Genomic DNA, 60948 nt, shown 5'->3' with positions numbered 1-60948 from the left:
CAACCAGCGTTCCGTCCTGTCTACAAGGCATCCCCGCTTCACCTGAGACGCTCAATACAGGGTGAACGCTTTCCTTTATTCTGTAGTGTTGTACGCGTGTTGAGTGTTTGTTTTCCTTGTTTTCATGTCCGCTTCTTATTGGCCCTTTTCCTTTAAATTATAAATACGGCTTCGTTTTCTCTTGTTTATCTCATTCTTCTTTTGTTCTCTTGTTCGAACCTGCACGAGATAGCATTCCCCTTCGGAAAGTCGAGGACGCGTTAACGATTCGTGAGCCTGTTGCAGACGGAATGGCGGCGGTTTATGCATACCTCGTGAGATCAACTGTAACGATATCCCAATGGTTACCGGCTGCAGTGTATGGAAGCGGGCTGTAGAAATCAATGACCATCCGGTCGATAGGGCATAGTGGGTAAGGGAGCGGCTGCAACTCTCCAGCAGAACGACGAGGAGAGGCATTGCGACGTTGACAGGTGAGGCAGGAGCGTACGTATTTAACTACGAAGGGGCACACACCGCGCCAGAAGTAGCGCAGCCGGATTTGGGGGTATGGCTTGAAACTCCCGCATGACCGCATTGTGGGTCAGTGCGGAAATGGTGCATATTTGCATGCGCAAGTGGCGAGGAATAACGAGTAACCACTTGCGGCCGTCAGAGCTGTAGTTCCAGCGATAGAGGATTATCGCGTATCATGAAGTGGGAAGTATGGCGGCGAAGGACACAGTATGGAGAAGCAGCCGTGGGGTTGGAGAGAAAGTAGAGAAGGAAAGTGTTTAAGGGGTCGAAACGTTGCGCTGAGGGCATGTCGCTATGTGAAGCGACGACGTACAGGCGCCAGAAGTGGAAAGGCTGGTTTTCTCGGCTGGAATTGTGCATCGGGACAGGGCATCATCGTCTTGATGCTTGCTGTCGTAACGATTAAGCACGCGAATGTCATATTCTTGCAGCCGAAGAGCCCCCTTGGCAAGGCGGCCGGATGGGTCTTTCAAGGAGGAAAGCCAACAAAACGCATGATGGTCCGTCACAACGTCAAAAGAGCTGCCATAGAGGTAAGGGCGGAATTTGGCAAGGGCCTATATGGTGGCCAAACATGTTTTTCACTGACGGAGTAATTTTATTCAGCCTTCGTAAGTGTGCGGCTTTCATGGGCAACAACGTATTCATTGAAACCACAAATAGGCTGGGACCGCGCTGGAGTGCCACGCTGGGACCAACACCACTGGCGTCCGTGTGGACCTCGGTAGGAGCTCTCGAGTCGAAATGGTGAAGTATGGGCGGAGTTGTGAGGAGGCGACGCAAGGTATTGTGGGCATCGTCGCAAGACGGAAGCCAATGCGATAAATCGAAACTTCCGGGAACAGCAATCGAAACAAAGTTGCGAATAAATCGGCGAAAATAAGACCGCAGGCCTAGGAAGCGGCGCAGCTCTTTGATGGAAGTAGGATTGACGAAGGCAGCGACAGCGCGAAGTTTGCCTGAGTCAGGACAAACGCCTTCCTTGGAGACAACGTGACCTAAAATGGTTAGTTGACGCGCAGCAAAACAGCATTCCTTCAACTTGAAGTGTAGGCCGACGTCAGAGAGGCAAGTCAAAACGTGCCTCAGGCGGGACAGTTGAGCTTGAAAGGCGGAGGAAAAGACAATGTCGTCGAGGTAGCATAGGCACATCTCCCACTTGAGCCCATTCAAAATGACGTCCATCATCCTTTAGAAGGTTTTAGGGGCATTACAAAGCTCGAACGGCATCACAGTGAATTCATACAATCTGAAGGGGGTCAAAAAAGTTGTTTTGTGGCGATCAGCCACTTCCATGGGGACCTGCCAGCACACAGAACGTAAAAGAGTTCACTCCCCTGAAAACTGTCCAGAGCGTCGTCTAGGTGTAATCTTATTAAGGAGGCGGTAATCGACACAGATGCGTATGGTGCCCTCTTTATTTTTCACACGGACAACAGCCGATGCCCAAGGGCTGCTTGAGGGCTGAATGACGAAGTGATGAAGCATTTGGTCGACTTGATCTGCGATCGTCTGGCGCTCACTTGGAGACACACGATAGGGGCTCTGCCGCAGCGGCGCGTGGGAGCCAGTGTCAATGCGATGAGTGACGGTAGAAGTAGGGCCCAAGGAATCTTGGTGAGCGTCGAAGAGCGGAATTGGTAAAGGAGAGTGAGAAGCTGTGTTTTTTGCGGCGGAGGCAATCGGCGTCGATGGAGCGCAAGAACAAGTCGTTAAAAAAAAGGAATTTGTCATAGAGGCAGGTGGGCTGAGCGTGTTGATGGCGAGGTGTCGTGTAACGTCGGTCTTCACGCGGATGAGCACAGACACGATGGGCCAGAGCATTCACCAAGGCGCAGAGCGGTAGGGTAGGAAAACGGGTTAGAGACCAAAAGTACTGTGAGGCCAGCGGACACAGTCAGTACAGTGTCAGGCAGACTGCGGTGCACTTGCGGTGCAGAAAAGTGCGGCCTGAAGTAAAGAGGACTGTGTTGTCACCAAAAGAGTCGCAAAACAGGTTAACAAGAACAAAGAAGCATGGGAGAATGTCTGTTCGGCGGCGAGGGCTATAACACAGGCAACAGAAATAGTAGTGTCCAGCAAAATACTGGGCAGAGAACAGAACCCAACTTCCACTCGAGCACAATCGATGATAGCTTCATGGCGGTAAAGGAAATCCCAGCCCAGAATTACGGGATGGGAACAAGAACGCACCACGGCGAATTCCATCGTGTAGAGGGAGTCCTGAATCGCAACTCGAGCAGTACATGCTGCGGACAGCTTGATGTGCTCAGTGCTGGCCGCACGCAGTGGTAGTCCAGCAATAGACGTCTTTACCTTCTTCAACGAACGACAAAGCTTTTCGTCTATAACCGAAATCGCAGCACCGGTGTCCAAAAAGGCCAAGACAGAGAGGCACTCGACAAAAATTTCGATGAGATTAGCAGGGGATATGCGAGGCATTGGTAAGTTCAACGCGGACGTAGTTCTCGCCTCAGGAACTGCGGCATCCAGTTTTCCTCCTGAGTGCTAATGGGGCGACGTAGAATAGGAGAAACGGAGCGACACCTTGTTGAAGGTGAACGGTGTCTACAAAGGGCCGAATAGATTAGAAAAAGGACGACCAGACGGCAGCTCAGGAGGCCCGGAGTACTGACTCGTAGGATGGCCAGTACGCGGGAGCTTGAGGAGGCGGTACGTAGACTGGAAGACGACGACGGCAAATCCAGGCCACATGGCCAGGCAAGCCTCAATTGTAGCAGAGAGGCCGGTTATCGACGGTGCGGCAGGGATTGCTAACAGGCGGAGCCGGCCGAATAGAAGGAGTCACGTATTACGCAGGTGTTGGAGACAAAGGATAGGTAGGCGGCCAAGGTCTGGCGGTGACGTCCGCGTATGTCAGCGGAACGGAGGTAGGGGGCGCCGGTTGGGCGACGTCGTCTGCGTATGTCAGTGGAGCGGCGACAGGTGGTGGCGGATGGGGGGGAAGACTCTCTGCAACCTGCTCTTGGATGGCATGTCGAAGAGACGGAGCCAAATATGGAGCTCGCTCTATAGGGCTCAGCAGAAGAGAAAACTCACGCGCTACTTCTTCCCAAACAAAACCTTTGATTTGTTGCAGCAGAGAGGAGGTGTCATGTGCTGGCGTCCGCCCAGCAAGCGACTCAGCCTGTGGGGGGCGCTGACGAGTCAGTAGCCTCTGTTTCCGCAGCTCAGCAAAGCTTTGGCAGAGGGTGACGACTTCATCAACGTGCTCAGGTCGCGCGCTAACATCTGAAAGGCGTCGCCGTCAACACCCTTCAAAATGTGTTTGCTTTTGTCAGTTTCCGACATGTTTAGGTTGACATGCTTGGATATGTCAAGGGCATCTTCGATGTAACTCGTGAAGCTTTCGCCGGCCTGCTGAGACCGTTCGCACAAGCGTTGTTCGGCGCGAAGTTCCGAAACAGTAGGAAGACCGAACACTTTAGAGAAGGTTGTCTTGAAAGCAGACGAAGTTCGGATTTCCACCCCGCGGTTCCAATACCACAGGTTAGCCACGCCGGGGAGAAAAAAATTACGTTATTTAGTTTTGTTGCATTGTCTCATTTGTTGCAAACGATCACCCGCTCGTAAGTCGTGAGCCAGTCTTCCACATCCTGCTCATCGGTACCGCTGAAAATGGCCGGGTCCCGTTGGCAACGGGAGGCGGCGCAGTTAACAGCTTAGCCCACTTGCACGGCTTGATGTTCAACGTCGTTAGGCACCGCAGGTGACAGGAGAGTGCGGTGGCGCAATTCCAGGGCCGTCACCCGGCACTTCCAATGTAAGGATGGGGTTTATTCAAATGAGCGAGGAGGACGGGAGCATTGGTGAAAACAGTCCGAGGGCATTCAGGTCAGCCGCAGACATTCGTGGCGATAGGCATACAGCTGACGCGCAGGGTCATCTTCTTTGTCATGAGTCATCTGCTTTGTCTGCGTCATCTTCTTTCTATATATATATATATATATATATATATATATATATATATATATATATATATATATATATATATATATATATATATATATATATATATTGCCACGGACCTGGCTCGAGCTACCTGCGCGCTAAGCCGTGACGAGGACGAAGTGGTCGCGTTCGCGTGAGGCGCGCTCGAGCTGGCTCTGTTCTGGGCGATTAAAAACCTCGGCCGTTCTGCGGTCCCCCTCTACGTCTACGACTGTTCTCCGTCTGGCCTGTGACAATATATATATATATAACGGCGCGAGCATGGGCTGCCAGCAATTTGATTATGGGGTTAAATATCCCGAAGCAACTCAGGCGTAGTGAAGGACCCCGAAAATTTCGACCACCTGGAGTTCTTTAACGTGCTCTGACATCGCGCAGCACATGGGTCTTTTGTATTTCGCCTCCATCAAAATTCGGGAGGACGATAGCACTGACGAAAACAGTCCGACGGCTATCAGGTCACAGACATTCGTGGCGATAGCCATACAACTGATGCGCAAGGCCATCTTCTCCTTTGCGATGAATCATCTGCTTTGTCTGTTTCATCTTCTTTAACGTGCACTGACATCGCACAGTACCGGGGTCTTTAGTATGAAGCCTCCATCGAAATTCGACCACCGCGGCCGGGATGGAATTCACATCTTTCGGGTCAGCAGCCGAGCATCAGAACCACTGAGCCACTGCGGCGACTGGCTGACAGAAATTTGGCAACATCGACGACTACAGCTTCTGAACATGAGGATCGGTTTTCACTCGGCATACCTGTCTCCGGCGACGGTCACAATAGCTTTATTCGATTCAGAACTGGTTCAAGGCACCAGTCCTGAAAAAGTGCCGCTGGTGCCAGCGCAGTGCAGAACCAGTTCTGTGGTGCAGGTACAGCGCGTCAGCAGCGCCGCACCTTCTGTGCGACAGTTTTCAATCGAGCGCGTGCAGGCAGCTCTTGTCATCTGCTCGCCGTGGAGGTGTTCAGTGGTGCAGTTCGCGTGTGTCTTTTTTGTGTGCGGTCGCTTTCGTGCATATCACGACTTGCGTCGTCCATCGATTTGGCCATGGTCGACGACGGGGACATCACATAGTTCCTTGTTATGGAGCAGTTCTGCTCTTACGAAAGTGAATAACAGGAAACCGATTCCGTGCTGTCCTTGCCGCAACTCACTTGTTTGGACCGAATGCAGCCGAATTCTGAAGTACTGTAAAAGCGTGGCTGAAATTGCTACTTGAATTTCGAATTCATTAGGCTCTTCAGACAATCCAGAGAGTCGTTCGAAGAACTTTCGACGCGCTTCAATGGCATGCATATTTTCCGACACCTATAGGGGGGCGCCTACAAATTACTGTCGAGAGCCCGCCTCGCTCATTTAGCTCTTTATAAGCAGTTTAAAAGCAACCTGGCTGCTGTGCGTGAGCCCCGGCACCCCCGTAGCCGCGCTGAAAAATAATGTCCAGTCAGCGGCGAACCAGGCGCATCTGCCTGCACGCTAGAGCAGCAAGCAGAGGGACCGGCGCCGGCAAAACATACCCACGACTTGCCCTGCCCGTATTTTTCCCAACAGCCCACACACCATTGTAGTGCTGTTTAAAAAGAATGTTTTGTGTGAGCTCACACGCACACGGACGGCTTATAAGCTATCTGTTACAAGTAGCAGGTACAACAAAAAAACACAGAAAGTTACCTGCTGTCGCATATATTTCAGCGTCATTTTGTCGCCAAATGGCACAGGGCTCGTCGACGACAGCGAATACCTCCCTCAATTCACCTTCAATACTTACAAGCATGTTAGCGTCATCTGCGCGTCGTCTGCTCAAAGCTGTCTGCATGTGCACAACTTTCCTGCACCTCCTTCGCGGACGGTGCCAAGGTTCCTTGCACCCCGGCGATACCACGGCTGCACCCAAATCAATCGCGGACAATGGTGAAGGGGGCGCTGTGAATCGAGGGCTTTGGTGCAGCGCACCGTGAACCGGTGCCGGCGGTGCAGAGAACTGCTCCTGAATCGAACAAACCTAATATTAGCGCGTTGGTGCACACCGGAGCCGATTGTTCAATTTGAAGCGGGAAAAAAAGTTCCGACACCGTGGTTTAGCAGACAAAATCTGCAGGGCTGGTGGCCACATCGTCATTCTGCTTGGCCAATGTAAAGCTCGGGTTCAGATCCGCAACCCTACTTTCAATATCAGCGGCCTGGTTCTCCATGATTGTTCTCGTGACCTGATTCTCGGTTTTGGCTTCCTCCGCGAGAATGGGGCGATTATCGATCTCCGGCAGCGCTCAGTTATTTTTTTCTACAGAGAACGCCAATGGCACTCATGTCATTCGCCCACGCAGCTCCATTCTTTGAGTTTCCTCCTAGAGTGTTTTGGTTCCGCTACGCGCCAGTGTTTTTTTTTTTTCAGTGTCGACTACGATGGGCTCCATGACGGGCACCAGTCGCAGAGGGCAATCTTTCACTGTTGTGGACGCATGGCATTTGTTCGGCCTGAAGTCTCGTCCACGTATATAATGATAGGTCACAACTACTGGTTACACATATTACAAACTAAACTCGGCACCACTTCCGCGCTACAGCGATCGCGTTCGCCGACCAATTAGCCGATGTTCTTGCATGCTTTACGTTAGAAGCTATGAGACCTCTGAACATGTCTCTCGAACGCATTGACATCAGATCAGGGCTATCGCCGGTTAAACACCGCGCTCTGCGTGCCTTACTACTCAAATACACAGTGTGCTTTGCGTCTTCTTAGAAAGTTCAACAGACGGCCAATACGAAACACCGCATCATCACATACGACGATGCCTGCCCTATGCGCCAACATCCGTACCGTATTTCACCTAAAGAACATGAGGCAATCCAAACAACAGTGAAGGAGATGCTTAATGACGGCGTTATTCCACAACCTTAGAGTCCGTGGTCGTCGCCTGCCGTTCTCGTTCAGAAGCAGGATGGCACATTGTGATTTTGCGTAAATTACCGAAAGTTTCACACCATGATCAAAATTACGTATACGCATTGACCTATAACAGACTTTGCCGCGCCAAATATTTTTCCTCGCTTGGTTTAAAGAGCGGTTACTGGCAGACTGAGGTGGATGAGCGGGATAAAGAAAAAAACTGCCTTCATTACCCCCGATGACATATTAATTTAAGGTGCTGCCATTTGGTCTGTGTTCGGCGCCAGCAACGTTTCCGCCAATGATGGGTACTGTCCTTGGTGGCCTCAAATCGCAAATCTGTGTCGTTTATCCGGATGACGTGGTTATGTTCTCTGAATCATTTGAAGAACATGTTGAGTGCCTGCGGACTGCTTTAGGTGATCTGGGTTCAGGCAGTTTAGAGCTCATGCCTGAAAAATGCCACTTCACGAAGAACTCAAGTTTTGCGGGCACGTTGTGTGCTCTGAGGATGTGCAACCCGACCCCAACAGAACTGGCACCATAGCCGAATTTCTAGTTGCTACTACAAAGAAAACGCTCAAATGCTTCCTTGGTCTGTGCCCCTGCTACAGTCGCTTCATCGCCGAATTCTCCCGTAATGCCGAATCCCTGACCCGTTTAACGGGGGTCGATACGCCGCTCGTCTCGGCTACCGAGGAAAAGGAGGCTTTCACAGAACTACGCAGCCACCTGCACAAAAGACCCGCGATCTACATCGCAACAACGGCTAGGGTGTTGTACTAGCGGAACACCAGGATATCGCAGAACGAGTGATTGCTTATGCGAGATGCGTTCTGTCTCGTGCCGAAATCAGCTCCTCTGCCTCGGAAAATGCATGCCTTGCCGCTGTGAGGGGACGATGCAATTTTGAACTTAACTGTACGGCCACCATCTCAAAGTCTTCTCAGAGTACCACTCATTGTGCTGGCTGGCCAATGTACGGGACCAATCAGGCCGCCTAGCAAGGTTGAACCTCAGCCTCCAGGAACTTGATTACGCAATTAAGTTTAAATCTTAACGCAAGCACGAAGATGCCGACACGCTCTCACGCGCACTGGTCTAGCAAAGTGAGAATGGCACAGGGGACGACAGTTGTTTGCTTGGAGTGGTTAAGGATTCAGACGTATTGGCGAGGCAGCCAGCTTAAACAAACTTTCCATCTGTCGTTGATCATTTGGAGGGCCGCACTACTACTGTACGTCGAAGGTTTTCCCGGAACCTTTCCTCCTTCTGCATGCGCAATGGCATCATGTTGAAGAAAAAAAAGGGCGGTGGTTTAGCTCTGGTTAAACCTGGAGTGACGCGATAGCTACGGCTAGCCGAGTGGAACTTGGTCACGTGATCAACCACGTGACGAACCGCGTGAAGAGCCACATCGCCGTGCCGCCGGCAGCTGCTCCGCATTACGTGAGAGAGTGGCGGCGCCGCCACCGCCACGGCGCCTTCACTCCGGAGGCTCGGAATATAATACCGTAATATACCTATCGCTACAAAACGCGAGCCACAGTGGCCACGCCTATCTCCTCGTCGTGCCGTCAGACCTTCGTGCCGACATCCTTTCTGCCTCACACGACGAGCCTGCCTCTGGTCACTTGGGATTTACACGCACCCTCGCTGGAGTGCGCATGCCTATTATCCAACAAAACTTGCCGCCACCATCCGCCACCGTTACCCGCCACCATCCACCGTCCGCCGTTGACGTGAATGCCAGCGCCAAAAGTTACCTCCACCGGAGCGCGCTGGTTTGCTCTAACATATCGCACCGCCTCGCACGTCCTCTGACTAAGTCTGCATGAATCTTCTGGGCCCACTCCTGGTATCGCTGTCGGGTAATAAGTTGATCATTGTAGCGAAATCCTATCTGACACGATATGCGGAAATCAAGGTGGTGCCGCGTGGCACATCGTCCGAAATCGCGCAGTTCATGCACCGCATTGTATTACGACACGGCGCCCGTCCTACGTAATCACAGAAAGAGGTGCGGCTTTCACAGTGCAGCTCATGCATAGGATATTCAAATTCAGTCACACCAACCACACAATGCTACTGCCTACCGTCCGCAGTCACTTGGTCTCACCAACCGACTCAACAAAACCATAGCTGATATGGTCGCAATCTACTAGACCTCCAGGATAAGACTTGGGACGAGATCCTCCAATACGTGACTTTCGGGCAAAATATGGCCGTACAAGAAACAACGCACTTTACGCCATTTCGTATCGTTTATGGCTGCTATGTGCACACAAGGCTGGATGCCACATTTCCGCGCAGTACCGACGACCTGGCGCTCACGCCACACACCGTGGAATTTCTCAAACACGCGGAGCAAGCTCGCCAGCTGACCCTCATACATATCAGGCGAAAGCAGGGGGCAGATCCACACGACTACTAGCAGCGACACCGACACGTCGAGTACCAACCCAACGACCAAGTGTTGTATGGACCATAGTCCGACGCTCAGGATTGTCGGAGAAACACCCATGCCGCTACTTTAGCCCCTACAGAGTGTTGCGCAGCATCAGGAATGTGACTAATGAAATTCTGCCCGACAGTTATGTGCAGAGTGCTCGCCATCGACCCCAGCCTGAAGTAGTACACGTACTCCGCATGATGCCCTATTTCACGCACTAGCTGACAGCACCTCAGCAGTTTGTTGTTTTTTGTCGCACTAAGCCTGTTTGTCTCCAGCCATTTTGCCCCTTCCTTTGTGGTTTCCTTGTTAACTCCTCCAGTTATCTCGCAGCGCCCTAAAGGTTTTCAATATTTTGTTCATGACGGGGGAATAATGCCGCCAGGTGGCCCTAGGTAGGATAAAAAGAAAAGGAGGTGAAGGTTTTGCACGCGCGCCCTGAGGACTTTTCTGGGAAAGCTGCCGGCGAATGGTGTCTCAGACCTTGGTTCTGTTACTATATATATATATATATATATATATATATATATACATGGAGGAAGTCAACAGTCACCGAAACCAAGGTGCATTGGGGAATGTTTTTTTTTAATTTCTAGTGCAGATTAGTGGGAGAAAAATACTTCCATTTAGCTTTGATTTAAAGAAAAATACTTATAAAGCAGCAGAAAAAACAACCATGCCGCCGGTGGGATCCGAACCCACGAGCTCCGAATATCGCGTCCGGTGCTCTTACCAACTGAGCTAGGGCGACGGCTGTCCAGTCTGCTGCTCTCGTGGGTATTTATGTTTATTGCGTGTAAGCGAACCTTGAGAGTGTTCACCAGCGCCACCCTCGTCCATAGCGGCGGACGTAGCACGTCCTGTATTACCGCGAGTGTGACGTGGAACGTCATCTAACAGCGAGGGCGGACACTGTGCTAGAGCCCTCTTATGCTACATGGCATCAAGACTGCCAGAATCGAGACCCTCGCTAAGCTATTAGCAGACAAGTTAAGGGAAATGAGGGGCTTGTTTGACAAATACATGAAGGAAGACAGGAACATGAACGTCACACTCGCGGTAATACAGGACGTGCTACGTCCGCCGCTATGGACGAGGGTGGCGCTGGTGAACACTCTCAAGGTTCGCTTACACGCAATAAACAATACCCACGAGAGCAGCAGACTGGACACCCGTCGCCGTAGCTCAGTTGGTAAGAGCACCGGACGCGATATTCGGAGGTCGTGGGTTCGGATCCCACCGGCGGCATGTGTATCAGATAGCAGCTTATCAGCCCGAGAACGGCGGGCCGCATCTTTCCCTCCCTCGTTCCCCTTCCCCTCTTTCGTTTCGTGGCCTTTAAAAAGGAAAGGAATAAACTGCCGAGGGGCTTTTTTCTTCGTCGGCACAGCACCTTGCTGCAATGTGTGCCTATTCCCTTTAGACGTACGATACATGGTGTCAGAAGTGCCGAAGCCCCGCCGATATGGATATTGTCAAGCCTCCAGAGCCGCTACAGTTCTCCGGAAACCTACGAAGAAACTGGCACACGTTCAAGCAAAATCTGGAGCTTTTCTTCACGGCTACGCCCACTACACCGCCCAGATCGGAAGCCGCCAAGACGGCAATCCTTCTCAGCGCCGCGGGTGAAGAGGCTCTCGACGTCTATAACAACTTCTCCTTCGAAGCAGGTGAGAGCAAGGAAGACTACCAGACAGTGCTGCGCAAGTTTGAGGCGTACTGTGTGGATGAAGGAAACGAAGTTTACGAAAGACACGTTTTTCGCCTCCGCGTGCAGGATGAAGGAGAGCCTTTTGAGCAATATCTGCGGCAATTAAAGAAACAGGCGAAGCTATGCAATTTCGGCACGCTCGAAGAATCTATGATAAGAGATCAGGTTGTTTTCGGCACTAACAATCCGAAGATAAGGGAGAAAATGCTACGAGAAAAGGACCTAACCTTACAGAAGGCGGAGCAGATGTGCAAAGCGGCCGAGGTCTCGGCGCGGCAAAATGCTGCTTGGTCGAATGACACCCTACAAGTAGACTACGCCCACAAACGGGAGCATGACCGGAAACCTTTTCGATGTCGACAATGCAACAGGGCTCATGCGCAAGGAGACTGCCCGGCGTATGGAAAGATATGTTAAGCGATATGGCAGTGACTGGCGACCAGTGTCGTACGCATCAAGGACCCTAACAGATAGCGAAACCCGCTATTCGCAAATTGAAAAGGAAACGCTTGCGGTAGTGTTCGCATGCGAAAAGTTCCATCATTTTGTTTATGGCCGCAGGGTACTGATCGAAACTGACCATAGGCCCTTGCTTGCAATTTCCCAAAAGAACATTGCAGACATGCCTCCGCGATTGCAGCGTTTTTTTATTAGGCTGCTACAGTATGATTATACGTTGCAGTTCGTTCCTGGCAAAGACTTGCTGCTGGCGGACATGTTGTCACGTGCACCAGTGCCAACGCAGGCGTCGAGTGCCTCATCGGAAGCAGACTGCGACATCCATGCCGTACAGGTCGTCTCCAGCATCGTAAGCACGCCAATGAAAGAGCGTCTGGAAAAGGAAATCAGGGATGACCCGTACTTAAGCGAGGTGAGACAACGAATTTCACAAGGGGCTGCCATCGACGGTGAACTGAAGCCGTTTGCCAGAGAGCTGTCTGTGGTAGAAGGAATACTGCTCAAGGGCTCTAAAGTTGTGATACCTAAATCTATGAGAGCAGAAATTCTTCAGAGGATTCACGAGGGGCACCTTGGACTAAATAAATGCAAAGCCAGAGCGCGGAGATTGGTATTCTGGCCTGCGCTCAACAGTGCCATTGACGAGTTCGTGCGAGTGTGCAGTACTTGCCAAAAGTATGCGTACAACCAGCAGAGGGAATCCTTGCTCATGCAGCCCACCCCGGATAGGCCATGGTACCGCGTAGGAATTGACCTCTGCCAGTTTGGTGGAGCCGCTTATGTCGTAGTGTACGATGCCCACTCAAATTTCCCTGAAGTAGAGAAGCTAAGAGGCACAGCGGCAAAAGAGGTCATAGCCAAGATATCGGCCATTTTCTCACGGTACGGCATCCCGGTGCAAGTGTGGACTGACAACGGGCCCCAGTTTTCATCGCGAGAATTTCGTTTGTTTGCGCAGAAGTACGACTTCCAGCACATCACATCGAGTCCAGAATTCCCAAGGTCAAATGGGCTTGCGGAAAAGGGGGTTCAGATAATTAAGCGCATCCTTAAGAAGACGAATGAGTCACGCGGTGACTTTTGGTTGGGTCTCTTAGCCTATCGTTCTTCTCCCCTAGAAGATGGCCGCTCTCCGGGCGAACTGCTGCAAGGCCGACGCCTCCGCACTTCCCTGCCTGAATACAACGAGGATTCCAGTGTCCCAGTGCGAAAGCATTGCCAATCTTCGAGGGGAAAGGTACTGCCACCTCTCAAAGAGGGCAGTTCAGTTCGTGTGCACGGCGACAACTGGTCACGCACAGCAACAGTAATCGAGAAAGCAGCACCGAGGTCGTACGTGGTGAAGACTGAGAACCAGCGGCTCTTGAGGCGAAACAGGCAACACTTGCTGCACATTCCCGGAGGCGATGAAAGTATGCAGAGAGATCAGGACGTCGACAGCCTGGGAAAACAGTGTCTCAGCGACAAAGACCAGGATATCGACCGCCCGAGAGGACACGCACATACAGACCGACAAAACATGGTGCATCCGACGCACGCGGCTCAGGAGACAGGCCGGGACGTCGACATCTCGCAAGAACAATCTCCACGGCACAGACAGAACATCGAAGATCCAAAAGCAGCTACGCATGAAAACGATCTCACCTCGTCAGGTCCGCGGAAATCAACCAGGCAACGTGCGGAACCTCGACGACTTCACTATGACTGCAGTTTCCGCCAAATATCGTAGTTTGTCTTTTTGTTTTTCTGTTTTTTATACAGAAGAGAAGATGTATCAGATAGCAGCTTATCAGCCCGAGAACGGCGGGCCGCATCTTTCCCACCCTCGTTCCCCTTCCCCTCTTTCGTTTCGTGGCCTTTAAAAAGGAAAGGAATAAACTGCCGAGGGGCTTTTTTCTTCGTCGGCACAGCACCTTGCTGCAATGTGTGTCTATTCCCTTTAGACGTACGATACAGCATGGTTGTTTTTTCTGCTGCTTTATAAGTAGTTTTCTTTAAATCAAAGCTTAATTGAAGTATTTTTCTCCCACTAATCCGCACTATAATTATTAAAAAAAACATTCCCCAATGCACCTTGGTTTCGGTGACTGTTGGCTTCCTTCATGTATTTGTCAAACGAGCCCCTCATTTCCCTTAACTTGTCTGCTTATATATATATATATATATATATATACTATATATATATATTTATATATAAGGAATGTGAAACTCTTCACGGCCACTGATTAAAAGTATAGTAAGTAGGGGAAGTCACATTGAAAATCGTAACGAATTTATTCAACATTTCGACCAGGGACTGGTGTTTGTCAAGAATGATCATGCAGTGCATGGACGCGTCTTCTTATAGCATGGGACACAGAGGGCTTAAAAAACAAGAAATCAAGAAAAAAACGGTGGGGGGGGGGGGGGGAGGGAGCGGAACACCGCACAGACACCGACCCCTTGTTTGGGAAAAAAGGGGCCATTGCGCGTACGCGCGAACTCGGTGCACTCGCACGAGGTGTAAGAGAGAGGCCGGGCTGGGTTGGCACGCGGTTACTTCGAAAAAACATACAGAAAAAAGCAATGACAATTAAAGAAAAACGTGGTGGGGGCTTAACAAAAGAGAAGAAGTGTCCGCCAATTGTGGGCGTCTGTGCCGCCCCGTACCACTCCTAAAGATGGACCAAGGAGGCGGCACAGCCTGCGACTGCCCACATCGTGACATGTGAGGCGCTAATACCAGATGAGCTTTCCACACGAGGACCACATGGAAATGCTTGCTTACAGGAAAGCAAAAAAGAAATAATGCACAGAGAAAACTCCAGAGCATGGCCGACAGAAAGAGAAAAAGAGAACGAAAAACAGGAGACACGAATACACAAGACACACACACACAAATATATCACTGTTGTAGTATCCTTGAGCAGAAGAAATGCGGGAAACCATAGAAGCTTACGAAAAGACAGCGCAGAGTGTTAGGAAATGCCCGAAGAACTTAATTGCATCCTAGGGAACAGTGCTCACAACAACACAACAATAATAGGATACATACAGATGACAAGCGAAATCATAAAAGGGCACAAATGAATGCAAATACAACACTAGTGTGAATAAAACCTGTGTTAAAAAGCAAGTGTTACCTAGAATTCAGCTGCCAGCAAAAACACAATAATAGTAGGATGAATACACATGGGACACGAGCGTCACAGAATTAGCGTTTAACCACAAGAAGAATTTCAATAACTCGACAGGAAGTTACACTGTGAAATATAGAAGAATGTATTATAAAAAAGTCACTATAGTTGATTTAAGGAACACCCGTTTGGTTGCAAAATAATGCCTACGAAAAAAATAAAAAACACAGAACAAAAGCATCGCAGGACGTTTTAGCCTGACAGGCAGGACAGTTTGCCAGCGCTCTCATTAATGCCCCTAGACAAAGTGTTAAACTTAAAAATTTGGTATGATTCACAGGCTTCCTTGCCGTAATATGTCTGGAAGCCAGATTGAAATATGGTGGCCGTGAAGCTTCCAAATGGGTGGCCTTTGGTGGTTACGTGTCTTGAAAGAGGCAGATCTGGCAGTGATCGTATGTGTGCTCTGTGGCTATTTACTCTCACTCGCAAAGGAGTTTCAATTTGCCCAATGCACTGCTCGCGGCACACACCGCATTCTAGAAGGTAGACAACGTTGCTGGTGTCACAGTATCGAATTTTTGAATGAGAAAGATGACTCTGTGCTACGAACTCCTGCGACCGCACTGATCATCGGACAGAGCTTACAGTGCGGTTTACTGCAAGGGTTGCACACTTATTATGGTTTTTAGTCGTGCCCATAAAATTCCCAGACATCAAGACAGGTGATGAAACCATTCAGAAAAGCTACTTTTGGGTCATCTGTACTGCAAGACATGGGTTCTTTGTAAACAGTACGATGATGGAAGCCTTTATTTGGCGTTTTTACGTTGACAATACTCCACCTGCGAAGAAGGATTTTGATGAAATCTGCTGTTGCTGCCGCATGTTGAAAATCAGCTTCACCACTGCGAGCTGCCAGGGCTGTGGCTACGTGCGATTAAAAAACCTGCAGTACCAGTTTCACATTTTGCCGTTCCAAGTTGCTCGGATTAAGTGCCTTGGATGTCAAGCCATACCTATATTTATCAGTAGAGATGACTCCTCTTCATGTAAATCTCTCAAATTCTTAAACGAGGCAGTCATTTTGTATTCAGGCCGAACATCATTGTCTGAAAGCTGAAAGCGTGGGTAGAAAAAGCAAGTCCCCGCATTTTACTGATTCAGCCAATTGTTTTTGATACACTTCTAAAGAGGTACAGCATCTACCACATCAATAATGGCCGATCTGGATCTGCCGGATGTGGATAAACATGACGAAGCATTGACTTTGGCAGAAATATCTTCATTACCTTTCTGTTTAGAGAGTTATTGGCACAAACAATGGCCATGACCCTGTACCCAATTTCTTTTAAGCGTATAATCACCGTGTTCAGTATGACATGAAGTTGGTCGCCCTGTATGATTTTTACCGGACGAATGTGTGCTACCACCTTGAATGAGCTCAGCAGACTTTGTATCATAAACACGTGTACAGATGTGGCTGCCTCACTGGAATTCACTGCAGCACCACATATGCTGCCTCCTTATAATCCAAACAAGGCTTGATAAGAATTTAGTCAAGCATCAACGTAACTGTCTTTTCATGTGGTGGCAGATGTGTAAATCTCTGGGAAACATACTGAATAAAAGTTGCATCACAGGAATCAATTTCTGGGCACATTTGTACAGATGAGCACACTTTCCTAATAGTGCTTGGATGGGGCAAGGCTAGTGTACTTTTTTCCTGAAAGACTTGTAGGCATGCGGCGATATTGTGTGGAGAATGCGTGCAAACACAATTATCTGTGTGCTGTACTGTATACGCTCTGCAGAGAGCAGTGTTAGCTGTTCCTTTAAAAATTTCACAGCCCCTTTCTTGTTTTCATTAATGCTTGCTTCCAATTTGTCTAGAAGAGAATTTACTGCAAGCAACAGGTGGCGAGAACTGCAACGCTTGACAGACTCGTCAGACAGCATGCACAGGTTGTTCAAAATTTCCAACAAGGAGCTTACTTTGCAGACCGAGTCTTTTACAACAGCGCTACCAAGATTCTTGATCGCGGATCCTTGGTAGCAGGCTGAGACTTTGAGGTTTTCGAACACTGTCAATGACGCCTTCACAAGGTTCACAATCGTTGGTGATGTTCAAAAACATCGTACACTTTTCTTTATGAATCACAGTCCACTGCACTGACATTGAGGCCACTTGCAGGCGCGCCTTTAGTTCTTGGAGTGACGAAAATTGGTCTCTCTCCTGCTCCGCTTCATATGATGCCAGTGATCCTTTGACCACACGGGCGAGTTGGGAAGCTTCTAGTCGGCTCCTCTTAGCATCAGGTACAATTCTCTCTTGCTGTTGTCTGGTGCTGAAAGCTACGAAGGGCAGTTGAGAAATACTGTAGGCACCGATCCACGGCGCAACCGCGGTACTGGCAACCGAACTGTAAGAACATCTCCTGTTCTTGGATCCATGTACGATGTCGTCGTCTCGATGCATGAAGCGTCAAAATGATCGGCGCAAACCTGCACAAACGTACAAACGTTTCGTAAACATCTCAGAATTCACTTGTTAAAATAGCCTAATGCTAGCCCCTTCGTCTATAAGCGTGTTTGCAGCAAAGAAATGTGGCCACAATCAATCTGTCTGGGCTCCGGAATTATCACAATAAACGTGCTGATTAAGTAAAAGCCACCAGGAGCACATAACAGTACCATAAACATTACTTACCTTAGTGTACGAAGTGGGCACGAAGTCCTTCCTTGGAATGGCGCGTAACCACTTCTTGAAAGTGTCGCCGTCTTTTGGGAAAGAAAACACATATCTTCATGCCCGTATCGTAATTGCCGCTGCACCCCGGCACAGAACACTTGATCGGCATTTTAGTATCCACTGCACATTGCACACGAAAATAAAATTGCCGCAAAACAACGACGAGAGACGACAAACGCGACCACGCCACTGCAACCAACGGGCCCGCGCGGCGCAGGGAGCGTGAAAGAAAGAACAGCAGGTGCCAAAGAGCTACTACTACCAACACTAGAGCGAAAGCGGCGGCAGCACTCCCATGTAAACCCTCTCCACTTTTTTTATAACCGTGGACGACAGCCATCTTGTTACTCCTCTCATGGTTCCCTGCATGGTGCAGGCGACCTAGACCAGGTTTAACGGCAGTTTGCAGCGTACTAATCTGGCAACCTCACAACTTCCCCCAGTATGGCCGCACGCTTCGTACTGCGCGTCAAAAAGTTGTAAGAGGAATGGTGCTGCGGCTTGCTTACGTACTGTGTTGATTTCCTTTCTAGTTCATGCGCAAAATGTTCGCGATGGTGCGCGCACGAAGATACTTCCAGGTGGTGGCGAATCTTGTGCCGCTCATTACATATGATTTGTGTTTGTGCGAGCCGAGATCAACGAGGATGGTTGGCGAGGTTCAGCAAGGTTTGTTTTGATGTACGGGGTATTATAAAACAAGCATGCCCCATGCCTTTTGGCGTAACCTGGAGTCTAGTAAAGTGTGCACCATCGCCACCTCCTGTCTTCTCCGGCGGTCAGATCTCGTTGGTGTTCCATACAGGAGACGAGGCAGAAGGGAGACGACACTCGCGTGGAGTGCAGCGTATGCCTTCTGTACTGCTGTCTGTTAAGATGCGAATTCTGTTTGAATACAACGGAAGATCTGTAACAGACTCCGTTCCGAAAGGTTTAATCTGCTTGCAACGAAGCACCAAAGCGTACATACATGGAAGAGCTTTATGCAAGAGACATGTGGGATAAGTCGCACTCGGAGAGCACTAACAGAGTATTGTGCAAGGTGATGATAGTAAAGAGAAACGTTGGAATGCGGTTTGCTTGCGTACAGCTTTGGAAATATTAAACATTCAGGCCATATTCTGTAAAACAAAAAATTGACAATCAGTGTATCTGCACAATTGCAAGCATGTGAGATTATTAAGCAACCTGCCACTGCAAAGTTACAGCTGGTTTCATAGTTGACAGTCATTTAACTTCAGCAGTTATGTTTGTGAATGCCTGCTTTTTATTTCTGCCATAAATTCACTGATGTTACTGTTGTACACACTAGACAAAAGTATCATAGCTTGTAAATAATGTCTCAGTCATACACAATATAGCATTCAATACTTTGCACATGTTTTCACACACTCAAAGAATGCACATGAAAAAAAAAATAGAAACAGTACCAAGACCTCTGCTCTGATTTGTTGAACACCTAATAGGGCAGCCTTGATGCAGTACTGAGGGAAACTTGGAAAAAAAACACATGTTCAACATAGTATCAATACAGTGATTTTGCATTAACAATGTTCGAATAAATGTTTGATGTCACTCTTCATCATACTTGTTATCTATAGCAGGACTGTGCATTTGGTGCAGATCCCTTCAGAAATAGCATCCCTCATAGACTGTGCCACTCTGGGATGTTAAACCCCACAAAACCAAAAAAATAGAACCTTCAGAAATGCACATGAGCATCTTTGTAAAAGCTGAAATGTGCAACTGCTTTGCATTTAGTTTTCTTTAACGCGAATAAATGTTTGAGTACCTGCTGAGCACTTCAGTGATCTTAGCTTCAGAAACATTTTCTGCACTGAACATCGCACTGGTGAAGAGTTGTTGCATTACACATATAAGGTGTGTTTTAAGGAACTTCAACAAAAGGATGCTTATTTCTTCTACTACAATCAACAGACATATTTACCTTGCGTGTCATGCATCATTGCCATTTATCTGACATAAGGCGCGACAAGAGATCTTTGCAAGGTAATGGAACGCAGTCCTGAATTTTACACTGCGATACTACTGTATATACATGTACATTGGCCAGGTTCATTCCTACAATGCACTGGTGAAGCTACCCCACTACTGTCGCTGTATCAACAGTTGTTGAACGCCAACTTGTGATAATGTAAAATCAGGAGTATTTAAGAGAATATGCAATGCGGCTAGTTGGAACAGCTGGTACTCTGTATTTTGTAATAAATTTTCGGCGTGTGTAAGACCCCCAGGTATCAAAATTACTGAAGAATCCTCTTCTGCAGCGTGCTGTATAATCCAAGTGCGACTTTGGCTTGTAAAAATTTATTATTATTAGTTTATTCGTGTTTCCTTCATTCCTTGCTTTGCACTAAATAGTTGTTAAGTTGCGGTGCAGACAAAGGGAGATAATCGAGGGGCTCATTATGACATATACACTGACAGTTCATTAACTTTGGATTCCTTCATGTATATGTCGCTAAGTTGATTAGTGCAATTGGAAATGGTTGTTATTGATGCTGAAACAAGATTTGCTTTGTAAGCAGTGCTCTAACATATGCCCCTCTTGCCTTCGCTGTTATCCTTCTAGCCTCCTCTTTCAGTCTGAGTGTCACATATTTCTTCAAAACGAACTTGATCACTCCAATTACATGTGCTGGGCTCTGTTTGTAATGTTCTACTTCATTCAAGCCCTGCTCATGTCGTTGGCAGAACTGCTGGAAGGACTGCGGCCAAGCGGTCAACGTTTTTGTGCCCTTGCTCATCACTGCAGCGGAAAATCTTTTTTAAAAAACGCGACAGTGCCGTTATGAATTTTTCAGAGAAGAACAGTACTCACCCATAAAGCACGATGGCGGTATTCTGCGGAAACTCTGTGCACGAGCGAGACAAAGCGGTAGATCGCGAGGCGCGGAGCCACAGCGCGCTGCGTGCTTACGGCATCTGCTGAGCAACTGACAGGTGAGCGTGTATAAGCGGACGGTTCTGTTCTCTTTATTATCTTATTTGTTATCTGTGTTCTTATGCTTTTGATCGAAGGCGGACTTACTCGCCCGGCCGACTTCTATGGTAGTTTCGGGTGTCGCTCTGAACGCTGCCGACGGGTCCAGGGTCCAGATTCTTGTGTGCGATCGATCGACCGCCGTGCGCACAAGAGATACGATCGGCCAACGTGCGCACGGGAAACGACTTGCGTGTGCAGCGCTTTCCTGGCACAGAATCAGACATCCAAAACCAACACCAGCAGTGAAAGCAACGTTCGTGCGAAAGACTGCGAACCGAGCGGCGGGAGTGAATGAGTCCAAAGTGCGAAGAGTGGCTAGAACGCACGGTCGAAAAAGAGGGAGACCGCTCTCAGTGGATTATGCAAGGGAGTGCCTTGAGCAGACACATGGGGTGGAGAGGTGTGTAGTGCAGCGCGTATTGGGCGTATGAAACTGCCGTATCTTAATTCTGTCCTGCAGTCTACGCCGTAAGTAGTAAGAAACTAGCATACGTAGGTAACCTACAGCTGCTACAGCAGACGAAACGAAAACGAAACTTTCCCAAGTTTTCTTGTACAGGTTTTCATATTTCAAATTTTTAAGCAACAAAAAGAGTTTGGTGTAATGCTCAAACATCTTCTTGGATGTTTAAAGTTTTAGAAGTTTATATTTAATGTAGCTATATTGAAAATATTCGCTTAATTTTCAGTAGCGCAAATAACTAATAAGTACAGGCAACTATGGGAGTAGCAAGATGGCGCTGCCCGAGTGTATGACAACCTGCTCTCCGCGCTTTACCCCCCTGGCAGGTACTAAAATCATGTCGCTAGCGATGCGGCTTCTGCAAGTGTCAGCCTGCCGGATGTGACGTCAAAATTTTGGGCGCAGGCGTGAAAGCTGTTCAGGGGGTAATGGCTCAGCTCGACAGCCGGTGTAATCATCGCAGAGGTGTGTTCAAAGCTCACAAAGCTACATTATGAAACTATATCGACGCGTATACGCGCAGCACAGAATGCAACGCTAAACAGGCCAAGCTGCGTGCGCTATCAGCAAACCGCTACGAGCGGATAATGAAGAAAAACGTGCGTGCAGGCCGCAGTGCACAACCGCGTCGTACAATGACTTTAAGATATTTTCACGGCGTTCGCGTCGAAACGGACACATTATGAACCGACAGGCCAGACAGTTAGTGACTCTGTGTAGAGCGAATTTTGCCACTGCAGAAATAACCGTGCACAATGTCGACGGGTAACAAACGCTACAGTGCCTCAGCCCTTTAGTTCTCTCCTTAGTGCTAGCTCGTTAATTAGCGCAAGCAAATTGCGCGCATTCCTTGGCAAAATTACGGGACTTACCTGAAAACGAAGACTCGACGCCTTCCAGTTTTCGTTTTCTTCTTATGTAATGCGGTTCCGGTAAGATAAAAGACGCAGCGGCTTCCATTGCTGAAGAACAATGTACTGTCAAGACAAAAAGCCAGCAGGCTTCCCGGCGCGGTCACTTTTTCACGAAGTACACGTAAGGCTGAAGGTTGTTCTACAAGCGGCGCCGAAAACTATGATCACCACTCAGCCCAAACACGACTTTGAAGCCGCAATTTTGACATCAATAACACAAAACTATCTCCGAACTTCAGAACATCAAACACAAACGGCAGCACGCCAAAACGGATGGCGTGGTCGCGTAGTACCCGGATGAGACTTGTCCTGACACGTGACCCGTCAGACTGCGCGCTTGATTTGAACGGCGTAAGTGGCGTTAGGAAGACAGCGAGGCGCAGGCGCAGGGTACATGTTGCAGTAGGTATGCTGCACATTTGGCCTTCAGTTGGTGTGCTGAATATTGCTCTCTCAAGGTATTTTGACATCCTGTATATTTATACACCATGCACCAGTAAAGATGATGCCATCATATCAGTTGTTTCAGAGAAGACTTTCAAAAATTTTCAAGTAGAGGATTTTTGGGGCAAAAATATTGCTCTTGAGGCATAGTGTTACCGGTGTCGGGGGACAACAGAAAGCTGTTGAATTCTCTCAAGTAGTAAGCTGGTAAACTAATTTCTGATAACTAACTTTTAGCTATCACAGATAGGCAACTGGTTGCAATTAGATATTTGTAGACTGTCGATAGTGATAGCGATTTCAGTTTTTAGAATTTAGAAACGCAATTACCCTCGCCGCTGTTTCTAGACAAAATCTGGCTGCATCGCGCTATTTTCGCATTCGCTTTCGATAGCATGCAGGCAAAGCAACACCTCCGGTGCACATAATTTGTCGAAAAAGCCAAATTTTTGTCCAGCCACAGCGCCAAGCGTAATCGCGTTTTGTAAATTCTAAAAACTGATGTGGCTATTACTAACGACCGGTTACAAATATATATTTGCAGCCAGACGCCCAGCTCTAATAGTTAAAAGTTAAAAATTAAAAATTAGTTATCCAGCTTGCTAAAGACGATTCACTGGTTTTTTGATGTCCGCCAACACTGGTAATACGATGCCACCAAAGCCATAGATTGACCAAAAAATACTATATTTGAATATTTTCGAAAGTGTTCGCGAAAAACCCGGTACGCAGGGCTGCTACCTCCACACTATTGTACTGTCACATTTATGAATCAGTAACAAAAGTTAGCTCTCTGCTACGTTGCGCAGTTTAATTCTAACCTGAGGTAAAGTTTAATACCACAGTTCTCTCATGCTACCAAAAAAGAATATTGTTTTCAGTTATACGTTAAATTCCACATTGCCAAGCGACATCTTGAACATTTTTCAAGTCACCAGCCACGACCAACTTCAACACCGTGACCTCTCGCATAGCTGATATAATATGAATAAAATTTGTTCAGCTGAAATGGGAATCGTTTCAACTGTCGTTCGAACCCGGGAACTCCAGATCAGTAGTCTAGCGCCCTAACCACTGAGCCACCGCGGCGGGTTCGAACCCGACCGCGGCGGGTGCGTTTTTATGGAGGAAAAACGCTAAGGCGCCCGTGTGCTGTGCGATTTCAGTGCACGTTAAAGATCCCCAGGTGGTCGAAATTACTCCGGAGCCCTCCACTACGGCCCCTCTTCTCTCCTTTCTTCTTTCAGTCCCTCCTTTATCCCTTCTCTTACGGCGCGGTTCAGGTGTCCAACGATATATGAGACAGATACTGCGCCATTTCCTTTCCCCCAAAAAAACCAATTATTATTTCAACTGTCGTTGCGGTTGGTTCCATAATCAGTAAAAAAATTGCCTGTAAATTTGATTTTTGTTGCTTGAGTTTTAATTAAGTTGCAGTCAATTATTTTAGCATTGGGTCGTATCAGTCAAGAATATATTGACTGTTTAATGCCCTGTAAGAATTTGGCTGCGAAGTGTTTTTGGTTACTTCATTTTTAATTAACTTGTGGTAAATTAACTTGCTATTGGGTCATATCAATCAAGAACATATTGGCTTTTTAACCACTTTCGAGAAATCGGCTGTAAATTGATTTTTTGTTCCTTGAGTTTTAATTCACTTTTAGTCAATTAACTTTATAATGGGTCATATCAGTCAAGAACATATTGACTTTTTATAGACCAAACTCATTAGGATTTGAGTATTAATAGACTTTTTTTAGACTCGATAAATACTCCTTAAGCAGTTAATTGAATCTCTCTGTTCATTTTTGTGAGGGGACACCTAAACCGCGCCGTAAAGGCAGAGATAAAGGAGGGAGTGAAAGAAGAAAGGAAGAAATAGGTACCGTATTGGAGGGCTCCAGAAGGATTTCGACCACCTGGGGATCATTAACGTGCACTGACATCGCACAACGCACGAGCGCCTTAGCGTTTCGCGTGCAGAAAAACGCTGCCGCCGCGGTTGGGTTCGAGCCCGGGTACTCCGGATCAGTAGCCGAGCACTCTAACCACTGAGCCACCGGGGCGGGTCCATCTTGAACTGTATGTAAATTATTATAAGATTCATTTGTACCGCCACTTGTTGGCAGTCTGTTTTCCAGCTGTGCTTCTGTATTTTAGGAATGATCTTATATAGTGAGATGCACTGTAGGGTGCAGAAAAATCTCCAAAATTTCACCCAAAATCTCTGCCTGTTCTTCTAATTTTCTTGTATACTAGGGGCAGACCGAAAAGGAACTGTGATTGGGGAGCACCTGCAATTTGTATTTTACCATCGATCACATTTATTTTGATGTAATTTAGCTGTTTTCAGTCGACACGTAACCATGCCAAGATGTTTTTCGGCGTTATGGGCGGATATATCGGGCTTTTGCTCAGCACTATTTAAATTGTATCAAATTATCTTGCGTTGGGTGCCTAAGAAAAATTCCACAGGATTTGTTTTTTTCTTTTTGGTTTTTCGGCATTGTTGGTTTTACCAAATTTTGCGATTTTGTTTTACCACTCAGGAGGACTGAGGAATTGCTAGGCGTGCAGCGGTTAGAAAACAGGTTGCGAAAAATTCATTTATTTCGTCTATGCTGAGATTATTCAAAACTGTTTTATCTAGTCCGGCCTTTTTGTCTAAACAGTGCCCTGTCGGCTGAGTGCAGCATCCAACGTCGTGGTTTTCTTGGGATGACTTCATGTGCAGATGTTAAACGGATTAGTAAAGGGAAGTGCTCGCTGCTGTAAGGGCTGTCGATGAAAATCCCATTTAAAGTTGATAAAAACAGAGAGTAAACTCAAAGATAAATCTGTGGAGCAAATTTTCCTATGCTCAGTGACCAGTATGTGTTTTACCGGTATTTAGGGGGAAGACATTATTGATTACAATAAATATTCCCCAGTAAGCGAAGTTGGCATTAAAATTCCCCACTAGCTGGTATGGCTCTGTCAGCTGCTCCAGAAAGGTTTCTAAATCATGAAGTGCTACTTTTGTAAGATAAATATTGGATATTGTGATTCTTTAAACTGAAGGACGGTGGCTGAAACAGCTTCGTATTTGGTTTTAAGTTTGATTTCGCAGGTGTCAACACCAGTCTGGATGACATATGCTACACTTCCAGACAGTTTACTCGCTTGTTTTCGGTCGCAGTAAAATACATTATGCTTGTTTAAAATATTTCTTTTGTTTAGGCCCTTAATTGTTCTCCTTTAAGCATAAGGCCACCGGAGACAATGTGTTTAAAAGCTCTGTTATGTCACTAGCTATTTATTGGTCCTCCGCAGTTACACTGTATAAGGAACGCCATATTTGATAATTTTTTAGAGTGGTTAAGAACTTCAGATACCGGTTTTAGGGGTGCCATTACTGGGTTCTTCTCTTTTATTTATCGCTCAAGGGAGTCGCGCCGCCGCTGCTGCGGGGCGAGTTCTGCGTTGTGTCCATCGCCTCACTAGAGGCTGTGGATGCCCGCGTAACACGCACGTGTGTTCGGATTCTGGCCTCCCCCAACTGGGGGAAGCCTTACCGGCGGCTGACTGACTGGCCGGTGGGCCCTTTTTCAGAGGTTTCAGGGCAGCCTTTCCTGCATTCGCCTGGGTCGAAGGTGACTCTGCCTCAGGCTTTGCATGGGCATTGGCCGGAGCCCGGTGTGGTGTGCCACCCCTACGCACCACATCGGCGAAATTTGTTTTTCCTCTGTTGAGGAGAGTTATTTTCTTGCATCTTGATATGTTATGTTTTCCTTTGTATTGAAAGTCACTGTCTCTTTCTCTCTCTTCCAGGTAAGACATGACCTCGAGTACGCGAGCTGTTCCCCTTCACAGTTGACGCACTGTGGTACAGCGTTGTGGTCCACGGGTTCACGATCATTTGATACACATTTGGCACATGTTTCGCGGTCGCGACCACTCTGGGCCCCATGGCCGAATCTTTGACACATGAAGCACCGTCGGGGATTTGGAATATATGGTCTTAGAGTTGTTTTAAGGTGCTCTACTTATATGAATTCGGTAAGGTGGCTGGAGGCAAAAGTCTGGACTATTTGATTTGTCGATGTTTCCTTGTTGGCTTTTCGAATTTTTATAGTATGGATATCGGTAACGATTTTGTCTCTCTGACCCTCCAACATTTATTCTTCTGAGAGGATAAGAAAATCGTGTTCGGATACTCCGTCTTTCACTGGCCTCACTGGCAGGTCAGTAGCTCCAGATTAGGGCATATCTTAAAAGGAAACTACGGTGGGGAGTTTGGAATATGGAATTTTGTCGCGGATTTGTAGAAGTTCGCCACTGGCTAGCTTTGTTACCTTGTAACTCATGCCCGAGGCGTCAGTCAGAGTTAGAAACAATGAAATGAGGTATTTTCTATCTGGTAGGTCTGTATCTTCACTGTGTACAACATGGAACCCAGGAAAAACTTCTTTTCTTTTTGCAGGAACTCTGCTCTTTCGTAGGTCCGCACTCTTTTTGAGGGCGATCGTTTAGCTGGATAGGGCAGCTATGAAATGTATGCTTATTTCGGCTTTGGAGCTAGCCATCCAAAAAAGAGAACAACGAGAGGACGGGGTGGGAACTTGCAAGCAAGTCCTGTCCACGCCAGCTGTACAATTCATCTCTAACCAAATATGGTGAAACTGACGGTCGTTGGCCACACAAGGTTAACCCTAGCCGACTATGAAAAGCGAAAAAAAAAAGCCAAGGAGGAGACAGGATAGTTGTGAGGAAAGTTGTTGTTCGCCGGACACAGCGATGCCATGCATGGCTAAGTGCTGGTCCTCGGGCCCATGGTGACACTCTGCTGACCATCATCCCTGTGCGGAGATGTCTCCATGGGTGCTCAGGAACCTGTGGTGCCGCAACTTACCAACATTTGCATATTGGCTAGGCTCCTACAGGCGGGTCGCGAATGTGGCCAGAAAACAGCTGCTCGCTCACCCCCCGCATGAGGTGCCTCGAGCATAGCAGTGTCCACCAGCTTGAAAAGTCGTGTCATGTGCTCAAAAACATGGCCACGCATTCATTGGGCTGCTGTGACCTCGAGTGAAGGGCAAATTCAGGGCATTTCTTTCACTCACATGAGTTGAATTTAGCGAAAGTTCACGAGGCAAAGTTACCCAGTTGGAGAAGTATGCCTCATGGTTCTCGAAGCAAATTTTTGTCGAGTCTTGCAACGCGAAATTTACGTTCATCAGCTTCCGATGGTTGTTCCATTGGCTCAATGCGGCCACACGGTCAAAACTGGCGAATCAATCTCTTAAGCCTCGAAGCTGCCGCCGTGGAATGATGGCGGCGTCCGAGGTGCGAGAAGGACGAATGGCGAGGCACCGCCGGAGTATTGACACCTTTGGCCGCACATAGCGGATGTCATGGCCCGCACCATAGTTGTCAGTGGCTCAAAGACGGGTTGGAGGTCTCGCAGGCAGCGGCTCCTTTTGTGGACGGATGTTGTCTTCGTGCGTTGGAGAACACCATCAAGAATATGGTAGCGGTCAACGGGATGGGGTAACCCCTAGGACCTCGATCTATTGCCAAGAACTAATGTAGCAAGGAGCGGTACAGCACGGACTTTTACTCGGGTGAGACTCGCCGAACGACCGCACTTATTGAGAGGGACAAGAAGCTCGGCCGCACGCTAAGATGTAAGGTTCGGCGAGATGCAGGCACCGAAAGCATTCCAGCAGTGTGGGAATATCTTTCAAATGAAGGACTCAGTAAAAGGCTGTACACATGCACCAATGTTAGCGTCGTGCCTGCATCACATCTCGATGGTCAGCCTGCTGAGACAAGAGCACCTTTGCAGGCAGTATACGCCTCCCAGATCGCCACCTACCGACACCGCTCACTCATCGTCAATTTGGCATTACCTCCCAAATTCCTGTTTACTTTTTTATGTTATTGCCTACCAGGTTGACTCCAGCAGCTGCGACTCGCAGACCGAAACCACCCGATTGTCAGTGGTTGGCATCTTCGTAACTGTAGCCACGGCCACCATCCTCTCTCCCCAGGCCATTTGATAACTGCCGTTATACAACTTTTCTCATATCGTGGCTGACTTTCCCGCCATCACCAGGCCCAGCAGCTTAGCGCTTACTGTCTACGAGACCGTGAGACATCAGATCGTGACTACCGGCCCTCCAGTGTTTGCTCGCTATCGCGGCCTTTCTAGACACTATCTCGCCATTTCCAGTCGCGAATTCGACCATTTGCTGTAATTGGGAATTGTTCATGAATCTTTCAGGAGCTGGTCTACAAAGCTGCTTATTGTGCTGAATTGTGACCTCGGCGACTGATGCCCCAACGGCGACTATAGGGCACTAAATGTTTGCATCGTCCCGGATGGATACCCTTGCCTTTTGTCCACGACTTTCTGGCTCCCCGCAAGAGCATAGTATTTTTCAAGATGAAACCTCCTAAAACCTATCACCAGATCCCTATGAAGTTTTTAGTAATTCCAAAGATAATGATGTTGAGTTTTCATGGCGCAAAGGCAGCTTTTGGCCAAGGAGCGTCATGGAACGACATAATATTCATTAAACAAGACGCGGTCAAAGAGCCATTTCTCAAGAATTTCACCCTAAAGAAGCCAAGAACCAGGCAGCGGAAAGCCTGAACACATTCTATTACCGATGGATGCTCGGCGGCACTGGGGATCGAACCCAGCACCTCCCGTATGCGAGGTGGATGCTCAAGCCAATAGGCCACCACTGCGGTCTAGTAATCCCAAAGAGGGCCGTGGTAAAACTTATTTCTTTGAGTACGTTCACATCACCTTTCGTATGCGGAACGCTGCTGAAACCTTCCAAAATTTGCCAACGACGTCACTAGCGGCCAGCGTTTTGTGTTCGGTGGTCTGCCTGTCGCCAGTTTCTCATCTGAGGAACAGGCTCAACATACGTAATTACGCCCCTGCTGATTTCATGGCTTGATCTGCACGGCATCCTTATTAAACCAGAATTTCCGTTTTCACCGCGAGTGACTTTGAGTCCCGTGGCCATTATATGACTGCGCAGAGAAATCGGCCTTTCGCTAGCTGTTAGCTCTCCGTTCTTGAATTTCGTCGATCTAAATCGCTCCGGAAGATCCGAGAGATCCTTAGCCGGTTAAATTTTTACTGGCGCTTCCCGCTGACCGAAATTTGTCGTCGGAATCACCCTGCCCCTCACCGAAGTTCCCAAATAAACGCAATTTTCTACCACTCATCTCGAGTGGGCGACAGCCATCTGAGCATCTTTCCAAGCAGCCACGAAAATTCTTGCGGACGCTGCTGCGCTCGCACACGCTCTGGCCGACATTCCGTGAGTCTCACCATGGATGCTTCCGCTACAGCCGTCCGCACCCTGCGGCAACAGTTCCAGCATGAGTTTCCTGCTCTCACATGCTTAATCCCGCTGAGACGCGCTACAATGTAATCCGATGCGAGCTGCTCGAAATAGCCTAAGCATTCGGCACTTGCGCCACCTCTGGAAAGAGCTTTTTTGATGTGTTGGCGGGCACCAAGTGCTTAACCTTTCCCCAGCACAGGCTATATACACCACGGTTAATACAGCACGTAAGCTCTATTTCGCAATTTATGGGACACCTGTGGTACGTTAAATGTCCTGTGAACAGTTCCGCGGATGCGCTCTCACGTGTCTACGCGTCGCGTCAGGCGGGCTCGTTTTAAAATCAACGGCAATCATCGAATTTAAAATCAACGGTTTTAGATGCATCTCACCATCTCTCCGGCAACATCTGGTATCACGTCCCCGGTGGTCATCTACGTCGTTTTGTTCTCACTGCTTTCCGTCGACAGGCCCGACCAACTGTACACCGCTAGCCTCAAAGGCATTTCGGCTACTCAATTGCTCGTGACGCTTCGGTTCGTCAAGCTAAGCTTCAAACTAATTTGCGCAGCTGAGTTCGCGAGTGACTATCTCTCTGCGCTGGAATACATGCCGTACGATATCGGTTCACCAACGTTCCCGCCCATCGGACTGTCATTTCAACCATTTCAACATCCTGGCCTTCTCACACCGTCACGCTAATTCCGCTACACATCTTCGTGTGTAGACAGCTGTAGCGTCCTTATTTGACGCCATATGGAGTTCGCGCTGCGGCTGCCCCAGCATCCTCACGTCTAATTGCGGTTGCCAGGTTTTGCCAGTCACCAGAATTCAGGCCCTTATCCCCTACGACCAGACCTCCAGCCGGCATGTAGAGGGTGGACGCGACTACTACGGCTAGCCTCGGAAACTCACCCGCTAAGTTCCTGGTTCTCCTGCCGCGAACACCAACGACCTTCCATGGCGACGTGTTCAAGAACGGGGAGGACTGGCCCGACCAATACGAATGCGTCACGAGGTACAACGGCTGGGATACAGAGCGGAAGCTCCACAATGTTTACTTCGCTCTCGATGACTCGGCGCGGACATGGTATGAGAATCACGAGGCAACGCTACTTTCTTGGGAGTGGCTTCGTAGCGAGCTGCTGGTGACCTATGTCAACAATGACCGTTGGAAACGAGCCAATGCTGCGCTGCAGTCTAGGAACCAGCGTCGCGATGTATTATGAAGACATGACCCGCCTGTTGAATAGGGCGGATCCGAACATGCCCGAAGACAAGAAAGTGCACCACCTGATGCACGGTATCTAGGCAGAACCATACGCTAGGTTTGTGCGTAACTCACTTGGCGTCGCTGCTCAATTTTTAGCAGAGGCCACCAGCGTCGAAAAACCCTGCAACAACGCCCTCGCTACAAGAACCGCCACGTGGACACTGTCCCCAGCCGTGCCTACGTCCGATTTCAGCGGCTGCCCCGGTGCCCCGAGGGAGCTCGTCCGATGTGTCGTGAGAGAAGACCTGCGCCAGATGCATACCTCTGCACAGCCGCCGACGCCGCAGTTTACATCGTTAGCCAAAGTCATTCGAGACGAAGCGACGCAGGCTGTCCCTCAACCAGTTGCGCCTGCTGTCCAACTACCGGCGCTCATTCTGCGGACGTACGCTACGGTACTCCGGCACAACAGCGACCTTAACTCTTCCAGCGCCAACTCACCTGCGTTCCAGCCAAGCTCATTTCGGGTTCCTCTGCTGGCCGAAGCGCGACTCCAGAAGACTAGCGTGTGGAGGGAGCCCAACCTCCGGTCCCTTAGTTACCACTGCGGCGAGGCTGGCCACATGTTGCAGCTGTGTCGTTATCGCCAAGCTGGCCTTTGTGGTTTGATTCGAGGGCCCTGTGCCCACGCACGCAATGGTGTACACCAACGCAAAATCGGGAATTACCGGTCGACGTGCCGGAGCTACCCTACTTGCCGGAGCTACCCTGATAGTCCTCATTCCGACTATTGCTCACCAACCTTTTCCCGCTATTTTCGCCTTTCACCCGTTCCTCGACAAGCCGTTCTTGCCGCCCACCGAGCCCCGTCGGGAAATCTAGAATACGCGGCGGCCTGCGGAGGTGAGTCCGCTGACGGGCTGATCGCGTTTACGAGCAGGTGACGGCTTTCTTCCGAGGGCAAATGATGCTAACAACAGATACACAGCTGTGAACTTACCGGTCGCTATCGCCGATTTTGCAGTTACCGCTTTGGTCGATACGGCAGCGGCCTATTCGGTCATGAGCATTGGACTGGCAACGGAAATAAAGGAGTGCTAACCGCGTGGACTTTGCCTCAGATTCGCACAGCTCGGGGAATCTAACTGTGTCCTGCTAGCCGGTGTACTGCGAAGATTGTAATCCACGGATTCATCGCCGTTTGTGACTTAATGGTCTTACCTCATAGTTCGCGAAACGTCATACTCGCCCTAGACTTCCTAAAAGCTAACGGAGGAGTTATCAATTTACAAAGTCCGCGCGTGATGTTTTCGCTGACCGAAGGCATTGCGCAAACCGGCCCAGACGACGCCGAAATGCCTGCCTTATGTGTTGTTACTGACGACGTGACGCTGCCGTAGAGAGTCAGCATAATGGTGCCAGTGCAAAGCGACTCACCCGGTGACTGTGGTGTCCTTGCGGAAAGAAACGGTAGACTTCTGCTCGAGAAGCGGATCTGCGACGCAAGAGGGCTTGTTCGCTTAAGGCATCGCTGTGCGACAATCTCGCTTACCAATTGCGGAACCGAGTTTCAGCCCAGTGCGAAAGGAACGACTGTCGCCTGTGTTTCCGACTTTGTTGACCCCACTGAATTATGTTCTCTGGAAACGATGTTCCCAGCAGGACGAGATGCAGCTAAAGTTCTGTCTACCGTTAATATTCAATTCCGGCTTCCAGGCGGGTCAAAGGCGGCGCCTGTTCGAGCTCTTTCAGGATTTTTCCGGGTGCTTTACCACGTCCTCAAAGGTACGGCGCACCCTAGTAACCAAACACCACAGTGCATCGACGGGGATATAAGCCCACTATTCCCGCACCCATACAGAGTGGCGCCGATGGAACGAGAGGCCATACGCAGCCAAGTGCAATAAGTGCTTGCCGATGACGTTTTACAACCGTCCATCAGTCCCTGGACTTCACTTGTGGTACTGGTGAAGAAAAAAAGACAACACTTTGCTGTACTGCGTCGATTATTTGAAATTAAATTGAGTCACAAAACGTTACGTGTACCCAATACCGAGTATCGATGACGCCTTAGATCTACTGCGTAATGCTGAATATTTCTCCTCACTCGCCCTTAAGAATGGCTACTGGCAGATTGAAGAGTATAAAAAAAAACAGAGAGAAGACGGCGTTCGTGACCTCTGACGGCCTTAAATCAAAATGCTTTCCTTCGGCCTCTGTTCCGCGCCAGCTTCCTTCCAACGCAAGATGGACACCGTTCTCTCTGAATTAAAATGGCAGGCATGGTTCCTGGACTGTTATAACTCGCTTCTCTACTACCGATGGCACCAGTTGTTACGAGTCGGTTAGCAGCATCCCACCGCTGCCACCAGTTGTTACGGGCCGCGTAGCATGACCAGTTCTTTTACGGGCCGCGTAGCATGACCAGTTGTTGTGATGCAGGGTAGCTGGTTGGGCCGGAGAAAGGACGAGGAAGTATGGAAGCTTGACATTTGGGAAGAACGATAAAAAAGAGTTTACTGGCACTTCGAAGGAACTTATTCACATAATATAGAAAAGAGTAAACAGTTAAAAATTAAAAGTTCATAACGTCGAGCGACTAGACGAGCCTTGTCGTCAGGGCCCAGAAAGTTAGTTCCCACTCAGGACGCATTTTAAATACAGTAAATCTCCGCCCCTTCAACAGGCGGTGGCCAATTCAACACGAGGCACAGATCGGATGAGTTACGCAGCACAGCACTTAACACGCGAAGATACTCGTGGAATAGGCGAGGAGGAAACGCAAGCCGGCAGCTCTTTCGCATTGTGGTTCAACAGTACTGCAAGCGGCACCTGTCTATGGAAAACACCGGTGAGGCGCCGTGGGGCTACAATTCGTCGGGCTCTCTCCGGTCGGACTGACTCTTGTCAGACACGCTTAATCACGGCAAGACACCGTTCCCCTCTTCCCCCGTCGTCTGTCCACCGTCGGTTACGTCTCTCGAGGTACCAGTCAAAGGAAGGTCATTCGCACCCAGCCGAGCGTGGAAAGAACTCAACTTTCTTCCCAGCCAGTCATCCTTTTTTTTTTGTGCGGTCGTCGGCCACCTGACGCTGCCGAAATTGCCGCTGTTGTTGCCGCCACCGTGGTCAGCCCGGTCGACAGGATCTGCGCCTTAATCCACTTTGGCTGATGTGCATCCCGTTCATAACAGCACCTTGACGATGTCGTCATTTTTGCTCCTAGCTTCGAGGAACACCTCAAACGATTGAGAATGGTGCTACAAGCCCTTCCTTCCCGCACCTGATCATAAAACCACAGGAATACCACTTCGCTTTTGAGGAGCTACTTATTCTTGGTCACGTGATCAGTGCTGAGGACGCCCTACCAGAGCAGGACTGGTGCTGCGGCACAATTCAGTTCTCGTTCTGGACCGGAAAAAGTCCGTTCGAAAGTTGTTGGGACTGTGTGCCTTCTTCTGGTGTTTTGCCGAAAACGTTTCAACATTTGCGCAGCCCCTACACTACTTACCAGGGATACTGTCGTGCCTGGCACAAGGATCAAGAGGTCGCCTTCTACGAGCTACGCAGGTGGCTCTATACTGCCCCGATACTCTCCCATTTCGATGAACAAGTTGCCACCAAATTTCATGCCGATGCCAGTAATCTCTGTCTCAGCGGTAATCTAATTGAATGGCAAGATTTCAATGAGAAAGCTATTAAGTGTGCTAGCTGCTCCCTCACGAAAGCAAGGTACATGACGCAAACTACTCCGCCGGAGAGAAGGAAAGCCTTGCGGTCGTCTGGCCGATCAACAAGTTCCGACCTTATCTGTATGGTCGCACTTTTCGAGCTGAGAGTGATCATTATTCGTTATGTCGGGCTGCCAACCTAAAAGACCCTCGGGTCGGCTTTCGAGGTGGAGTCTCCTGCTCCAGGAATATGACGTCACAGTTGTCTACAAATCCGGTCGTAAGCACAACGATACCGACTGTTTGTCGCATGCTGCTGTCGACGTTGACCCGCCTGGCACCGAGGACGAGTTCTCGATTTTTGCTGTTTTCATGTCGTCCGATATGGCCTAGCTTCAGTGGGCTGACCCCAAGTTAGGCCCTCTCATTGAGCATCTAGAGGGCTTTGACCTCGCTGTTCCACGGGCTTTTGTACGCGGTCTGTGCTCGTATAGCCTCTGCTATCACGTCTCTGCAAGAGGAACTCAGCACATACGAAGGAAAACTTTCTTGTAGTTGTACGATGTGAACTACGTCCAAAAATCGTGCATGCCTTCCACGACGAACCGTCGGCCGGCCATTTGGGTGCCACCCAAATCTTTCGCACCCATCCGTGCGAAATGCTAGTGGCCCAAATTGTTGTCTTCAGTCCAGCACTATGTGAAGTCGAGCTGTGACTGCCAGCGGCGAAAGACGCCACCTTGAAACCTGTGGGGCTTCTCCAACCCATACGCCGCCTACAGCACCTTTCCACCAAACGGGCATGGGCCTACTGGGCCCGTTCCCAGTATCATTATCGTGGAACAAATTGATCGTTGTAGCGACAGACTACTTCAGCCGGTACCCAGAGACACAGCCGCTGCCAGCACTACGCGGCCGAAGTGGCTCAGTTTTTTGTAAGATCCGTAGTTTTCTGTAACAGTGCACCTTCGCTCGTCTTCGCGGACCGTGCCAAAGGCTCTACGATTGACTTAATACAGAATCACATCGAGCTTACACCAGTCACAGAAAGATCAGTGCTTATCATGCGCAAACAAATGGACTGAATGAACGCCTCAACTCAAAGCTCACACACATGCTTTCTATCATGTCTATGTTGAACATCGCACGTGGGTCGATGTTCTCCCGTAAGCAACCTTTGCCTACAATAAGGCAGAGCAGGAGACAACCTGTCTACCCCTTTCCAGCTGGTCTACCGACATTGTGTCACAGCTGTGCAGGACACCCCGAATCTCACGGGTGACGACGAACACGACAACGACGCCTATGCTGACATCGACACATTCATCCAGTGGGCTGAAGAAGCCCACCAACTCGAAAGATTCCGAATTCAGAATAATGGCCTGAGGGGCGAGTTGGTGCATGATGAAATGAACGGCGGCCCAACAAACACAGTAACAAGAAAGAGACACCACATGCGCACACTACCAACTGTGAATTGCGCGGAAAGGTGGCAAATATAAACATTCAGCTCAAGCATTTGACATCGCATTATCGCTCCGAACCGAGCACGTAGAACAACAACATCAACATCAGGAAAACGAACAAGAAGATTTAACCCCTGCAAAAAAAGTAAAAGATCCTGATAAAAGAAATTAAAAACTAAAAGCATGGAGTCATCTCTTAGCAAAAACAGTGTCACACAATCGTAGGAATAGCAGAGTCATACATGAGAAGTAAAAGCAGTCATACAATAAAATACCATTGAGAAATAACAATCGTAGCAAAAGCAGAGTCATACAAATGAAACAAAAGCAGTCAGAAACCAAAAAAACAAAATACACTTAAAGGATAAACCCAATAAAAAATTAAAACACACACACACACACACACACCACAGACGCCCCTAGAAAAGGAGGGCTGAAAAGTCGTACTTAACATGATGTCACAAAACACTCAAGAAATGAAACCTCATTTCTACGGAGGGATATCGAATAATCGCTATCTCAAGTGCTTCCCTCCTTTTTAATCATAAAAGGCTTCAGAATTTCACGTGCCACCTGATCATGACTCCTGCTTGGAAACCTTATTTCGTTAAGCCTTGGTTCGCAATTGCATTCTTTACAATAAGGAGGCAAATTCGACCCGCCTCCGTTTTCTAGCGATTTCTCAGGCTCCCGCGCCGTCTACCTAATACAGCGACCCGTCTGGCATACACAGACACTTCATCACGTCAGTGGGATTTCATACACCGCTCCGACGGCACAGGATTTGAAATTCTTGCCCTTTTCGCACAGTGCTTTCTTCTTCTGGCTGATCCGCGACCATTTGCTTTTTTTTTTGCGCGGAGAAAAAAACAGGTATGTCGTACCGGCCAGCAACCTTCTTCAAGCTTTGCGCCACTCGGTAGATATAGGGAACCACTTGTGGTCACCTAGATCTCGGCTTAGCATGGGATTTTTTCTTCTTGTCTTTAATTTTTTGAAGGAGGGTCTCTGCTACGCTGCAAACGACAGAACACGGGAAGCCAGCCATTTGAAGCCTTTCGATCTGATTGTTGAAGCTTGCCTCAGCCATGTGAGCGCAGGACTTAAGCAATGCAGACTCCAGGTAAAGTGAAGCGATAGCCCTAACAGTTAAACCAGCTAACGCAAGAGAGTTAAAAGTAACTGTCTTGGAAAACGCTGATAAGTACGGAAGCAGCTCCTTTTTTGCTCGGGGGAAATACATCCAACAAACTCGCCCTTCTAAAAACTTGATTTTAATGTTTAAAAACTGCAAGCTGTTGTTGTCTGGTAGTTCTTCAGTAAAAGCCAGCCCTTTTTCTTGTTGTCTAGAAACGGATAAGGTTCATTCCACTGTGGTGTACCCCTTTAATTCACAGTTAGTAAGCCAGCCCTTTTCCTTGTCTAGAAACGGATAAGATTCTTTCCACTGTGGTGTACAACGTCAATTCAGAGTTAGTACTTTTCAGTATCACCAAGAAGTCGTCCATGCACGTATTAAAAATTTCGCAGGACTGGGCCACTATCAAGGGAAGAAGCTAAATCACGGTCATTAGTTGATAAAAATATATTACACAACGCATGGGCAACACAGGAACCGAGGCAAATGCCTCTTCTCCGCAGGAACATTTCTGTTTCAAAGGAAACAAACGTAGGCCTAAGGTAAAATTCAAGTAGTGATAAAAAAATGTTCCACACTTAGTCCAGCTGACTTCTGAAATGCAATCGCCATATTAGATTCAATACACTCCCGGGCGGATTTGAACCGGTCACTATGCGGAACTGAATAGAATAAGTCTTCAACATCCACAGAAAACAAGTATCCAATAGAAGACTGCTCATTAAAAAGAGCAGTCACCTCTGTAGAATTTTTGGTGGCGAAGGGATCATCCATTTCAAGTCTTTTCAAATGCTTCAGGCGATATTTGCTCACCTCTTGCTGCCATGAGTCCCGCTCACTAACAATGGTTCTGCTTGCTTATGGGTTTTAACTGTAACAAAATACATCAAGGGACCCTTTCATGCAATCGCTGATTTCTATGGCCAGCCTGGAGAGCTGTAGCTCATCACAAAACGAGATGGCTTTCGTTTTCACTCTACAGGCACTCCTGTTCACCTGAAGAAAATTCTTCAATATGGCCTGCGTCGCCTTTTCTTTGAATTGTATAGCTGGTACCACCGAAAAAACGCCTTCTTTGTCCGCTTGAAGGAGTCTTAGGTCATTTTGTTTTTGAAGAACGACACGACGTGTTGCGTGCGCTCCTTTGGGGACAGGTCCTTTTTCCGGGATGTCCTCAGAATATCATCAGCACCATCAAAAAGGAACCTTTCCTGGTCCTCACCGGCTTTATTTGCCAACTTCCCGTTCATGTAGAGGAGCTCGAAGGGTGGGATTCTCGGAGGAATACTGTACTTCGGCCCTTTCGTTAGGGCAGCGGCAATATCTTCTGGAACGGAGGCATTCCCGAGGACGACCAGGTTCCTATGCTTCACCGTCTTCTTTTCATGCTTCCGCGGGAAAAACAGTAAGGTAACGTTGAAACAAGAACACTGTGGTTTGCGCTGTTTGAAGCCATAGACCACTCAGTCTCTTTTGAACAAGCCAGAAGTACCTTGTACAGAAGGCCCTAGTCCTTCCTATGCTCAAGTACATGTGCTCGTAGCTCACATCGCTTCTTCAACCTGCCGTGCAAGATTCATCTCATTTTGTCCCCGCAAGAGACTTGTTGCTTCAGAATTGAATGCCTTTTTTATGTGATCAAGCCGTCCATTGGGCACGTCAAGCGGCTCTGCCGCATTCTCAAATCTGCACTGTGGAGACAAATTCTTTCTTTTATTATTGGATGCGCGTTTTGTGTTTCACCCTTAAAGCAGACTAGCTTCCTGAAAAGAAACTGAATGCTTTAAGGCTTCTCGCAGCACAAACCACAGAGTTGTTAGGCAACGTTACCTTACTGTTCTACCGGGGAAGCCTGAAAAGAAGACGTCAAGCCTAGGAGCCTGGTCGTCTTTGGCAATGCCTCCGTTCTAGAAGATGTTGCCGCTACCCTAACGAAAGGGCAGAAGTACAGTATTCCTCTGAGAATCCCAACTTCGAGCTCGTTTTCCTGAACAGGAAGTTGGCAGATAGAGCCGGTAAGGACCGGGAAAGGTGCCTTTTGGATGGTGTTGACGATATTCTGCGGACGTCCCCGAAAAAGAACCTTTACCTAAAGGAGCGCACGCAAAACGTCGTGTCGTTCTCAAAGAATAATGACATAAGACTCCTTCAAGCGGAAAAAGCTAGAATTTTCAAAGAAAAGGCGACGCAGACCATAATGAAGAAGCTTTTTTAGGGGAAGAAGAGTGCGTGTAGAGTAAAAACGAAAGCCATCTCGTTTTTTGATGAGTTACAGCTCTCCAGGCTGGCCAAGGAATTCATTGATTGCAAGAAAGGGTCCCTTGATGTATTTTTTACGGTGAAAACCCATAAGCAAGGCATGCCTTTCAGAAAAATTGTTAGTGAAGGGGACTCTTCACAGCTAAAGGTGAGAATATTTCTGCTGCACCAATTGAAAGGACTGGAAGTGGATGATACCTCCGCCACCAAGAATTCTACAGAGGTGACAGCTATTTTAAAAGACAATTCTTTGATTGGATACTCGTTTTATGTGGGTGCTAAAAAATTATTCGATTGAGTTCTGCACATTGACCTGTTCAAATCCGTACGGTAGTGCCGCGAACATTTGCAGTGTTTGTTCATTATTCAAATCCGCCGCCACACATCTTTATCGCTTTGTTTGCGACGCAAGACGCGACTAGATTTGTCTCGATTGATCGCAGCCAGAGAGAGCTGTGTCTACGTTGTTCCGGAATGCTCTAATAAAACTTTGCACGCTTTATCTCGAATGTTCGCTATCTGCTTTAAATTGAGCACCGCTGACAACGGCGAGCATTCTGTTCGACGACCGCCGAGCACGCTTGTCGCTTCGCCACCGCCGAGTGATTCACTCCGTTTTGGGTGCTAGTCGACCCAATAAACAGTTTTCTTTTAGAAGACCTTTTTGTCAGTCTTCATCGCTGTATCGAGCGCCGTCACCACTACGTGACATCTGGGGCTAGATTACGTAACTGTCAATTCGGAAAATTGTCAAAAACTTGTCACAAAGGTGTCAATAAGCCTCGCTCCTATTGGTCGGTTGTGGCCAGCTTTTTTGTGTCATGGGTGGCTGCTGATTACGTCACGGATATGATAGAAGTGATGACGTTGCACACCTAATTATACAGGCGGTTATTGACAGCTTTTGTCGCAGTTTCGAGGCTGTCAATTTGACCGTTGAGTTTGTGACAGAAAATGGCGGTGGCGTACGCAGCGATACGACTGAGGCCGATGCGCTGGCGCGACCAACGGCAAAGGAGCGCGCACGAAGACGCGTTTGACTTGCCGGACGAGCTGTTTCGACGCCTTTTGCGACTGGAGAAGCAGACTGTGGAGTGTTTGTGCGACGAACTCGCCGATGAACTGCGAGGTTTGCGTGAGAGTGCGCTGTCGGTACGGCGGCAGGTGCTGTGTGCATTGCGGTTCTTTGCCACGGGCGGCTTCCAGGCTGCCATTGGTAGCGAGGCGCACGTCGGCATCGCACAACCGACGATGAGCAAATGCGTGCGGCAGGTATTGGAGGCAATTTGTAAAGTTAGTGCGCAAAAGGGTTGGGTTCCGTCGTCACCTCTTTGACACACAGCTACATAGAAATAAGACACGCTTATAAGCTGGCAAAGAACTTTATTTTTCCCAGCAAATGGCGCTTCGTGGTAGTCTTCTGTTTCCCAAGGGGAAAGAAACAACCAACCACTCATCACATACTGCAACGCCTCACCATTTGGCATTTTTGTCATCGATCGAAGGATCCGAACAACACAGAGTTCAACAAGTTGTCTTCGTCGATTTCGTACCAAGCGCTTCTTGCAAGTTCGCTCGGTAGTCACGTAGCCTTCACTGCATTCGTTGAAACTTTTCTGTGCACTTAGGTCAACCGAACAGTAGCTTGATTCCAGACGCCGCGCAAAAAAACAATAACACGGCGTGATACAGCTGCTTCTGTGCAAAGCGGCCTTTTTACCGCCGTCAGCGCATCTCCGCGGCACCGAAAGTTACCCACGAGTGAATTTAATAGCACAACTTCGAACGCTTTTTGTTTTGCCTAATATTTTCGAAATTTAAACAAAATGTCTTGACAAAATAAAATATTAGTTATTTTCATCGTTGCTTATTTCTTATTTCTTTTTACAAAAATTAAGCAGACGGCCCAAGAATGCTCTCGGGGCGCTGCTCTGTTGTAATCGGCTGATTCCTCGTTGCGTCGCGTGGTGACATCTCATTGTGACGTCATTGTCAATAACTTGTGACAGAATTAGTCACAGTTGAGTAATCTAGCCCCTGGTGTAGGTGCTGGGTTGCCTTCCATGTTCCGGACGCCCCCTTTAAGCCGTGAAGCCAGCTCTCAGCGCTTCGCACCCGAGGACGAGCCAGCAGCTCAGCGAGCCAGCCGACGTCTCCAGGGAGAGGCGCCGGAGTTCGGGACCCTGCCGGACCGCACCAGACAGCGAAAAGACGCTGCTACGAGCACCACAACCTCGCTTAATATGTCGACAGCGATCATACTGCAGCAGCCGCGGGTGCCGCCAGCTTTCAATGGTCCCTAGGCGAGGACCCTGAAGAATGGTTGGACCAATTTGAGCGCGTGGCGTCATTCAACAAGTGGGATGGTGCCGCAAAAATTGGACACGTGTTTTTTTTTATTGGATGGCTCCGCACGCACGTGGTACGAAAACTACGAGTCGTCCTTTACGACATTGGAACTATTCAAGAGAGAACTATTGAAGGTACTCAACCGTGGCGTGAGGAGAGAAACAGCCGAACACTCCTCGAGTCCAGGATCCAGCTTCCGAATGAGCCCGTCCGCGATTACGTCGAGGAGATGAAGTGCCTATTTCTCCGCGCCGACCCCAGGCTGACCGAGGAAAAGAAAGTTCAGTTTTTAATGTGCGGCGTAAAAGAACAACTCTTTGGCAGCCTCGTCCGCCAGCCTCCAAAAACAGTCAAGGAATTCATGCAAGAAGCGTGCACGATTGAGGAGACCCTCGACGTCCGAGTTTGGCAGTACAGTCGCCCTTCTTCTACCTGAGAAATCTGTTCGGACACGACTGCCACCACCAGCGACAGCTTGGGGGAAGTTGTCTACAAAATCGTCCGAGAGGAGCTACGCCGATTACTGCTATCCTCCCCATAGCCACAAGCACCGACTCTGATTTATGTGGTACGGGAGAAAGTGAAACATGCACTTGGCAGCCCGACGGCCACAGAACCCCAGGCCACGACTTACGCCGCTACAATAATGACTCCTCAGCCGCAACGACAACCCCTGCATTCTGTCCGACATGAACAACTTGTTCCCGAACGCCACCTTTCTGCCCCCGCTCGCCCAGCCTACGTTCGACGCTCAAGCCCCAGGAAATGCGACGCCTGGAGGACTTCCGACAACTGGCCGTTGTGGTTTCATTGCGGTGATGCCGGCCATATTCTTCGACACTGCCCGTACCGACCTATCAGTCTTCGAGGATTTTCCGTTAACGCCCCAGGACGAAGCTTCGGCCAAAGTCCGCAGGAAATCGACGAGTACCTGCGTCGAGAGGAGCACACGCCGAACCGCCTTTCGCGCTCACCATCGCCGTCGCTGACATCGCGCTTTGCGTCGCCACGCCGCAGCTACGCAGCCGCGGTACGAGGAAAGTCTCTCAGCCCCTGTAGGGGAAACTAAAGAGAGCAACCTCTGGAGGTGAGGCCGGCCATATTCACGAGCGAAACGCCGAAGATCCTCCAGCGACCACACCCCGTGAAGACGCTGCACCCGCGACGCCGCTTGGAGAACCTACACTCGCTGCACCGACGCCGCACAAAATGACAACCCCGAACACGACGCAAACTGCCTTGCAAACGACGCAGGCTACGAGAAAAGCTTCGACCACACGCCCCACCCGCGACTGCATACGCCACGAAGCCGTGACCCGACGCCAAGGGCGACACGCAGTGCAAGAGCCAGGACCTCCGACTTAGCGACGGCCGGAAAGTTACCGCTCTAGTCGACACAGGAGCCGATTACTCGGTGATGCATGGAACATTCGCTCCGCATCTGAGAAAAGACACAACGGCTTGGGACGGCCCACAAATTCGCACCATGGGGGACTACTTCATTACGCCATCAGGACGATGCACAGCGCGAGTGACTATCGAAGGACATGCCTATCCTGCCACCTTTGTTGTGCTACCGCAATGCTCCCGCGAAGTGATCTTGGGTATGAATTTCCTTAATGAGCATCAGATGATCATCGACCTGCAATCCAAGCTGATCACGGTTTGGACGGACGAAGCCGTCGCTTCGATGAAAACTCGGAAAAATCACGTTGCCCTGAGTGTTCTGGAGGAAGATGTGAGCGTCCCACCCCGTTCGAGCGTAATCGTGACCGTAGGCGCCCCGAAAGCCATTAACGATGAAGCCATCATCGAGGGGAACATGCAGTTGCTTCTAGACCTAGGAATCAGCATCGCAAGAGGCATCGCACATTTCCGCAATGGCCAGGCCAAAGTACTGCTGACTAACTTCAGGTAAGAATACCGGCACATTAAGAGTGGAACGACGATTTCTTTTTTCGACGAAATATCCGACGTACGAGACTCCTTTGCAATCTTCGACCCCTCCGCAGAAAATTCCCCTGACCAAGAGAACTCGCCCACTTTCGACATCAACCCAGCCTTGCCCCGGAACAGACAAGACCAGATCCCCAATCTGCTTCGTAGCTGCAGTGAGTGTTTTTCGACATCGGCGAAGGTCCGACAAACGCCAATTGCCAAGCATCGCTTTATAACGGACCAACACGTCCGACCTCTCCTTCAAAGCCCCTACCGTGTGTCACCGCGAGAACGACAAGCCATCCGGGACCAAGTGGAAGAAATGCTTCGCGACGACGTCATCCAGCCTTCAGACAGTCTATGGGCGGCACCGGCTGTTCTAGTGAGAAAGAAAGACGGCGCACTTCGATTCTGCGTTGATTACCGCCGCTTGAACAACATAACAAAGAAGGACGTCTACCCCCTCCCCCGCATCGACGACACACTGGACCGCCTCTGCAATGCCAAATATTTCTCATCAATGTACGTCAAGAGCGGCTACCGCCAAATTGAGATAGACGAATGAGATCGCGAGAAGACAGCATTCATCTCTCCGAAAGGGCTGTTTGAGTTCAGGGTGATGTCATTTGGTCTCTGTTCCGCCCCAGCGACGTTTCGGCGAGTAATAGATACAGTGCTGGCAGGCCTGAAGTGGCAAATTTGTCAGGTAAATTTAGATGACGTCGTTGTCTTCTCCTCGAACTTTGAAGAGCACCTCAAGAGACTTCAAATAGACGCCATCAAGTTGTCTGGCCTAACCTCGAAAGCAGAGAAATGCCACTTTGCTTACGAAGAGCTGCTGTTTCTAGGGCACATCGTTAGCAAGGAAGGAGTACGCCCAGACCCGCAGAAAACAGCTGCTATTGAACAGTTTCCGCCCCCGGCCGGTAAGAAAGCAGTGCGCAGATTTCTCGGGCTGTGCGCATATTACCGACGATTTGTGAAAAACTTTTCGTGCATCGCCGAGCCCCTGACCCAACTGACGAAAGCAGAAGTGCCGTTTAAATGGGAAACGCCGCAAGCAGAATCATTCAAGGAACTTCAGCGTCGTTTAAGGTCCCCACCGATCCTCACGCATTTTGATGAAAACGCCGATACTGTAGTTCATAACGATGCACGCAGCGTGGGCCTAGGTGCCGTTCTCGTTCAAAAAAGCGCGGGGTGGAGAAAGTCATCGCACACGCTAGCCGTTCCCTTTCCAAGGCCGAGGCTAACTATTCGACAACTGAGAAGTAGTGCCTTGCCATTCTGGGCTACGTCAAAATTCCGCCCCTACGTATACGGACGACCGTTCAGAATGCTCAGCGATCACCACGCGCTGTGCTGGCTCGCCAATTTGAAGGATACCTCTGGCCGACTCGCTCGATGGAGTCTGCGTCTCCAGGAGTTCGACGTCACTGTCGTTTACAAGTCCGGACGCAAGCACTCAGACGCCGATTGCTTCTCACGAGCCCCTGTATATACACCGCCGCCGGACGACGATGAGGACGCCTTCCTGGGATCCATCAGCCCCAGCTCTTTTGCTCAGCAGCAACGCTAGGACCCCTACCTAAAAGGCCTCATCGAGTACTTGGAAGGCAAGGTTTCTTCACCCCCCGCTTCATTCAAGCGACGACTGTCTTCCTTCTGTGTGCAGAATGAGGTCCTTGTGAAGAAGAACTTTACAGCGAACAAAACAGCCTGCCTCCTTGTTGTACCTGCTTGTGTCCGCGAAGAAGTGCTACACACTTCACGCGACGAGCCGACAGCTGGACATAACTGGTTTACTCGCACCCTCCGACGCATTCAAGACAAGTAATTCTGGCCCCGGACTGTCTGCCGATGTCGCACATTATATGAAAACCTGCAGAGATTCTCAGCGACGAAAGACCCCTCCCACACGAGAAGCAGGATTTCTGAACCCCATTGAACCTCCATCAAGGCCCTTTCAGAAGATCGGCATGGACTTGCTTGGCCTTTTTCCAACGTCAACGTCTGGAAATAAGTGGATCATCATAGCGAGCGACTACCTGACCCGCTACGCCGAGGCGAAAGCCCTACCGAACGAAACAGCAGTAGAAGTCGCCAAATTTTTCGTGGAGTGCATTCTTCTTCGACACGGCACCCCCGATGTGCTCATCACGTACAGAGGAACAGCATTCACGGCGGAAATAACGCAAGCCATCCTGCGTTGCAGCCAAACCAGCCACCGGAGGACAACTGTATACCATCCGCAGACCAACGGACTGACCGAGCGCCTGAACAAAACCATCGCCGATATGCTCGCCATGTATGTCGATGCCGAACAAAAATCCTGGGATGTCATCCTGCCTTACGTTGTCTTCGCCTGCAACACCGCATTGCTGGAGACCACCCAGATTACGCCTCTTAGGCTCGTCCATGGCAGGGAGGCCACGACCACGCTAGACGCGATGCTGCCCAACGTTACAGAAGAAGAGAACGTCGACGTTGCCGCCTACCTTCAACGCGCAGAAGCTCGAAGGCTTGCCCAATTACGGATCAAAGATCAGCAGCGGTCTGACGCCAGACGCTACAATCTACGAAGACGCAACGCGGAATACAAGCCAGGAAACAGAGTTTGGGTTTGGACGCCCATTCGCCGCCGTGGATTGAGTGAAAAGCTTTTGCGCTGCCATTTCGTCCCGTACAAGGGTCTTCGTTGGCTAGGTGAACTGGATTACGAAGTCATCCCAGACTCAATGACTACATCCCAGCGACGCCGCGTACTACCTGAAGTTGTCCGTGTATTCCGTCTGAAGCCGTATTATGCGCGCTGAAGGACGCTGCATTTCCATACTGTATTTTTGTAAGATCCGTTTTATCTCTTACTATTCGCCTTATTTGTTTTAATGCATCGGGTCGAAGCTTCTCTGAGAGGGGTGTAATTCCGCGAACATTTGCAGTGTTTCTTCATCATTCAAATCTGTCTCCACACATCTTTATCGCTTCGTTTGCGACGCAGACGCGACTAGATTTATCTCGATTGATCGCAGCCAGGCAGAGCTGATTCTACGTTGTTCCGGAATGTCCTAGAAAATTTTCACGCTTTATCTCGAAAGTTCGCTCTCAGCTTTAAATTGAGCATGGTCGACAGCGGCGGGCATTCTGTTTGACGACCGCCGAGCAGGCGTGTCGCTTCGCCGCCGCCGAGTGATTCAGTCCATTTTGGGTGCAAGTCAGCCCAATAAACAGTTTTCTTTTAGAAGACCCTTTTCTCCGTCTTCATCGCTGTTTCGACTGCCGTCACCACTACGTGACAGCAGTGTATTTGGTCTAATGGGGCCATTGCATTTCAGAACTCAGCTGGACTAAGTGTGGACAATTTTTCATCACTACTTGAATTTTACCTTAGGTCTGCATTTGTTTCCTTTGAGACACAAATGTACTTGCAGCGAAGTATTTGAATCGCCTCCTGTGTTGCCCCTGCGTTGTGTAATATATTTTTATCAACTATTGACCGTGCTTTAGCTTCTTCCCTTGACAGTGGCTCAGACCTGCGAATTTTTAGATACGTGGACAAATTCTTGATGATACTGAAGAGTACTAACTCTGCATTGACGCTCCCCAGCACAGTGGAAATTCTTATCCGTTTTCAGACAACAAAGATAAGGGCTGGCTTTTAGTAATGAACTACCAGACAACACCTTGCAGTTTTAGATAATTCTATTATGCTTTAGAAGGGCGAGTGTGTTGGATGTATTTCACCCGAGCAAAAAACTAACTGCAACCGTACGGATCAGCGCTCTCCAGGACAGTTAAAAGGGCTATCGCATCACTTTGCCTCGATTCTGCATTGCTTAAGACCTGTGCTCCCATGGCTGAGGCTATACTCAACATGCAGATAGAAAGGCTTCAAATGGCTGGCTTCCCGTGTTCTGTCGTTTGCAGCGTAGCAGAGACCTTCCTTCAAAAAATTAAGGCAATACGAAAATATCCCATGCTAAGCCGACATCGAGGCGACAAGTGGTCTCCTACGTACACCGAGTGGCGCACGGCTTGAAGAAGGTTGCTGGCCACTTCGCGGTACCTGTTGTTTTCTTCGCGCCGAAAAAGCTGAGCGGGTTATGCTCGCGGATCAGCCAGAAGAAGAAAGCCCTGTGCGAAAAGAGGCACGGCAAGAATTTCGTATCCTGTGCCGTCTGAGTTGTGTACAAAATCCCACTAACGTGTGGAAAGGTCTATAAAGGACAGACGGATCGCTGCATTAACGACAGGGCGTGGGAGCCTTAGAAATCGCTAGAAAACGGAGGCGGGTCGAATTTGCTTTCTCGTTTCAAAGAGTGCATCAGCCAACATGAAATAATGACGCGCACATCCTAGACACATTTCTTGTTATGTAAATAATTTGTGTATATTACTTCTCCCCATATCCTCTCTTCCTGTCCCCTAACCTCTTTCATTTCATTTCTCCATTGTGCCTGCTATCCTTTATTTCCGTTGCCCCAGCTCACGTGCTTCAGGATCGATGTCAGATACCGGGGCTTGCGAAAATCTTTCCCTTCCTTTTTAATAATATTTCAATAAAATAACCACTACCACCACCACCAAAGAATGAAAGTGTGAGCCAAGGCTTAAGGGAATAAGGATTCTGGGCAGGAGTCGCGATCAGGTGTCGCGTGAAATTCTTGAGGCTTTTATGATTAAAAAAAAGGGAAACATTTGTTAGCGTCTGTTCGATATCCCTCCGTAGAAGTGAAGATTCATTTCTTGATAGCTTTTTGTGACATCATGTTCAGTGCGACATTTCAGACTCCTTTTCTAGCGGCCGTCTGTGGTGTGTTTTTTTCGAGGATAATTTTCTTTATTGTGTTTATCTTTTTCGTGTTTGTTATTTTTCGATTTCTGACTGCTTTTGCTTCATTTGTTTGACTCTGCTTTTGCGACGATTGTTATTTGTTATATGTTTTTTTACTATCTGACTGCTTTTGCTTCTCATGTATGACTCCGCTATTGCTACCATTGTGTGACACTGCTTTCGCTAAGAGATGGCCCCCTCCTTTTAGTTTTTCAATTCCTTTGATCAGAATCTTACTTTTTTCTGCAGGGGTTAAATTTTCTTGTTTGTTTTCCTCATGTTGATGCTTTTTTTCCGCGTGCTGGGTTCGGAGCGATAACGCGATGTCACATGCTTGAGCTATATGTTTAAATATGCCACCTTTCCGCGCAATAAACAGTTGGTAGTGTGCGGATGTGGTGTCTCAAACTTGTCAGTGTCCTTGTTTGCGCCGCTGTTTATTTCATTCCGAATTCAACACCAGCAACACCTTGACGCTGGTCGCTACAACCTCCGACGCCAAGATTTTTGGTATGAGCCCACCGTATGTACACCTGTGGGCCCTCGCGGGCTCTCCGAGAAGCTACTCCGCCGCTACTTCGGTCCACAGGTTGTAGTTCGGCGTCTTAGTCACGTCACGTACGAAGTTTTACCACGAGACCCGAGATCATTACCACGGCGGCGCCATCCAACTGAGACTGCCCACGTAAGGCACAGTAACCTTATCACGACATGCTGCAACCCGCTGTGTTGCCTGCTTAACTGTAGTCTATTCCCTCCGCCCCCCCCCCCCCCCCCCCCCAAGGTGCACATTACTTTACTACCTTGACGTCCTGTTCGTTGCCGGCATGACGTCGCCGCTTTGAAGAAGGGAGTAATGCCGCGTGCCCTTGGGAGAGCACACGACGAGGACAAAGTGGGCTTGTGGGCGAGCCAGCTTTCTTGTGCATTCCCCTCCGCTATGTTTAGCTTCTTGCACCAGTGCAATTGACTTCGTTACATTACTTTTTCCCATGCGAACTGCTTTTGTGTCACTTCATGCGTTGGAAGGAACGTTGAATGTAACCCTAAGCCCAATACAACTCAGGACCTGCTTCACTATCTTGAAGGACTGAAAATTATGCACAAAATGTCGCATGAAATAGAATCTAAGTCAAATGTAACCAAAGGGTTAATTACTGGTTCAGAAAGCTGGAAATAAAACTGGTAGACATCAAGGACACAAGCCGCCGGAACAATCATATTTGGCATTTTCGAAGATGTAGACGATACCTCGGCAACACTTTCGGAGAGCATGTTGGCGTTATTTCAGAAGTAGCAGGTACAGAATCTGTACGGTAGAAAGAGTTTATCGACTAGCACGCAAGTAAGCAACAAAATAATAGCCAGTAAATTTAAAACTGAACACTGCGGTAAAGTGAACACAATTAACAATCGCCCCTAGTTAAAGAAAAAAAATTGCCTAGGGGTTGTTTTCTGCCAAAAGGACAGTTCTAAAGTATACTTAGGATAATCCAGCTGACCATACAAATCAAGATATGAAAGTAAGACTTATTTACGATAAAATCAATGTATATGATAAATTGTATCAGGTTAAGAGTATTCTGATGACCGGTTTCCAATCGTTCAGAAACACTGCAAAATGAAGGAAGCGCTATGACCAAGTTATTGTTCATAAAAAGGCAGTCCGGCTAAATATCGTCTGTGCCTTAGGTACAACGACCAAAATAATGCTCATCTAATACCAAATAATGCTCATCTTGTAGTATTTAGAGAAATGTGCCTGCAGGCAGACGTTTAGTACATTTGAGGAGCACCTTACGATTATAATATTTCCCGCAGCGACAGAGGTGGTAGTGTTGGAAGTGCTCCGATAATGTACAGATAATGTCTGCTTGGATCAAGGTTAGGAAATTTTTACGGACTAGAAATTGTAAAGTATCATAACTGAACAGCGAGGAAAAACGAGGGCTAAGCAAGAAACGCGCACACAAATGAAGCGCGATGAATTGAATCTTTTCTTAGGAAAGACTCGTGGCTATAAAGCCTTCAAACCCAGTCAGTGCAGGCCCACAAGGCGCAAAAAAAACACACACGAAAGCAAAAGCAAGTCACAAGACACGTGTACAATAACCTCATAAGTTGCAGTAGTTCGGGTAAGATAATCTAGCTCAATCATCTGTAACGATACCGAATGTTTGACACACAGGGTGCGCGATGTGGTGATGAGTTATGCCTGAGCTATCTCATAACATGGCTGAATTCTTTGCCTGTAGAAAACATCAGTACTCCCTAACTCCGGTGAACATAGCGTATTATTTTCTTTGCCGCAGTTTTCTCTTTCTTCATTTTCTTTACCAACTCTCTCACTTTTGGTTCTACTGAAGTTAAACTATCGCTTGAGCAATTTCACTGGGTTTATTCGATCGTCTTCCGCAGTATGGCAGGCCGTTGCTAAAAAACTTCTATGATTTCCTGAGCCTAAATGGCATTCGTTCAGCCAAGTAGCTGTTGACAAGTGATTTCAACTTTTCTTCAGTAAAAAGTTCAACCGGTACTCTAAATGCATTACTAGTGCCTCTCAACTATTGGTGGCCGTAGACCTTAAAAAATCTGGCGAAATTTTTACCGAGCCAAGCCGTGCAAAAAGTGGATCACTGTCTATTCTGATCTTTTCCCTTTTTTCCGACAACACAGTGCGCCAAAACGCTCAAGTGGATGTTTTTTTATGAATATCAGATGATAAAATGCCAAGTTTAACTATGGAGCTACACTTTGCTTAGTGTTTCAGAAGAAAGCGGTAATATTGTTACGACGGCAATATTGTTGTGACGAAGAAGACGACCAATTCTGCAGTGGCGCGGGCAGGAGCGCTCGAGCAAGGCCAGCGGCCATTAAATCACCTCATTGACATCTATAATCCCGTCTCTTTTTTTGGCTGGCCGCCACGTAACATTTGGTGGAGGTGCGGGGCGTCATCGGCATCACGGTCCGGGGAACTTCGACGTCCTGCGTCTGCCGTGGTCGTCGGCCGTGAGTTCTTGGCCTGCGTCGCTCGACCGTGCCCCAGCCTTTCAAATTCGAACCGACCTCACCGTTGTTCCCCCTGCCCAGTCCCCCTCCCGGAACACTCAACACGACAAACTGAACCTGACGCAAGAACCTGATCTACCGACCCCACCGACCCGAGACGCCGCTTACATCTCAATACACCGTTCCTCTGCCCAGGCAGTTCTGAGCCTCCTGGGGCCCCGACTGTCGGCTCCTTGCGACCTGTGGCCCGGAAGCATCGCGGACCCGGAATCATTCTCCTTCATCGTGGCGGCCAGCACCTCACCACTTTCTCCTTCCTGTCCCACCATCCTCTGAAGCCCACCACCACTTCGCGCGTCTCTTTGTCAGCGATCGGGACGATCGCTCGGTGGCCCCGGGTAGTGTGACGAAGACGACCAATTGTGCAGTGGCGCGGGCAGAAGCGCTCGCGCTAGGCCAGCGCCCATTAAAGCACCTCATTGCCATCGATCATCGCTTCTCTTTCTCCGGCTGGCCGCCACGTAACAATAATTTTTCTCATCTCCAACAATTTCAGAAAAAAGGTGAAAATTAGGGAACGGTAAGACACTGTTACGGAAATATTTGAGGTAATGGTCAATTTTCAGGATGGGTTGGAAAATCTTTCTTTTAAAGTATTTGCATCGCTCGCATAAAGCAGCACAAAACATCAGGACAAGAGACAAGCGCTGTTCCTCCACAAATGAGTAACCAACATGCCCAAGCTGCTGTCCAGTTAAGACTGCCATAGCAAACCAATGAGCAACGCTTCTGAAGATAGCAAAAACGTTGAAAGAAAAAAGATTATCACTACCGTAGGGTGATCTGCGGATATATTTATTGCTATACTGAAGACTTACATTATATGAAAAGATTGCGCACACAAAACTGTTTCCCGCTCAAAAATGTTTTTGTCCAGAATCGTTGGGTATGTCACGCGCGAAGAATGCGATAATGTAGATGTCCTAACAGTTTGTTTTCTTCTTGTTAATCTTTTTATGAATTCATACTACCTCTGCTGACATGTGGGTCTTCTTCAAGAACTTAGTCCACCGCTGTACAACTCAGTTTATGCCAATAAAACGAAAATATTAGATAGCGATTCATAGATGACGAAAGATGTTGCACGCTTGGGGCGTGAACTCAAAAAGCAAGACGGCAGTGCAAAACACGTTCATCATCAGGCGCTGCCGGTAAAACTTTCGGGCTATGCCACAACTTAAGCAAGGCTAATAATAAAGCTAAACACTATTTTGATAGTGTCAATAAAACGGAGAACCGCGAAAACAGAGGATGAGGCACAGATGAACGACAGAAGCGAAGCGTCGTTCTAGCCTTAAGAAACACTTGATAGAGTGTGGATGAAAACTTTCTTCGTCTTATATCCAAGTGAGTCCTGGCGATATACTAAACCACGTATGAAATATATCCTTCTGCTGTCTATAGACATCGCGGCTTTGCAGAAAAAGCTACTAATATGATAAGTGCTTAACCGTAACTTCATTTTGAAAATGACGGAAAATGACAATTTCCTGCCACCCTGATCTTCCTTTTGACGAATTGTCTCCAAATCAGTGATATCGGTATAACTAAGGAGGCTATGTTGGCTGTTCTTCCTAACTTATACACCAGAAATTACTGGCAGTTGTGATGACCCCCATAATGCGCAGGTCCACACGGGACGGAGAGGCAAAGAGACACCGTATGGCTCAGTTTAAACAAACAGGTATATTCAATAATTACACATGATTAAGATTATACATCAGAGGTTGGGGCGTCCGAGCTTACGTGCCGACGACTTCATGGGAGCGATGGAGTGGCTCCGGAGTTGGGCTCGAGCGGTTGCTGGCAGAAGCTGCACGCCGTCGGGCTTCGGCGCTGAAGGCCCTCTTGGCGAACGATGTCGTCCTGAGCGTGCCCCTTCCGTGCTGCTTCTCGATTTTTATATCCTCTTCTCCACACCCCCTAGGGTGAGGACGCCCACGCCGAAGGGGAAGGAGGGGGGGCTAGGGCTTTCACTTGGGCGCACAAACATACCACCGCACTTATTGTCTCGCCCCCCTCACGTGTTGAGTCCGAGGGAAAGAATGTTGTCTTCGAGGTAGCGCATAGCGTCGGCTGTGGTAAGGCGCGCTCTGGCCCGCTGACAGATCCCTTTTCCTGGAATGTGCTCGCGAGGGCCGCCCCAGGAACCGCCACGCCAATTGGGGAGGATAAGCCCGTTTCCCCGCGGCGACGGCGGCGGGTCCCTTCGTTCTGGTCGTCACTCAAAGAGCATGGCTGGGTAATTGATGATGCCGCTGTCATCTGGGTCTCCGTCTACGCCGCGCCGTCGAACGCGGAACCTCGTAGCACACACAAGGAATGCACCTCGTAGCACACACAAGGAATGTACCTCGTAGCACACACAAGGAATGTACCTCGTAGCACACACAAGGAATGTCACACTCGCTCACCCTCCAGAAGAATGTTCTCCGAACATTTGAGTCCACGCAGCTCCCCTTGTCTTTCTGAATCGCCTCGCACAGTGCGTCCGACAAAACACTTTTCGCTGCACTCAACACCACTGCACAACACCATATGCCTCCGCTGTCATAACTGGCGTCTCCAGGGGCAGCACTGATCTTCTTTTACAGATAAACATGAAACTCAGCACCCAAGCCTCTCCTTTCTAGTCCAAACTGGACGAAATAAATTTACCACAGTTACAAAGGAGCTCCCACTTCTAGCACGATCACGGCACAGACAAAAATATAGATAACGAAAGGAAGTAGGGCAGGTTCTGCATGCGCTCCGCATGCTCTCCTGTGAAGGTGTTACTTAATGACAGAAAGGTTTAACTACCAACTCCGATAACTTAACACATAAGCACATAGCAATGTTATGAGCTGTGGCATTACACAATTCTAACCAGTTCAAAACTCTGCTCTGTTTACGCCATTAGTCCGACTTAGCTTTCCGATTTCGCAGCGGATATCGGCCTTCATGAGTCATACTAAGTAAGTCTGTGACCCTTTGTCTGCTTTGGGACTCGCGAGGGCTCGTGGCAGGAGCCTCTCCTGGCGTTATCTGCGCGGCAACCTCGCGCGCTTCTTCTTCTAGCAATGCATGAAGTAAATCCGGTGGCATTCCGGCCGTCACCTCTGGCGCCTGCCGAACAAATGCAGGAGAGGGCGTTTCTTGCGAACTATCTGCGCGCTCCGCTTCCCTTCTGTCCCCATCAAAATCCGCGCTTTCCCTTTCCTCATTTCGTGAATACTGAACCGGTGCCGACTTGAGGCGATTTGCGTGTATCCTTATCAAGCGCCGGTTTACGTCTCGGACTCTGAAGTTTACCGGAGAAAGCTTCTCGACAACCTCGCACGGTCCTCTCCACTTCGTCTGGAACTTACGAGCTAGCCCAATCCGCCTGTGGCAGTTTTCAATGTACACGCTGTCCCCCACATTAAACGGCGCGTCTCTAGCACTGCGATCGTGCACCTCCTTCCTGCGCTTCGCCGCTTTCTTTAAGGCCTCCTTTGCGATGTCCCTCGCCACTTGCCAGCGCGATTCTAGCTCAACCTTATAGTCGTCCAGTGAAGCGTATGGGACACGACGAGGGCCCTCTGGCACTTCACTAGGCTGGTCCGGGTCTCGGCCGTAGAGAAGAAAGAATGGCGATTCGCCCGTGCTCTCGTGTGCTGCGGAATTGTAGGCAAACATTGCATACGGGAGCCACAAGTCCCAGTCCCGCTGGTCGCGCGAAACAAAATGCGACAGGAACCCGGCCACGGTTTGGTTCAGTCGCTCCACCGCGCCGTTGCAAGCCGGATGGTACGGTGTTGTCTGCTTCTTAGCGATCTTAAGCAGCTCGCAAACTCTCCTCATTAGCTGCGACACGAAGTTCGTTCCCCGATCTGTCAAGAGTTGCCTCGGGGGTCCATGTCGGAGCACGATTTGTTCGACAAATGCTCTTGCAACCGTGTCTGCCTTCTGATCTGGGAGTGCTACCGCTTCCGCGTATTTTGAAAGGTGATCGACAAATACTAAAATGTACCTGTTTCCGGAAGTGGTCGTGGGCAATGGGCCCATTATGTCCATACCTGTCCGCTCGAAGGGAGCCGAAACCTCAGAGAACGGCTGAATTAGAGCTGGTCTTCGTCCCTTGGGTGTTTTTCTTTCGAGACAGGAATGACACTTCTCACAGTAGTCTCTAACATCCTGTCGCATGCCACTCCAAAAGTACAAACGCTCCACACGCCTGCGTGTCTTCGCTACGCCAAAATGACCGGCGCATGGCGCATCGTGAAACGCGCGAAGAACCCTTTCTGTCCACGACCGAGGTATGACGACTCTCTCCCAAGCGGTTTTCTCTGGTCTCCCTTTCCTGGTTGGCCTCGTGCGCCGACACAGGGTGCCGTCTTTGTCAATGAAATAACCTAGCTGTTCGGGGTGAGACGGTGCGCCCTCTAAGCTTTCGATTATTCGCTTCAGGTCAGGATCTTTGCACTGCTCTGTGCGTAATTCGGCGGGGTCGACTACGGGGACAAACTCATCTATAGCTGCCACGGCAGCTGTGCGGCTGAGTGCATCAGCATTCAGATGTGTCTTTCCTGACTTGTGCTCAACTTCAAAGCAGTATTCCTGCAGGTGTAGATTCCATCTAGCGAGTCGCGAGCTAGGGTCCCTGACACTCATCACCCATTTCAGAGGATGGCAGTCTGTGACTAGCTTGAATTTGCGGCCGTAAAGGTAGCATCTGAAGTGCTTTACTGCCCAGACAACGGCGAGGCACTCCCTTTCCGTAGCTCCGTACTTTTGCTCTGTGGGGCTCAGCTGTCGGCTAGCAAAAGCAACGGGATGTTCTTTGCCCTCGATAACCTGAGATAGCACGGCACCAACTGCGAACTTTGACGCATCTGTGGCCATAACGAAGGGCAAATTAAAATCAGGGTGGCGCAACAGCGGTGCACTCATTAGCTTCCTTTTCAGGGCCCCAAAAGCATTCTCCACGTTTTCGTCCCAGCGAAAGGCGACATTTTTGGCTGTTAAGGCGGTGAGCGGCTTGGCGAGCTTGGCGAACTCCTCTATGTGCCTTCGGTAGTAACCGATCAGGCCGAGAAACTGCTGGACCTGGCGGACGCTAGTCGGGGATGGAAAATCCGAGACACACCTTAGTTTCTCAGGGTCCGGTCGCACGCCGTCAGCTGAAACAACGTGCCCGAGGTATTTCACCTCGTTTTTGAGGAATTGGCACTTAGAGGGCTTCAGCTTGAGACCCGCTCCTCTTAGTCGCACCAAAACCTGCTCAATATCGCGCAAATGGTTCTCAAAACTGTCACTGTATATGATAATGTCATCCATATACACGAAGCACAGCCTCCCCAGAAGACCTGCCAGGATAACATCAGCGGTTCTCTGCCAGACAGCAGGGCTGTTGGCCAGACCCATCGGCATTCTTTTCCATTCATAGTGCCCTGAGGGCGTGTTGAATGCCGTTTTCTCGGCATCTGCCGGATCCATTGCTATCTGCCAGAATCCCGCCGCCATGTCCACTACCGTGAAGTACCTGGCAGAGCCCAGCTGAGAAAGCGTCTCCTGTATATTGGGGATGGGGTATGGATCGATGCGAGTTACGGCATTTAGTTTGCGGTAGTCCACTACCAATCGATACGAGCCATCTGGCTTTTCCACCAATAGTGCTGGTGCTCCCCAGGGTGACTTTGAGTGTTCGACAATGCCGCGATCAATCAGGTCCTGCACCTGCCGCTCCATCTCCTCACGTTGGGAGTAAGGAATCCTGTACGCACGCTGGTAAACGGGCGATGAAGTGCCGGTTTCTATCCTGTGCTTTATAACGCCACAGCAGCCCAAATCCAGGTTGGACGCAGCGAATACTTCCGAGTAGTCGTTCAGCAAAGCACCCAGAGCCTCCCTCTCCCTGGATTTTACGTGAGGAAGATCGAACGACACCTTTGGAGCAGCCGAAGGACTAGCGTGCTCTACAGTTGCGAGTACCGTATCGGTGGGCTCACGTTTCTCTATCGCAGAGGTGAAGAAAGCCAATGTCTTGTTCTTGGGAAGGCTCAGTGGCTGCTGGCTACAGTTAACCACCCGTAGGGGCACTCTGTGGGCGTCATTAACTGTCACGAGGCACGCGGCTGCCTTCAGGCCATTGCTGAGAGAGTCGACCGGCTCAAGCACTCCCACGGCGCCGCTCTCTACATCTGAAGGCACAAACGCGTACAAAATGTGCTCCGACCAAGGAAGGACGACCGCCTCATCGACCAGCCTGACGGCAACCCGCGAATATACCTTCTCCAATGATCCCACTGTTTGACGGGTGTCAATATCGGTAATGCGAATCTCAGCCCCTCTCCTGTTCAAAAACGGAACTTTTGATCCGCCCGCATTAACCTCTTCCTCAGAGAATGAGACTACTACCTTCCCTTTTCTCAAAAAATCCTGCCCTAATATACCTGACACTCCGTTTGGCAGAGACACCGTGTCCGGGCATACGTAGCAGGGGTGCTCCAATGCAATTCCGCCGAGAGAAAAGTGTAACCGGTAGAGTCCACTTATGCCAAGAGGATCCCCCGTTATGCCTACAAATTTGGTTGCCATACCACCAGACGCTTCCAACACCTCGCGGTCCCCCTTCCTTCGAAGCGTGTTAAAACTGCTCTCCTTAAGCAATGTCACCTTTGACCCCGTATCTATCAACAATTCCATGCAACAACCATTTAACTTGCAACGCACAACAGGGCATGCCTCGTCGGCCACACAAACTACCACCACCTCATCATCCACTGCTCCCTCCCCACGCTCCTCAGGCTGGGGAGGACTATCTAGTTTTTTGACTCGGTATCTGGAGCCCCGCTGTAGGCTTGCTTAGGGCGTGTCTCGCCTGCTTCTCTTTGTGGCTCCCCACGGCGCACGTTTTGGCAGAACCTGGCGACGTGTCCGCGACCCTGGCAAGCGAAGCATACGATTTCTTCAAACTCTCGCATACCGCGCCTGTAGCTTTGTGGCGGTCTCCGGTTTCCAGCGAATGGGCGCTGTTGAGCGCGCGCTTCAACCTGGCGTTCTACCTGCTGAGATAGCAGATGTTCTAAGCGATCTAACCGCTCTGTCAAGAGAGCAACCTCAGGGTTGAGCACCGCTCTCTCTATGACGCGTACTCTCGCTGCGGCTGTCGTTAACGCCTCATTTTGTTCCTCATCCAATGCGGCCTCCACGGCTTGGTCGAAATTGCTCGGCTTGCGCGAGAGCACGAACCGGCGCACGGGGTCTTGCAGACCAGCCACGAACAAAGCGGTCATTTCCTCTTTAAGTATATCCTCCGCGTATTTCTTCTTAAGCTGGTCTCCTTCCACCTCCCTGCTTAACGTATCGCGCGCTAAGCGCTGAAGCCGCGACGCAAACGTTCGCACGTCCTCCCCTACCATCTGTCCGGCGTCACGGAACCTCTGTACTCGCACGTGACGTGGTTCAGTGTCAAAATGCTCAAACGCGAGCTTCTTAAATTCCGCAAATGATTTTGTGGATTTTACTTTTTCGTCTCGCCATGCAAAATCATGAGCAGCTCCTGCCATCTTACACCTCGCCATTCCCAGCATTTGAGCATCGGACCATCCCCCCATTTTCCCAATCTCTTCTAGCATGGAAAAGAAATCGCAGATTGGAACCCCTGTCTTATCTCCCGTAAACGTCGGAATGACGCTTCCTAATGCCAGCATGCTTGCTCCGAGCGACGGCTGTGGAGTGGGAGCTCCCTCAGATAAAGACATTTTTTTTTCAAGCCCTCCGGTGCCTCAAGCCTCTCAAATGGGGATAAAAGTCCCACAATCAGTCCCGTGATTCCCTTTTGATTACAATTTTGAAGTCATGAATGTCGCAGCATTCAGAGGACATTTGCTTTTGAGACCCCACTTCTGACACCAGTGTGATGACCCCCATAATGCGCAGGTCCACACGGGACGGAGAGGCAAAGAGACACCGTATGGCTCAGTTTAAACAAACAGGTATATTCAATAATTACACATGATTAAGATTATACATGAGAGGCTGGGGCGTCCGAGCTTACGTGCCGACGACTTCATGGGAGCGATGGAGTGGCTCCGGAGTTGGGCTCGAGCTGTTGCTGGCAGAAGCTGCACGCCGTCGGGCTTCGGCGCTGAAGGCCCTCTTGGCGAACGATGTCGTCCTGAGCGTGCCCCTTCCGTACTGCTTCTCGATTTTTATATCCTCTTCTCCACACCCCCTAGGGTGAGGACGCCCACGCCGGAGGGGAAGGAGGGGGGGGGGCTAGCGCTTTCACTTGGGCGCACAAACATACCACCGCACTTATTGTCTCGCCCCCCTCCCGTGTTGAGTCCGAGGGAAAGAATGTTGTCTTCGAGGTAGCGCATAGCGTCGGCTGTGGTAAGGCGCGCTCTGGCCCGCTGACAGATCCCTTGTCCTGGAATGTGCTCGCGAGGGCCGCCCCAGGAACCGCCACGCCAATTGGGGAGGATAAGCCCGTTTCCCCGCGGCGACGGCGGCGGGTCCCTTCGTTCTGGTCGTCACTCAAAGAGCATGGCTGGGTAATTGATGATGCCGCTGTCATCTGGGTCTCCGTCTACGCCGCGCCGTCGAACGCGGAACCTCGTAGCACACACAAGGAATGTACCTCGTAGCACACACAAGGAATGTACCTCGTAGCACACACAAGGAATGTCACACAGTTTAGCATTGCTAATCGCAAAATATTCTAAAAAAGCAAAGTTTTTTTGAGGTAGACACCACCGCCACGTACTTCTAAGTGCGACTGAGGTGTCCACTGACCAAGAGAGCCAGTTATCCGCCGCGTTTCGATAGAGGCGTAACGCAAAAGGTGTCCGTGTGCTGTGCGACGTCAGTGCACCTTAAAGATCCCCAGGTGGTCGAAACTCTTCTGGAGACCTCCACTACGAAACCTCTTTCTTCCTTTCCTCTTTCACTCCCTCCTTTATCCCTTCGTTTCCGGCGCAGTTCGTGTGTCCA

General features: G+C 49.2%; 1 protein-coding gene and 1 pseudogene across 1 annotated transcript; one reads left to right on the top strand and one right to left on the bottom strand.

The window, feature by feature from the left end:
• Positions 1–11386: 11386 nt before the first annotated feature.
• LOC144095148 (uncharacterized) lies at positions 11387–13729 on the top strand. The gene is made up of 3 exons (XM_077628944.1): positions 11387–11502; positions 12226–12414; positions 13121–13729. Exons 2-3 carry the CDS (start codon positions 12259–12261, stop codon positions 13310–13312), a joined length of 348 nt encoding a protein of 115 aa, XP_077485070.1. The 5' UTR covers positions 11387–11502; positions 12226–12258; the 3' UTR covers positions 13313–13729.
• A 3099-nt stretch (positions 13730–16828) lies between these two features.
• LOC144095669 (uncharacterized) lies at positions 16829–17979 on the bottom strand (annotated as a pseudogene).
• Between the last annotated feature and the right edge of the window lie 42969 nt (positions 17980–60948).

Source organism: Amblyomma americanum, chromosome 6, assembly GCF_052857255.1.
Source record: "Amblyomma americanum isolate KBUSLIRL-KWMA chromosome 6, ASM5285725v1, whole genome shotgun sequence".
NCBI classification, from domain to species: domain Eukaryota; kingdom Metazoa; phylum Arthropoda; class Arachnida; order Ixodida; family Ixodidae; genus Amblyomma; species Amblyomma americanum.
The sequence above is the reverse complement of the archived record's forward strand: the minus strand, read 5'-3'. Positions and strand labels throughout refer to the sequence as shown.

What these genes read in the sequence shown, in the direction of transcription:
- LOC144095148 (XM_077628944.1), top strand. Translation starts at nt 12,259, where the DNA reads ATGTTGTCACGTGCACCAGTGCCAACGCAGGCGTCGAGTGCCTCATCG. An exon ending in ATGACCCGTACTTAAGCGAG is followed by an intron (nt 12,415 to 13,120) that starts GTGAGACAACGA and finishes CTTCTCCCCTAG; the next exon opens with AAGATGGCCGCTCTCCGGGC.